We start from the raw sequence: 62,508 nt of genomic DNA on the forward strand, positions 1-62,508 counted from the left end.
GTTTATTTTTTGTTGTTACATTTTTTTTAAATGTACGAATGACACACAAGTTAGTATCCATAAAAAAAAAATTGTGTCGCGATTTCACGAGATAATAGATACTACAAAATATCCACGCAAAAGTCAAAGTGATAATAAATTCACAAAATGCACCCTCAAAGCTAATAACTTTCAAGCTTACATCATAAACTAAACTTTTGGTATACATAATAACAAACTTAAAGGAGCCATAATATCTTTTTGTTTCAAAATCAAAATTTCAATTTGATTTTTTTTTAATATTTTTTTTAATTCTTTAAGGGGCTAGCCCAAAAGCTCGTGGCTTGGCCCCTGACAGCCCATGAAAAAGCTTGGTCCGATGAGGTCCGGCCCGCTATTTTTGAAACTTGGCATGTGTAAATATATAGGGCTAATTAGCCGGCCCGATAGTCCGACCCATTTTGACAGCTATAGATATAACCATAACACTATTAGGTTAGTAATTCTTTAGATCTGAGTCCAATTTTTCCCGAAAACTAAATTTTGCATGGATTTTTCAAATTTTAAATTATTTGTGCCAAATTTTGATTATATACCATGAAAAGATTGAATGAAAGTGGTAATAATTAATCTCATGAACGATGGAACTCTAAACAGCAAGGGTGTGCAAGGTGAGCCACCGCACAGGGCCTCAAATATTTAGGGGCCTCAAATTATTTATATCGGTCTATTAAAAATTTTATATATTTAAAAAAAATAATGACTTTGTTACTACTAAAAATATTTTAGTATTAAAAAAAATTAATAGACATATTCTTAATTTTATAAGTAACTTGCGGTTGATTGTAAAAAAAGAAATTAACATTTCAAGAAAGTTTTTTTTTTCCGAAGGAACCGTAAGTTGATAATGATATTAGATTGAAGATGTATTTTAATGTTATTGATTAAAATATGTTGCTTTTAGATGTTATTTACTATGATGACTATTTTTTATGTTATTTACAATTCAAATAGAGAATCACTTTTAAAAAAATTGTATTTTTTATTAAAGATCTATTTTTAATTTTCAAACAGGGCCTCCAAATACTCGGGACCGGCCCTGGCTAGTGGTAACAAAATTTTTAAGTGATAAAGACAACTCAGTTGTGCTTGAAAGGGATAAAGTTTTTTTTGGTTTTTTGTCAAGGATAAAGATTTAATATGTAGAAACAAGATTATATATAATCTCTGGGTGAAAGGTCATTTTGTTTTTCACAGAGCCGACCCTATTTATATGCATGTGTGCAAAAATAAAATAAAAAATAAAATAGATTATAAAAAAATACAAAATAATAGAGGAAGAGAAACAAAAGAAAAATAAAAATAATGGTATTTATATGTTCCTCTTCTAGGTTCAATACATAATATAATTTTATTATCATATACATATATGTGTGTGAAATATAATTTCATGCAAAATATATAAAATATGCATAATATACGGATGTAAAATAAGGGTTAAATTAGTTTGGTTGTTCACTTCATTGAATTGATTGAACTTGACTTAAGATTAAAGATATGAGTCGTTCATTTTGTATTTTCAATAATATATTATAATATTTATTCTCATATAACATGTATGATTTTAAAAGTCATATTTAATATATGAAGAATGAGTAAGAATGAATCATTTTACAATGTATATTGGCAGCGTCAAATAATCTTATTTAATATATCAAGTGGATGGTATTGTTATTGGTGATTGAGAAGTATGACTCAAATAATCTTATTTAATATATGAAAATGAGAAAAAATTAACTGTGTATGGTTTATCTAATATTCAAAATCAATTTTTAATAATGGATTATTCTTTTTTTTTTATAAAACATTAGAGTGCATAGGCATCACATGATAATTATGACATCCCAACTATGTTGGCACCTCATAATCATCACCTATCATTTGCAGCACCCTAATAAATTTATTAAAAATAAAGAAAAAGAGAAAAACTTGGGGGGACTAGACCAAAATCTAAGGAAACAATAATACAATGAACCTACCACTACCTCATTAAAAACCTTTCCTGGAAAACCCCAAGGGATAAAACCAAGGATAGGGAAAAAGAGTGCAGTGGATTTAATGAAATCTAAAAGACGGAAGACCCATTAAATTACTCATATAATCTCCTTGAACACTCGGCAGAACATTGTCCCACCAGTAAAAACCATTAATATTAATGCCTAAAGCAGCCATTCTATCTGCACAACAGTTCCTTTCACGATAAATGTGAGTCGCTCTAAAATGCATGGTTTTAGTCAACGTCAAGCAATTGAACCATCTATTACGAAGCTTCCAAGGGACAATGTGGGCGGACTTAAAAGCTAAATTAACCAATTGTGAATCGGATTCAATCCAAAGATTGTTCCACCCTTTTGAATGAGCGATCTCAATAGCACTCATAACACCTATAAGTTCAGCATGAAGGGCGTAAGAGTTTCCAATATTAATAGAAAACCCCCCAAGAAAAGTAGCAGTATAGTCTCTAAAAATACCCCCACAAGAAGCAAGACCGGGGCTACCCAACGCTGAACCATCTGTGTTGCATTTAACCCAATTATAAAGCGGAAGTTGCCACAATACTTATTTGATGACAGGTGCTTTGGGATGATGGACATTGACATTAAAAACTTTCAAAATGATGAATTCCTGCATGGAAATGAAATAAGCTTTTGTAGATAAATTTCCAGATAAAGAAACATTGGAGATAATTGAGTTGACCGCAGTTCTCCAATGAATAGATTTCCCCTCAAATCTATGTTGGTTCCTGCACCACCATATAGGGTCTGTTTGGTAAAAATAAGCTATTAGCTAGCTGATGACTGATAGCTTATAGCTGAAAAGCTAGTAGAATAAAATTAAAGTGTTTGACAAATTTAGCTATTGTAAGTACAAAATGACATACAAATACATGGTTAGTGGGTAGTTTTTTTTTTGGTAAGTGTTAGAAGGTAGTTATTATAATTTTTAAAAAATAAATAAATAAAATTAATGAGGGTAAATATGGAATAAAATGAAAAAGCTATAAGCTATAAGCTCATACACTACTTGAAATAGCATCTCAAAAAACGCTATAAGCTAGTTAGAGAAGCTCGTTACCAAACACTTCACATTTTTTTCAAACAAGCTTATAAACTAGTTCAATAAGCTATAAGCTAGCTTATTGGACTTACCAAACAGTGCCATAATATTAAAAATATTAACAACTGCAGAAATAACAACAGTTTTACATCGAGAGTTCCAATTTTTGTTACAAATATCAAAAATAGAACTAACAGTACTTGTGTCAACGTGCAAAGAAAGAACAGAGGCAAACCAATGCCAAATATCATTAGAAAAACAACAATCACAAAAAATATGATGTATGGTTTCAGCAGCCTCCCCACAAAGATCGCATTTGGAGACAATATAACAACCTCTACGAGAGAGAAGATCATCTGTAGGTAATCTATTATGCATGATTCTCCACATCAAACAAGATTTAGAGGGAGGAATATCCTCACACCAAATAATTTTAGCCCAAGGAATATGTTGCCTTATAGGTCTGTGAAACAAGTAAGCATCTTTAAAAAAAAGGACCCCGCTATCAGAATGAATCCATCTTAACTCATCACTAGCTTTACTAATAGGAATAGTGACAGAATTTAATAACGGCACCAAATTAGGATAGCTCGAAGTAATAGAGTGAGGAATAAGCCAATGGTCATTAGCAATAAAGTGTACCACCTTAGCCTGTAATAAAGCATGAGAATGGCGAGGAATATCCAAAAGGTCCACCAAAGGGTCACCCACCTTAATAATGGATTATTCACGAAAAAAATATCTAATATTTATCTCATTCATTATCAACGTCAAATTTACTAATCACACTTAAATCTCAACAATTTTTTTTTCTATAGTGTGACTTCAACATCCAACATCAAAATTCACTATTCTCTTAGAATCCACCAAACATAACAACTCTCATACATTTCTCGAAATAGTTTGTGAAATAGACACAAAAATAAAAGTAACTTTTTTTACTGTAAAATAAAAGTAATTTTTTATATATCAAATTAAGGGTGCGTTTGTTTAAGTTTTTTTAAAAAATTATTTTAAAAATATTTAGAGAATTTTTTTTATAGAGATTTTTAAAAAGTTTGGAACGAGGGGTTTAAGGGGATAATCTACCTACGTGTTTTTTTATGATTGACAAACGCTGAACTGAGCAACAAGAAGAAGAAAGAAGGAAGATGCAGATACCCACTTTCACAACCTCTCAACGCCCTCTTATCCCTCCTTCACTTAGCGGAATAATCACTTACACACGTTTCAAACCTATTTTTCAATCCAAACACTTCCCTATTCCTTTTCACTCTCTTACCCAACAAACCTCAGGTAACAAACTAACTAACTAATATCACAAACTTTCATTCACACATTCTTATAATTTTCCACACTTTTAATTTTATTTTTTATTTATTTTTATCTCAATTATGTTTTGCTTTGTTGCTAGTTGTTAAAGCTATAACTATCAACAACCATGAAGCTGTTGTTGCTGAGAACAATAACATTTCCAACGACGATAACAATGAACCGAAATTCATTGATATTGGTTATGTATCTGGTGTTCATGGTTTTCAAGGTGATGTTCGTGTTAAACCTAACACTGATTTTCCTGAACTTCGATTTTCAACGGTATAATTGTTTTTTTTTCTGTTTTCTTTGTTTTTTGTGGATGTGATTTTGTGGAATTCAGTTGATTAATGTTGAAGAGTTGTTTGTTGAATTGGTTAGCCTGGGAGAAGATGGTTGAGGCAGAGAGTTATGAGTGAAGAAAGTGTTAAGGAAGTTGAGCTTGAAGAAGGTAGGGAACATTATGGAAAGAATTGTTGGATACTCAAATTCAGAGGAATTGAATCAGTGGAAGAGGTAATCAGCTATTATTTTCTAGAGGAATACACCAATGCACTTTTTCCAAACATGAAACACGCTAGTGGTTTGGATAAGTAGTTTAATTAATCGCTTATAGGTTATAGCACACGAGCTTGTCAAATAAGTGCTTATATGTATAAGCTATTTCTATAAGAAAAGATGAAATGAATGAAGTCAAACCGTTTTTATATAAGTTATAAGCTGTTTTCATAAGCTATTCTAGATAGCCCTTATGAAAATAAGCTAAAAACAACTTATGGACATGTCATAAGCTGTTTTTGGAAGCTCTCTAAACTATATAACAAGTGCTTATGCTAGTAGATAAATTCATAAAAGTCAATCCAAATAAGTCCTTAATCTTCATTCGGCGAAAAACATGTCAATTTCACCCAATAATAAAAATTAAAAAGAGCTACATTTACTTAAAAGAATGTGCTTTAGTTGGAAGCCAGTTTGAAGCTGCGATGCCAAAACCACAGATTTACACTTTGTCAAAGTAATTGTCACCTGTCTTTGTTGTTCCTCCGTTGGGACTCATGGAACCTAGCACTCGTAGTTGCAAATAGAGAATTCAACTTCACTATTTTGTCATGGCCTATTTGATTATATGATGTGTTTGTGTTTGTGCATGCTTTTTGGCCTTAACTAATCAACACATGATGTAGGCTAAGATGCTTATTGGTGCTACCTTACTTGTGACGGAAGAAGACAAGCCGGAACTTGAAGATGGTGAATTTTATGCACATGATCTCAATGGGATGAGAGTTTTCATGAAGGTTTGTGCTAATCGTGAATTGTGTGTGCACGTGTATGTGAAAAGACAAACTACTTTCTCAGTTTCTCCTCTGTTTATTTCCCATTTTAACCTTTGCTCAAGCATCACCTTAAAATTAATTTTGCCAACTGTTTTTCTTTTATATTTTTATGGTATGTTATTAACTTGGTAATTCTCCCCGGTTAGCTATTGTAACAAAAAATGCCAATTGTTTGCATGTTAATTTACAGTCTTTCATGGAACACAATCAGTCCATTTTCCATGGAGCTCTTTGTAGATACCCATCTAATCTAAGTGCTAACTGTTCATTTGTACCAATGATTCAGCAGGCTAAATTCTAAGACCTAACACTTGATAAAAATGAAAAGCGGCTATAATCTACCTTAAGATTTATTATTTTGTATAAGTTTTTATTTTTCTACATTGGTATTTTGTCACCTTCTTGTTAGTTTTAATCCTTAAAATGCAATATTTGAAGGTGTTGTTGACCATACTTCTTCCTATCAGGAAAACGGAAAACTTTTGGGAACAGTTATTAATGTTTTCAATACTGGAGCAAATGATCTTCTTCAAATTTCACTTGATTCATCTTTTGACGTGCTTGATAAAAATGGCCAGCCAAAGCCAGAAGAAATAGACGCATCTGGTCAGCTTGTTTTGCTGCCTTTTGTTGAAGCAATTGTTCCGGATGTTGATATGAATAAAAGAGAAATGCATATTACACCACCCAAGGGACTTTTGGAGATAAACTTACGATTTGATGATAAGTCCAAAAAAGAAAGACGCCAACTTGTGAGCCATATTCTCTTGATACTTTGTTACTTTTAGAAATTTTCATTGTCAGTATGTTTGAAGTTTTGTGCTTATTCCTGACTCCATGTTACCTTTACTAGTCTTTACTCTTTTAAGGCAAATTGAGGGTTGATTGCTGTTTTGTTATTGAGCATTGGTTTTAAATTATGTCTGTTTATGTTGGTTATTTTGCGCCTTCATATTAAATCACATTTGTACCCTACTCAAACCCCAAAAAGATTTTCATAAAAAAAAAGATATGGTTTTCATAAAAAAAAAAGATTTTTATTGCTCTGTTTTTTTCATCCATTTAAAAGGTACTCAGTGACAAACTTGCTTCAATCCAAATGAAATTTGATTTTTCATGTGGCATTCTGCTTGTACTATTCAGTATTCACCCTAATAATTGCACTTGTATCAGTTGCTTATATCATTTAGATTATAAATTTCCTTTATGAATTGCACTTGTATTTTTTCAGGAATGGAAAGAAAAGAAAAAGTTTCAAAGACGTCTCATAGCAGCTAAAAAGAAACTCTGTGAAATGGATCAACAACATGTATTTCATGGATATCAATGTGGAGAGAAAGAACAGTGGAGCTTGCTTAGTGATCAGATTGTTGGCGTAAATTCCAGATTGCTTCAGGATGCTTTACAAAGTCTTCAACAACCAGCCAAGAGGTAAGTTAATGTAACAACAATAACAGCCAAAGTTTTTCTTTTATTCCACTAAGTAGGGTCCGCTGCACGAATCAAACAATGCTGTTGTGTTCTATCCAAACCAAATTGTTCCACAGAGCCGCTTAATTTTAGATTTTTTTATTGGTTGCACTTACAGTCTTTCTTGGTCTACCTATACTTCTAATTATTGAGTTATCCTACATTTAATCATCTCTTTCTAACTTGAGTTCTATTAGTCTTCTCACATGTCCAACCCATCTCAGGGAAAACTCTACAAATTTCTCCACAACGGATGCCCCATATGCAAACCAGACTTATTAAGTTTTGACACCCTTATTCCTCATCCCCATAAAAGAAAAGAGAAATTAATTTTTATTTCATATATAACCTATTGTCGTTTTGTACATTTTTATTCTATTTGTATCAAAAGTTTATTGAAGTACTAGGTTTAGGACATGGCTACTCATCCCTGCCTATATGAAATGATAGGACATGTTAGCATCTTCTAAAGTTCTAATTTAACTATTCACTTTGTTTCCTTGTTAAACGTTGCCTTACCATAATTTTTATTCTGACTTTTGTGTTTCTATCACGATTACAGCAAATGAAAATTTTCTTTTGCATTTGTGTGAATTTTTAATTGTGTTTTAACTTTTTAAATAAGATGGAATGCAGCTGAGTTGGTCAGTGCTGTGCAAGAAAAGCATATAAGTACTATAAAAATATCAGAAAAGTCTCTCTTAACTGGAAGTAAAGACAAGTTGGTTAGAAATATCATCAAAATGCAAGAGAAGGGGCTTGAGCTAATTTCTAAGGGAAAAATGGCTATTGTCTTGCTCTTAAATGAAAAAGAGAACGAAGGATGCATTTATGATCCCGACGTTGTTGAAAGTGAAGTGACTGAAAACCCAACACTGCTCATGCTTCAAAACTTGTTATGCGATCATGACAAGTTTGTAAAGGTTGTATAATTAAGATTTTCCGTTTTAAAAATATTCAAAGAGATCCTAAAAAAACCATCTTATTGTTTGGTTCTTCTTGTTCATCTCATTTCCACCTATTTTTTTTTTAAGAGAATGTACTATCTTCTATCACATGGTTCTTTCGCTTTCTACTTAGATGATATTTGTTATTAATCATACTGGGTGAAAATAAGATGATATAAGTTAAGCTGATCTGTGAGGCTTTCTCTGGTTTAGTGTCTTTTAGGAGTGACTAGACTACAAGATATACTAAAAAGCTGGTGATCATCTAATGATTTTAAATTTTTTGCAGGTCAAGGATCGTTTATCTGTGCCTTTAATTTTGGTTTCCTCAGCCCAACAACTTCAATCTTTAAGAAATCTGTTTGGAAGGAACAATCACTTCGAATTTGACTCTGAAAAGGTTCACATTATGTCAAGGATCTCTCTTTTTGTATTATCTTGGTTAGATATGTATTAAAATTTGTCAGTGTCACATATCTCTTGTATCCCAAATTACATAATCTTAAAGTTCAAAATTTTTGGCTGAAAGAAAAGAATCATAAACTCCGGTTTCCAAATTACCCTTAATCTTGAACTTCTACCTTTTTTATGCGTTGTCTTGTCTCATTGTCGGTATTGGAATGAGTATTAGACCTGACCATACAACCAGTAGTTTAGTCCAAAGAAGTGTAAAGGATGGAATATTGTTTGCTCATTGCTCGGAAACTGGAAGTTTCAATTTTGCTGTAACCTTTAACTTATCATGTTATTTTCCTTTGAAGATGTTATATGGACCATAAATAGTACATGTCACACTAGAGAGAACTGACATCTGCGTACATTAACTGCCAATTTGTACATGAATAAACAATTGTGTTTTTATTTAAAATAGAATGTGTGAAGTTCTTCTTTTGCTTATTAGCTTCTTGCTTTTAATCCACTTGCAGGTATGGTTTTTGGAGGAAGAGAAGCTTCCGGTTGTAAGCAGGTCGCTAGGAGAAGAGAACAAATACAAGATTTTAATGAAGTCGCCTTGGGAAATACTCCAATCGCCCGTTGGATCGGGAGGATTTATTGACCTGTTTACAAAACATAGCATTGCTGATAATCTTATTAACATGGGTGTTGAGTATGTTGAGGTTAGATTATCTGTTCCCTTACATTGAGATTAATACTGATTTTATTTTTACTCGTTAAGTTTTAACGCATAACTGTAACCGAAAGAGGGTAAATGGGTAATGGAAACTTCCTTAGATTTTTTAGTTGCTGATGTTTCAGTCATTATCGAAGTCTACATTGGTATGTACTGTCTCTGATTCATTTGTGTTGTGCATTCTTGCAGGTATGCTGTCCGTGTGAAACAACTGTTGGTGGAAACTCGCAACTTCTTGGTTTGGTTAATTCACGGGAAGCCAAAATTGGGATACAAATTTCACCTAAAATTGTTGATCCAGATGAAAACTTTGACATGATATTGTCGATGGACTTAGTAAAGAAGCTAACGAAGCAGAGCTACAAACTTCTTCAATTTGATGCAACCCCAAAGATAAGTTCCTTTGTTGAGAATGTCGACAAAGACTGGGTTACCATTACCTCGTCCATCCCAAACTCATATGAACTCTCTTGTAGTATATATAGTTCCTTAAACGCATGTCCGTTGGATAAGGTTTGTATAGTGGAAGTTAGAGAATAATAGCATAAATCAAAAACATATTCCTTTAAAAAGAAGGACATGTATATGGTGTATGATATTCCTTTAAATCCATGGAACTATAAGTTATATAAAGGCAGAAATTCAACCATATTTATAAAAGGACTTTAGTAGATATGGATACGGTTTTCAGCCATTAATTTAATGGTGTATTTTTTCTTGTCAAATACATGGTAATAGTGTAATAATACTATATCGGTTATTCAAAATAAGGTTGAAACTCTTAAGGAGAGTTAACTGTACATTTGGGTTTTACAATATTCGAAAGATTAGTCTCTGCGGTTGCGCGTAAAAGATATCTAATTTATGTCGAATAAATAAATAAATAAGGTTAATGCATGAAATGCAATCATAACCACAAGATATAATTTAAACTTCTCAATCTCTTACTAATATATGTGCAAAGAGTATTTTCAATTTACATGCTTTCAGATCTTCTACAAAGACTCAACCATTTAAAAGTTCACAGCTAGTAAGGAAATAATGAATCTCACTTGTGAACAATTTTGTTCTCTCTTTTCAAAGATATATTGACAAAAAATTGTTTTATCAAAATAACTTTTACAATTTTCAGAAAATAATGTACGAGTATTTGTTAACAAATACTACTATAATGTAAAATTAATTCTTGGAATTGGTTAATAAAACTTTACACTATATATGGTATTCCCATGATCTTTTTTTTTTTTAAATTGTGGAGTACCTAAAAATTTACGGATTTGGATCTCTCCAATTTCTTCTCATGTTTTTTCTCCTTTTTCTTAATTCAATGGTTGCGTTTGATTTGCTAAAAAATAAGAGACTGGACAGGACAATTCATGTTGTACTGTGTTTGATTTTAAAACTGTTCCTGGTACTGGACAAACTGGTGGCCAAGGGACAGGACAAAACTTGAAATTCTTGTCCCCATAGAACCACGGGAAAACTTTTTGTCCTCAGCACAAGTTGTCTAAAATACCAAAATAACATTTTGTCCACCAAACATCGTACAACACAAAGTTTATTCAATACCTTAAACGTTTATCTTGTGTTGTTCTGTCTTGTACTGTCCTGTATTGTTCTGTCTAGTATTAATATTTTGCAGATCAAACGGACCCTTATTCTTTGTAATTTAGCAACTTTTAGATTAAGAAAAATAGAGAAGAAAAAATAGAGAGTATGTATAAAAAAATTTACATAGTTATTCTCTCTTGCAGTCTCACTTTGTCAAAAGTAGAAGCTGACTTCGCTCTGTTTCAGTTTCTTTTCTCTTACCATTCATTCATTGGATCTGATTTCGGTATTCTATTTCTTCTACTGTCAGTCACTATCACAACTGACAAGCACAATCGCATGCCATGGACGCTTTCAGGAAACAAGCTAGCAAGCTAAGAGACCAAGTTGCCAAACAGCAGCACTTTTCAGTATTTTCCTTCCCTTTCCGACCCATTTCTCAATTTTGCATTTTTCTTTCTTCTAACTTTAATTACCATCATTTTCTTCACAATTCTGCATCTGGGTCGCTGAAAATTTCCCAAATTGATAATGGGTTTTGACATTTTGATTCATTGTTCTGAAATGCATTCGAAAAATGGAATTTTTAACTTTTTTTTTATTATTGATGCTGTCTGAGTGGAATTTAGGGATCAGTAAGATTAAGATTCGGTGTTTTGTTTTTATGAACTGAATTATTATTATTGTATCTTTGGTGCTGTAGAGCTTGATGTTTTCTTTCTCATTTCTGTGAATGATGTTTGTGTTATCTAATCTTACCGGTTTAGATTCAGTTACCATGTATAATAGTATTTTCCAGTTTGTGATATAAGTTTATATACTTGTTTGTCAGGCTGTAATTAAACAGTTCAGCGGTAGCGGTTACGAGAGCTCAGATGTTGTGGTTATTGATGAGGTTGAAATGCAGAGACATCAACATATGGAGAAGCTGTACAGGGCCACCCGTGCCGGGAGGGTATGGATTTTCTGCTCTTTTTTTAATTAATCATTAGCTTGCTATTTTTGAGCTGCAAAGCGTTTCCTTGTAACTTCATACTAGTATGCTATATCTATATTGGGAGTGACATTATTGTGGCTGTCAGATTAGGTTTATGAACTCACATGTCTATATCTATATGTTTGCATATATAGAAAATGAACAATTTTTAAATCCATTTCTTATTTAGTTTGGATTTAGTGGACTTTTGATCCTCAGGAGTGAATAAAATGTAGAGTAAGAAAATCAAGAGTTATTGTTTCAACAAACTCATGATTTGTTTTAATGTACTTTTAATATCCAACTTTGATTTGTCAATCAATGGTTAATAACACTTACTTTACACTCTAAAGCGAGTTGCTCACTTTAGAGGAGCTGAAACCAGATCCGCTTTAGTGATCCGTACAAAATCTCATTACAGAGAACATATATTAAAGAAAGACGGAAAATATATCAGAGAAGCGTGGCTTCTCTGTGACAACAGTCTCACCCAAACTTCCCTAAAAGATGGCCTAAGGTCCATACAACACGGGCTCTTCATATCCACATTCCCTTGCATGACTCATAACATCTTCAACCAATTTCCTCATGAATCATGATAGTTCTCCATTCTGTTAGGTCCCTCCGCATCTCTCTAATAGAATTCCTATTCCCAATTATGTCACTATTCCCTTTCTTCTTTCTTTTGTAGACTTTAATTGGAGGCCCAATTGTTGGTCGATAAGATTTCATTATTACTTCCCTCAATACCCCAAATATCGATATCCTGCATATGACCTTATTTCTTTTCAAATACACCCTAGTTATGTGAGATTTATATTTTATTTTTATCAACAAGCTTAACCTTAACTTTGACAGTGAGAGAGGGGAGGGGACATATAAATTGATGGGGTATTTTTAGACTTGACTGTGTAGACTTTCTGAACCATACTTTTGTAGTAGAAGTTACAATAAATATTTGCATATGAAATGTTATTTTCAATTTTTAATTATTTACCTTTTGTGTCGAACCTGTTTATTGATATGGACAAAACTATCATCTGATCCAGGACTTCCAAAAAGAAATTGTTAAAGCAGGAGAAACATTTACAGCTATAGGTTATAAGCATATTGAAACAGGTAAAAATTAGTATTTGTTTCTTTTTCCTGCAAATTCAGTTTACTCTGATGAGTCATGAGTCATAACAGCATGTGTTGGAATTAGAAGCTCTACGCAGTTTTGTTTATTCATTTGTGATTTGTGAGTAAATCCTCATAAACAATAGCCATGGTAGACAGGAACAAAACTTTCTGAGGAGTGCTGTAGATATGGAGCAGAGAACAACAGTGACAACATATTGGCCAAGGCCGCGTCAGTATATGGTGATGCTCGCAAACATGTAGAAAAGGAGACCGAAGAATTGAATCGGCTTTTATCTTCCCAGGTCAACTTTTCATATGTTGTCTGAATGTATAAGTTTTAATGGAAGTTCAACATGTGATCTGACAGTTTTAACTCATGGCCACATCTTAATTTATGTCAGTATGGCTAGCTGTGTAATTGTGCTATATATCACTCTCTATTCCTTTTCCCCATTATTTCAGTTGTCTTACTATAATAGTCTTCAAAAGTTGAACTTCTGATTTCAGAAAATTATACTTTCTAGATACAGAATACCACACTTTCAAGGTTGTCAGTTGATATTAACCATATAATACTATGTTTATAAAAACAAATATATAATACTACAAATTCCAGGGCATTTTTTCGGATACAAATACTGGCATTAAGTTTGGAATCGATGTTTAAAATATGAAGCTCAGAAAATAATCCTTTCAATAAGTCAAAGAAGAATGTAAATTTCATATGTTACTCTTTGACTATCGTTTTTAGTTTACAGTGTTACCTTATCATGTGACTACATTTAGATATTCTAACTTATAAATAGCCCGTTTCCTTTCTATTTGCATGACATGCATGTTGGTCACCGTTTCAATATTTCACTGCATTAACTTTTCAGTGTGAAATGTAGTTTTATATTTTATTTACAAGGCACTGATTTTAAAAATACTCTGTTCTGGATCTCTAGATTAGCTTCGTGCATCAAATATATCATGCTACAAAGAAACTAGTTTTGAAGTTAGAATTGTCAAATTGCTTTTGCAACAAAGATTTTTATGATATGGTAAATTATACCAATTTATGGGCCCCTGTTTCTAATTCTTCTCAAAACATGTCATTCTCGACATCCTTTGGATTCAAATATAATATCATGCATATTTAGTTGCTTTGAAATCTTTGAGGGAGGTAGTTTACTATTCACATTATTGTCAACTATGAGGAGAGAAGCATGAGTCATATGGTTTCAGTTTTCAGGTTTTGGATCCTTTGAGACAAATGATCAATGGCCCACCTTTGGAGGATGCTCGCCATCTTGCTCAACGGTATAGTCGGATGAGACAAGAAGCAGAGACACATGTAAGTCAAAGTTTTAAATGGATTAGCAATCTCTATGCTTGAATAACAAGTAATAATTTGATGCTATTTGAACTTGATCTCCTGTGTATGGAATGTATTGAACAGTAAAATTTTGGATTCATATGTTTTGTTGCATTATAAAACTAGAAAAGCAGAAACAAATATGCTTTGCAAACAGAGTATAAGAGATAAGGAAAAACTACGAATAGCTCTGAAGTGATAAGATGCAGTATGTGAGATACAAAATAGTAAACTAATACTATTTTGTACTAATATCTTTGGTCGAGTACATGGGGAGTGCTTCAACAAGCATTTAACGGGAAAAAAGGTTCAAACAATCGTACAATGGCTACAAATCTTGTAAACAGTAGCTTCGTGCATAAGTTAAATCAACTGCTGCACTTCAATTTTTATAACTTATAAGCTCCCTCGTGTAATTATTCTATAAGCATCTATAAACTTAAAAGGAAATCCAAACTGGGCTTGGGTCAAGTACTAGTGTAGTTCAACTGGTTTAAGTTGAATGACACTCCTAACCCTGGCCTGTGCATTACATAACTTCATAGTTTATAATTCTTATTTCTTCTTAATCTTATTAGTCAAATTGGTTTTCAAAATTCAATCAGAAAGAGGAGATTTCTAGAAGACAAGCACGGGTCAGAGAATCTCCAACTGCTGAGAATGTTGCCAAACTGCATGCTGCAGAAGCAAAAATGCAGGAGCTGAAAGCAAACATGGCAGTTCTTGGTAAAGAAGCTTCAGCGGCATTAGCTGCTGTTGATGCACAGCAGCAGAGACTGACTTTTCAAAGGCTTGTTTCTATGGTATGATAATATGTGATTGTCAATATATCAACTTGTGCCAAACTTATTATTTTTAGACTTTTATTTTAAAGGCTGTGCTTATGACTTTATAGGTCGAATCAGAGAAGACTTTTCATTTGAGAGTTGCAGCTATTTTTGGTGAAATTGAAAATGAGGTGAGAACCAACCATCCTGAGATTGAGTTTTTTTATTTTTTATTTTTTATAATTAGCTATTTAATATTTTTATTTTTGTTTGATTTTATTTCTATAATTGGGGCTTTTCTCTCAGATTGTCTCTGACAGACAGAAGAAAGAATCGGCCCCTCCAGTCGTTATATCCCAGAATGGCTCAGAGAAAACAATGTACTTCTTGGCTGAGGTATGCCACATTCATCTAAACCTAAGATGGTGATTACTATAGTTATTGTTATGTGGTTGCTATTGTTACCGTTGATGATAATGCTCATTATATTTATTACATCACATTATTATTATGATTATGATCATCCTCTTCGTCATTAAAAAAAATTATTTTCTTTATTTCACTCCTTTGTATTTATACTTAGTTTGTTTAGGTCCCTCTTTAACAAAGATAAAAGTTTTCTAAATGTTTTGCTTGTATTATTTCATTCACCCTTCATTACATATATAGTACTCCAGCTTGTTCTATTACAGCTGTCAGTATGGTGACTCACATGAATCAGCCAATGGTCCAATGACACACCAGCAGAATTGAATAACGAGGGGATGGACCTTCTAGATCCTTCTTAGGGTACTACTCTACACCAGCTACTAGAAAAGCATAGGATGCCCCTGATTTGGGCTTGCGAGACACTTAGCAGTCCTTCTTTCATTTGGGCCTCACTGTGTTTCTTTTAAACCCCACTTGTCGGATCTCTAACTCCTATCTTATCTTCTTCAGCCTTGAGCTCTCCACTGAGCCATAAGAAAATCCCTAATATCTCAGTTTGAAGGACCTGACTTACTTAGGGTTACATCAATTAGCAGAAATTAAATTGTTTACTATTGATAACAGTTTTTTAGAATATTGTATCATAAAACAAAGCCTAATCGACGTCATGCAATAACCGAAAAATTATTGTTTTGACTCCTTTGATTTCAACTTATATTTTGAGGACCAAGTTGACGTTTTGAAAATCTTTCAAGGACTAAGACGAGGTTTAGTCTAAGACAAACTATGGCTTCCACGTGATTCCTCTTGTTGTTCACTCATTAGATATTTAGATTGTTATTAGTTAAGATTTATGCACAAAATTTGTTACGTCTAGTTCTTCGAAATCTATGAAAGGAAGCTTCAAAGGGTGAGAAATATCCAGTGACTTTTCAAATCACGGGAAGCTGGCTTTTGCACATCTGAGGAAAATTATTTTTCTAAACATACAAGCTCTGTATGATCTTTTCTTCTTTTTTTGGAATCATGTGGTTCTGTGAATGTGAATCATGCCTTATGAACAATAACCTGTATAGTTTATTTCTTGTTCAACTGATCTTTAGTGGATGGTGCATATTTTGCAGGCAATGCATCCTTACTATGGTGAATCGGAAAAGGAACTGAGCTTTTCAAAGGGTGACTTTATTGTCGTGAGGAAGGTGTATTTTCATCTCATCATCCCCTGTTATATATTTTTATGCAGTTTTCATCATTCCAAATTAATCAAATAAAATCTTCATCCATTTCCATTATTTTTCAATTCTGTTCTGTCAATTGATAAGTGATGACTCTGCTCTGTCAAGATTGATGCTTTCTGGGGAACCAATTCATCTACTACTGTCATAATGAAATTTGGTTGATTAATTGGATTTGATCTTACACGCTTTTCACATCTCCATGTTTACCAAAATTCTACTACTGTCATAATGAAATTCGGTTGATTAATTGGATTTGATCTTACACGCTTTTTACGCAGGTGAGCCAAACAGGGTGGTCAGAAGGAGAGTGCAATGGTAAAGCAGGGTGGTTTCCTTCCGGCTATGTGGAAAAACGGCAGAGAATCCCCTCTAGCAACTTGGCTGGTGAAGTTTACTAGGTTCTACTCCTGGTGTACTATTCATTTTTTGCTTTGTCTCCCTTATTTGGTTTTGCATTACATCATTCAAAGAAGATAAACAGAAGGACTGGAGATAATGGTGCACTTGATGGAGATGTTGTTACCTTTTGTTATCACAAAAATGAAAAGAAGAAAAAGATGTCAAGCTGCAGGGTAACGTATAGGGTGACACTTGTAACAAGTTGTTCAAACAGTTTTTCCATGTTTTACTTTTGGCTCACAATGTCACATCGACTATTTTACGTTGTCTTTTGTAATTGATAGAAATACATGTCATTTTTTTTATGCTTATTGGTTGAATGAAGGATTATATGATTTGGAATTTGAAGTAACTAAGGGTTGTGATCTACAAGAGTGGAGTAGGGTGAGTGAGGGTCCACATGCTACATCGAATCAAAATTTCGTGCAGTAAAGAAACAATTATGTTATTTGAAAATCAAAATACAGGGTAGTAAACACGAGGTAGATTCTAATATTGATTCTCTAACAAGACTATAGCCAACTCTATTATCTTTTTGTCTCCTAATAAAAACTGCAAGAATTTCATGACATTGTCTCAGAATGTGTCCAAGTTCATTAGCATAAATTCTGCGGTACTACTTGATACTCCCTCCGTCCCAAAATATAAGCAAAAAATGGTCAATGAAAGTTGATGTATTTGGTTTAAAATTTAGTCCAGATACATTCATTTTTGTTGACCTCCTTTTGCTTATATTTTGGGACGGAGTAGTAGTATCCACCACAAGCTTGATATCTGTTTCAAAGTTTACATGCGTGAAAGAAAATTACGGATTACAATGAATGAATTTGGACTAACTTTAATCTAAGTTCATCCATTAAAATCTGTAATTTTCTTTTCTTCATTTTTCTTTCCGCTCAACCAAACAGACCCAAGTATTGAGCTAGCTGGAGAGATTTGTAGGATGGCTTGATCTTCACTATCTGATACCGAACACATACCATCAGTCCAAGATGTGTGAGCACTGAACTTCCTCTATAATTGAAAAAGTAATATCAAAGTTAATCATGTTTAAATTTTTGGTTAATAAAGTGAAAAGTCCAATAGAAAATTACTACTAATAAGCAAGACAACCTAATATACCACTCCTACTTCTTTAAGCCGAAATCTATCATGCACAAGACTCTCAACTGGTTCATGGTGCATAAACAATGGATAATATTATAACGAATACAAAATTTACGAAATTTATCGTTGGATTAAAAATTTATATCATACTGTATAGATTATCCATAATTTTTGTAAAGAAAGTGAAAATAATTTGATATATCATTGAGACCTATCAAAATTAATGTTATTCGATCAATAAATCCAAAATTAAGACTAAAAATTGTTTATTTAATGATGGTATTTAAAATGCGGGAAAACGAAATCCGTGTGCCATCATGTCAGCACACAAGCACAGAGAGAAAAGAAAGGGCGTGTTTGTGGCTTTTTCATTTTGAAAAACACCAAATTTAATTACCTCGGAATACACAACACAACCCTGTTTCTCTTTTTCTCTCTCTCTCTCTCTCTCTCTCTCAGACAGAGACAAAGTGGCTATGGCAGCACATCAGCAGTAATACAATAAAGTCTCATCTCATCTCTCTCTCAGTAAAGTAAATGCACAATCTTCCCATGGCATTTTCCATACCCACTTCTTCTCCAACTCATCCTTTCTGCTGCAACTTCAAAGGTACCTTTTTTTCACAGGGTTTTTGTTTTTCTTGCTTAAAACCCTCTTCTTTCATTCTCAGCTTCTTCTGTGTAATGTCTTTATTTACTCATTCTTGTTGCTAAAGCATGTATCTTTTTTATTTTTGTCTATGGATTTGATTGTGTTTCTTTCATTATTGAACTGGGGTTGTAGGGTTAAGATTAGATCAACTTTTTTTGTGATATGTAAGAACTAATAAATTCATTCACATAGATGGATCTTGAGAAAGAGGTTCATAAATTCTCTTTATTTTTTTTTGCTATGTAGGACTAGTTGATGGATGTTGGTGAAGAAAGTTTTGATAGTTAACAATACTCATTCCATTATGTTGCCTTTATGAGATGCCACTTGCTTGTAGAATTGTTTCTGCTGTGTATTGTGTAAGAAGAGAGTGTTGATTGAGAGTCCTTTTTGTGCCCAAAGTATTGAATACTACTCCTTTTGTTTGAGTTCATTGGGTTGATTTTGTAGGCTTTCTCTTGTTGCGTAATTTACCGATTGGAAGCATTTCTTTTCAAGATTCTCCTTTGCTGCGAGATCTTCGGATATTTTCTTTTGCAGTCTTAAATAATAGGAAAACTAGCAAGCTAGAATACCTTTTAGTTTCATTATATACGTTTCAGTTTTCAGCCAATCCAGGGTTGGGAATCTTGACCTCAGATTCATTTGGAATGTTTTCTTGTAAATACATATATGATATATCCTTTTGTTACTCATTCCGAGATATATTTTCGATAAAGTGATTAGGAAGTTAAGTCAAGTCTTTTGTTTAGATGGAAGCAATGTTGTTAAGTAGCAGCCGTGGTGCTACGTTGTAGTGGATTTCCAGCTAAACTCCATTCTATGGTTATGATTTTGCTGGCTTTTCATGACTTCCTGGAGCAGAGGCCACTATTCAATCTATAACAGCCGACAGGTTGTACTATTAGGGTGCTCTGTGCCGCAATAATAAAATGCTGCATCATAGGCATTTAGGAGAGTGGAGGTTGATGTTTTGTTTTTGCATTTTGAAGCTGTTATTTTCATATGAACAACTTGTTTTAGGGATTTTAGTTAGCTTTGGATGTGTCCTCCTACACTAAAGCTGTTTTCTACTAATGGCTTAAAGTTCTAGTTAAAAAGGAGACCAAAACTGTGGCAAATGCAGTCTCTTTATTCCCTTCAATAAATAGGATAGGTAGGATTGTGTTATGAACCCTCTCTGGAGTTCATTACTTTTTTTATCTTTGTTTTCCTCCTAATGTACTTTGTTCTCTTTCCTTCCAAAGTTTTTTTTTTTTTTTTCCTTTCCTGTGTTGTCTCTTTTTTTCAATAATCTTTTTCTGTATTTACAAAGAACAAATTTGAAGCCAAAAATCTGGTCTTGATCTTTTTCCCCCCTGCTATTACTGTTTCAATTTGCTCACCATTTTGCTTCATCTCTTAAAAGTTATCTTAACAACTTCTAATCAATTTCAGGTTTGGCAAAGCTAATGGTGCCTGCTGCAAGGATTCAAACTTCGTGCGTAACACATGACAAGTTTATTGTCATTTGACAGTAATGAAGTTGTGGATTAATACCTAAAGTTAGGTATTGGGAATGAAGCCATCGGTCCAGATAATTTAACTATTATTATGTATTTATATTGAATTTTTTGTACATTATCATTTGATGTAATTCTGGATCAATGATTTGTTGTACATCAATTTGCTATATAAATAGTGAACTCTTTAACATGTCTTGTTTACATGCTTTGTGCTTTAGTTTCATTTTTAGTTTCAATGCTGCGAGAATCGCAAGTATTGGTACTAGGAGCTAATCCTTTCAGAAGCCATCTTGCATTTTTTTCAATTTATTTGTACTTGTATCTCTTTCTTCATAACATCATGCTAACATGAGATGTTTCTATGATGCCTTAAAAGCCAATACCAACCTTGCTATCATCTCCGAAAAACTCTTGTGCTTGAAAACATCTCTCAATGCAGATGAAAGCTTTCTCAGTTGAAAATGTCAATATTATGAAGGGTTGAAATTGCAGTATTGTGCTAAATTATACTAAACGCTTTCACTTATGTCTTGTTTATTTAGGCCTTGATTATTTCAGAAAACATTATCTATAAGATGTGAGATTTTTTAAGTGAACCATTGAAATTGAGAGATGAAATGCTAGTATGGAGTGATGCATTTTTAAATATAATGGAAACATTTTTTTGACATTTTTATTGTTTCTAAAAAAATACTCACAATTGTTCACTTTAGGAGTATATTGTCTTATTGTTAGAAAGTAAAATTAACACAATTTAGAAAATGTAAAAAGAAAAAGTTCGTAAGTCTTGCATCACTTGTCCATTAAAATGTTAAATAAATATTTTCAATCGACAAACTTTTCGGCTATAAAAAAAAGAGAGACCGATTCTCAAGAAATAATCTTGTTATCAAATTTCTTTATTTCTATCAAACCAAATCACATCAATTAATTTTCTAATAGCAGCAATAATAACAATTTTACATTGTCTGGATCAAGATCTATTACAAATATTCAGAACAATGCCAACAGAGGAGGTGTCAATACAAGGTTAAGAGCAGAAGCAAACCGGGTCCAAAGACTTTTCACAAAAACACAATTCTAAAAAAGATATCGACTAGTCTCCACTTCCTTGTTGCACAAGTTACATTGAGAAACAACATTGCAATCTTTCGCACATACAGTCTCATATGTACGAACTTTTTTGTTAAAAAACCTCCAAACAAGAAGAGACTTAGATGGTTGAATAGACCACATCAACTAATTCATTGTTGATTTTGTTACATTTTTCATTATTGTATTGGATATTCATCTCACATATTATGTTTATTAAAATATTATTGTAATCGTAAATTAAAAAAAAAATTCAATCTAATATACTTATATGTATATTATTCTTACACACAAGCTTATTTAATATAGAACCCATAAAACTGCGGGATTTAAACTATTAAAAAAATATATTTTGGTTTTTTCTAATTTTCCTCGACCACTCACGAGTAATTTTAGACATATCAGTGACATGATTTTTGTTTTCAAATGATAACTCATATGATCATATCTTGCTACCCTTTTTACGGTCCAACGTAAACTTATTCCTTTTCTTTTTTGTTTTCATCGCAATTTGCAAACATTCCTCCATTGATTAATAGAGCAAATACAACATCTATTTGTTTACTCTTCTCTCTTCCATCTCTTTGATCCAATTTTTTATTTATTTATAAAGAATTGAATTTATATTTTTCATTCTCAATATTTTTATTTTTATCTGGAAATTAAAAAAAATACATACATTGTCATTTTTTCAGTGAAGAGTTGAAGGTGAACATACATTTTATTGAATGTTTAATAATCTTTTGTTCACTTATTTAAACAATCATATTTTATCATTTCCTTTTGTCATTTTCCTTCTGCAACTAGTTCAGTTGCGTCGTTTAATCCTTCCCTGAGATCAGTCGCCACACAACATTGTTATGAAATTTGTCTCCGACGGTTGCTCCTAGATCCCCACTCACTTCTAACATTGAACTGACATAAAGACTTTAATTTTTGTTTTAAGTTTCAAGGATTCATTAAAAGATTTTGAAGCTTTATCTGTTATCGGATGGTCTTGTTAAGATCGTTCGTGTTGAACTCATATGCATCGATAAGTTGCTGATCGAAACTATTACCACTCCTATTTCCAATATCAAATGTCATGCTTGTAAAAGAAGCTTTGGTATACTTTGAAGGTGATATTATGCTTCTGGAAATCCTCGTCGTTTGGTCGTAAGAGGACAGGTGGCTCGGATAGAGCCTTCTTCAAATGTTAAAGAGCCTGCTTGCACTCATTGGTCATTCGAACACAACCTCTTTCTTTAGTTACTTGAAAAGTGGGAGCGTGTGTTGTGCGGATTTGGCTACAAAGCGAGATAAGGATGTTAGCATTCCGTTGAGGGTTTGAATTGATTTTTTGTCACTTGGAGTTGGGAAATCAGCAAAAGCACGACATTTGTCGGGGTTTGCCTCAATTCCACGCTCGGTCAGGTAAAATCCAAGGAATTTTCTTGCTCAGACTCCGAAGGTGCACTTTTTTGGATTGAATCTCATATTATATTTTTTGGCTTGCTCGAAGACCTTTCGTAGGTGCTCGACGTGGTCGCTTTCCTCGGGGATTTGACGATCATGTCGTCCATGTATACTTCGAGCATGTCACCGATTTGTCCTCGGAATACTTTGTTTATCATTCGTTGGTATGTTGCTCCAACGTTCTTCAGACCGAAGGGCATTACATTGCAGTCATAGTTGCCGGACTCAGTCGTGCAGGCTGTTTTTTTCCTGTCTGCCATAGCCATTGGAATTTGATAGTACCCTGAATATGCATCCATAAAAGATAATAATTTAAAACCAAGAGTTATCAATTAATCTATAATGCAAGGTAAAAAATAAGAATCTTTGGGGTAAGCCCTATTGAGATCAGTATAATCACAACACATTCTCCACTTTCCATTAGATTTCTTAACAAGTACAATATTGGACAACCAGTTAGTATATCTGGCCTCATAAATGAAATTTGCCTCTAGGAGGTTTTTTACAGCTTTTTCTGCAGCTTACACTTTCTCAAGAGACTGCCCACGCCTACGTTGCACTACATCACTAACAGCAGGATCAATGGTCAGTTGGTGACAGACAACATTGGGGTCGAGCCCGGGCATCTCAGAGGCGTGCCAGGCGAACAGGTCAGCATTTAGAGATACACTACATGTCCTTTATTTATTTTTTTGTTTGTAAAACTTTGGTCCTTTATCTTCTTTTTTTTTGGAACATTTTGGTCTTTATCTTTTTTTACTTCATTCTTCAACCTCGTCGAGGAAAAATGAGAAACACACCGTTAATTTTAGAGAAAAAAAACTACTTCAACAAGAAACACGTCGTTTAATTGTTTGGTAACATTAGACCAAATCCCACAAAAAAAACAACTGAAATTTTTTTTTTCTACCCCAACAATTATACCTTCACCCCTACAAACAATGATTTTTTTCCAATTTTACTCTTTTTATCCTTTGATTTTACCCCTACAAATTTTTCAAACCTGAATACTTAAACAAAAAGAGATCAGGTATGTAAACAATCCATAACAAGATGAGGATTGCTACCGGAAAAGTTTAACCAAGAATCCATTACCAAAATTTTGCAACTCAGAATTTCAACCAAGATAGATAACTACGAAGGCAATGAGAAAGAATTCCAGTGGTCAAAATCTTGAACTAACTTATCCGGTGGTCAAAATTGTAAGCCCGGACAGTTTGGAAAAGAATTCCGAAAGTTGCGACAATTGGATCGTGGCAAAACTACAGATTCCTTTTCTGCATCGCCCATGGCTAAACATAGCAAATATGGTGTTCGTCAAAAAAAAACAAACAGCAATTTGGTGTTAGATCTATTAGTTTACCGATTAAATCCCATCCAAGCACATAATCCAGCGACATCTAATCAAATTGTTTGGATCTTTTTGGCCTAACAACTTCTAAAATTGCCACCGACACTACAAAGCAAGAGATGAGATTTTGGAGTGGTAAAAAATTTTCCACAGAGATTTTTAGGATTTTGAAACAAAACAAGAGATGATATTTTGTTAATGGATGGAAAAGTTGATGAACTTCAATCTGTTCTTAAAAGGAAAAAAGTTGGTGATTCAGAAATGAAAAACCATGTTACCGATCGATTATTGGAGTTTGAGAAGGATATGAGAAAAGAAGCACAAAATCCTTCTTTTGTTGAAAAATGGGTCGGTTCTAAACGCATAATAATCAAATTTGTACCGGAAAAATTCTCTAAAGTAGTCCGGTTTACAAATTTGAATACACAACAATTTAGAATGTATTTTGCAAACCGGAACACTAATGTATACATACCGGAACACTTGTTGCAGGGGTGAGTGGAAAAGTTGAAAAGAAGAGTGAAAAAATAAAGTGTAAAAAATTAAATGCAAAAGGACAAAATTGGAATATTGAATAATTTGTAGGGGTGAAGGTATAATTGTTGGGGTAGAAAAAAAAAATTTCAAAACAACTTACCTTGTTGGGCCTTGATTTAGTACAGGATTTAAATTACCGTAGAACCTTAAATCTACTCTTTCCATCGAGAATTCATACACTGCGAATTTTTCAATCGAAACTGATTGTGTGGAATTGTGAGAAATTTGATTGACCTAAGATTTAAATTGTGATGATAATCAGTTTGTCACCAAAATAAACATAATCGATCGACCTAGTTTTGGTCGTTAAAAATAAATTGTTATGTTCCTTGTAATTGTTGGAGCTGAAATTGTATATTACCGGTAACATATTTTCCAATTTTAATTTTTTTTTTCTTCAATATACACAAAATTTTTCAATCGAAACTGATTGTGTGGAATTGTGAGAAATTTGTTCGACCTAGGGTTTAAATCGTGGTGATAATCATTTTGTTAACAAAATAAACATAATCGATCAACCTAGTTTTGGTCGTTAAAAATATTTTTTTACGTTCCTTGTAATTGTTGGAGCTGAAATTGTACATTAGCGGCGGTAACATGTTTTCCAATTTGCTTGTTCAGAAAAAAAAACATGTTTTCCAATTTTTATCTTTTTTTTTTTTTTTTTTTTTCAGCTACAGCTATTTGATTTCTCATGTTTTCATTATTTTAAAAAATGCATCATCCCCATGTTAGCATTTCATCTCTCAATTTCAACGGTTCACTTAAAAAGTCTAGCATCTTATTAGCAAGTTAAAATAAAAATAGAAAATGTTTACCGAAAATAAACAGAGCTTCAACAAAACATGACATAAGTGAAAAAGTTTAGTTAAATTTAGCACAATGCTGCAATTTCAACCCTTCAATATTGGCATTTTCAGCCAGAGTGAAGGATGAGAATTTATGAATACAGAGGCTTCTGAACTTTGTAATAGAAATTGTATAAGACGGTAGGAACTACACATGCAGATCATTACAGATATTAAGCATAATTAATCTCAAGTTTAACTTGTGAGTCAGCTTCAATGAATTCAACGGGACATGAAAGTTTTTGGTTTAGTGGACAACATCACTTGTGTTTGAGAAAGCTTTCATATGCATTATTGAGAGATATTTTCAAGCACAAGGGTTCTAAGGAGATAATAGCAAGGTTAGTATTTGCTTTTAAGGAATCATAGAAACTTCTCATGTTAGCATGATGTTGTGAAGGAAGAGATTGCAAAAGATTCAAGATGGCTTCCATATTTTTACCGATATTTCTACATGTATCTATAATTTAATTATTAATGCAATGCTATAAGTTTCTTCCGCGGAGTATTTCTCATATAATAGTCCTTTTTTAGGCACTGCTAGTGCTAGGCATCGCATTGACACAAAATTGGTGTTAAGACACTAGGCATCCTCAAAAAAAAAAAAAAAAACTAGGCATGTCATTGCTCTGTTCAACAAGTCTAGACTATTGAAGAACATAGCTCTCTTATGAGTTTATGATACACATTGGATTAAAAACATTTCCAAAAAACAGTTAATTATCTTTACATAATTCACATACCTCAACAAGAATTACATAGCCGCTCATTGTCTCTTCTACCTAAAATTAGATGGCAAACAAGATATGTTTACTGGAACAACATATATGGTATACTAAGTAGGAAACTCTCCAATGTTATCATCTTCTGATCTTTTTGGAGAAATAACATAAATTAACCTTGTTCTTCGATTATTCTTGTCACAAGTCCAACTGCAATTGTTCTTCCTAATGATCTAAGGGATACTCTTCCAAGAGCTTTACATCTAGAAAACTCTACCACACAGACTGGCTCATGCAAAATCACCTGAAAATTTAGAATAATGAAAGTCATTCAAGTTGAGTTAGTTGCATTGTAGATGAAACGATATTCGTATATTCTCATTGAAATAACAAGTTTTGCTATGTTATTCACCTCAATTACTGCACTTTGTTTTGACGTGAGACAGCGAGGGGACTTTTTGGTCACCTTACCGGTCTTGGGATCAAGTACTGACAATATTTTTGAAACTCTAGCAGGTTCCTTTGCATGATGTATATGAAACTCTAACTGGCAATATCGAAAAAATAATGTTGACATTTTTCCCAATAAACAATATCAGAATATTAGAAAATAAAGTGCAAGGAATGTCATAATGCACACCTGGGCGCCGACCAATATGGGACTTGCACCATCCAAGACAAGCAATTTCAACTCCAAATGCTTTGCAATTGCAACAGGAAAATCAGGATGACACAATACGCCTCCAGAAAATACATGACTTCCATCAACACCATGCAATGTTACGGACACGTTATCTCCAGCTCTTGCAACAGAGCAGACATTAGAGTCACGCTCCAATGTGCGTACTGTTCCAACAACATCTGAAGGCATAACTAAAACCTGTAATTATTAAACTTTACAGTTAGAGAAAGAAATAATTTCATTTCACGCAATATTAAGAAGAATTTAAGCATGTGTTTTCATTCCGTACACCATTGTATGTATTACTTTATACAGTAAATACAAAAAGGTTACATTTCCAGGTATATAAACAAATATCACTATCAGCTCCAATCACATCAATAATTCCATCCGAAGAATGAAAAAATGAAACAAAAATAAAGGAGTCCATTAGGATACAATTTTATTGCACCTCTAACATTTGCATAACAATTGACCGTTGGATTCTTTACATCAAATCCGTTCAAGAATCATACATTAGTCTCAACATAAAATGCTAAAGTATTACAAAATGAATTTATACAACAAATGTTGCTATGATATATATGAATTTTTTAAATTGTGATCCATGCTTTATAACTTATTTGCCCAATTTCTTATATAAAAAAGTGATTGCACATTATTAATGTTGCTTGTATAAAATCTTCATGATAAGTAGCACTTCTCACAAGTAATATGAATTATCGAGTCGGTGCATCACTGCATCACAACACTATTTATAGTCTTGTATGGAATTTAATTATTGTGACTGCTGTGTGGTGCCACTAATTTTATTTTTATAATAATGATTTGAAAGGGAAATCACAATAAGTCGATAACGACAACAAACAAATTGATGGTTTGATGTAATTTGTAAATTAATGGACTAAAATGAGCATGTTGATAAAGAAAAAACTAAATAAACACAATAAAAGCATTGGGTGTCATGGACTGCCTTTAACAGAAAGCTATCAATTCATGATAGAAGAAACTTGTTTTTAGATTGTTGTGAAACACTTTTATTTTTTTAATAAACAGAGCACTTTTAATTTGAACTATTAATGTGAATCTTTCATTTGATTTTTTAGCAATAGTAAGTTAGTCACGACATTACTCAGTTTATACCTTTGTTCCACTTCTAAGAGCTCCTGCTTCCAGTTTACCACAAGCAGACACCTGTCCTTGCGCAGTTGATTTGATGATATCACATATCGGCATTAACAGAGGTTTTGCGAATTCTCTAGTAGGAGGTTGTAATGAATCAATTGCATCTAACAGATAAGGTCCAGTATACCTGTTTCACAATTAAGCAACCATCATTTTTTAGCATATTGTAAAATGCATATATGCACTCTTTGATTTCCTATCAATAATATATAAATCGGCTCCTTCGGAAACCATTTAAGTTAGGGTTCACCATAGCCAACAACTAGTAATTAAAACACAAATTGTAGATTTTAGTCTAAACCATTATATATTTTAACCCCCAATAAACAAAAGCATAATAGAAAGAACTCAATAGCCAACAACTCAAAAGTGTTTTTAATAAATTATTGTCTAATGCTAACTTTTATTCTAATCTTGTAAAGAAAATTGTAAAAGATAATAGTTTTTTAACTTTTAAAAACATGTGTTTGTATCATCCCCATCCACTGAAGCCATATCCTGCAATATCATGTCGCAATTTCATGCATATCCAATATGTATCTGATACTTCCCCCATTTTGGTATATCTGGACTTCAATGGTTACCATAGTTTACCCTAGTTTATCAACATGCAGTAGTGAACATGTAGTAATCCTCTTAGAAATGGGTATTGGGCTTAACTCATCCTTACAAAACCGGCTTGTAAGGTGAGGATTGCCTCTAGTATATAAACACTTAGTCAGACCATCTCGCAACCGATGTGGGACTTCTTAACACACCCCCTCGCGTCCAGCGCTATTGTGCTTGGTACGCGGATATAAATGGTAGGTGGCCCGATATCGGGTGGCCCAACGGATCTTGGAGAGGCTCTGATACCATCTTAGAAATGGGTATTGGGCTTAACTCATCCTTACAAAACCGGCTTGTAAGGTGAGGATTGCCTCTAGTATATAAACACTTAGTCAGGCCATCTCGCAACCGATGTGGGACTTCTTAACAAATCCAATGCAAAATGCTTACCAATTCAATGTCTAGATGATTGCAACTACATACATAAAATATAAGTCACTCACTGTATGAACAGGTAAATAAAACCCCTCACCCTACTGGTCCCCAGACACCATGAACAGGATATCAAGTTTCATCTTGTATTTCAAAGTGCAAAATTATGGTTTTTGAAATTCAAATTAATAGCACCCTCCCCTTCCTCTTTGTCCATTCCTTCTCCCAGATATTGTTAAATATCAGAGAGGAAAAGTGCCTAGGTCTTTTTTATTTTGAACACTTCTACATAACTGCTTATGTCACAATTCCATAACATTATTCATTGCCCACAAAGGGAAGTTAAGATCACATCTAGAGTAATCAGTGACATACCAGTTTTTGAAACGAGCATCAGAAGGGGATGCCACCAAATTTTGATTTTCCATGGCACTCAAGGGAATCCATGAGAGAGAAGAATCTTTGAACCCACATGAACGGAGAAAAATTCCCAGCTGATGTCTTATAAAATCAAAACGGTCTTTGGAGAATGCTACAGCATCCATCTTATTTACTGCAACTATAACATGGTCTACACCAAAACTTCTTATAAGTTGTGCATGTTCCCTTGTTTGTCCTTTGCCACCATCCATACCAGCTTCAAATGCACCAAGTGAGGCATCTATAACAAGAATTGCAGCATCAGCTTGTGTAGCTCCAGAAATCATATTTGGGATAAAATCTTTATGACCAGGAGAGTCGAGCACAACAACGTGATATTTCTTAGTGTCAAAATATGCCACAGCTACTGTCATGGTTATTCCCCTTTCCCTTTCTTCAGAACTTTCATCAAGTGCCCAAGCATAAGCAAAGGATCCTTTGCCCTGATTAAAAGAAAAGAAGGAACAGAAATTGACACATGAATTCATCAAGCACTAAAGAATAAAAATGACTCCACAATGAAATTACCTGTAACTTGGCCTCCTTTTCATTTTTGTGCATTTCTTTCTTGGAAATTCGTCCCAATAGGTGTAATAACCTACCGGATAGTGTTGATTTTCCAGAATCAACATGACCAACCTACAATTAAGTGATTAACAAATTAAGCACTGAGAGATTTCTTCCATGAAATATAGTCCTGGAATATATGAAAGAATAAACCTAAACCATTTGCATACAATTGCAAGATTCAACTGAGTCAACGTATCTTCAGACTGTTGAGGGAGCATCCACTTTTCTGGCTGGTAAGGAACTTGTTTATGAGGTCCCTTAGCATTAGTATTATCAGAATTTCCAGATCTTTCATCAAGAACCATGTGGTTGAAACTGCTGGAAGCACTTTCAGACTTTCCGTCTTTGTTAGAAGACAAACTAAGCTTATCACTTTCTTCGACTTTTGGCAGTGCGGACAAACTACCAGACTTTTCTTTGTTTGACTGGGTACCATGTGTACCATTTTTCGAAGAATTTATTCTATTTGCATTATCTCCTTTGTCCTTTGGCAAAGATGATGATAAGCTGTTTAAAGTTTCACCAATTGTTTCAAGATTAATTTCTACATTTTTGGAAAGCTTGTTCTTGGCTGCACTATCCTGCTTGTTCTTTTGCATCAAGGATGATAGGTTATCTAGACTTTCAGCATTGGATTCTACAGCAAGTTCTTTCTTCTCTCTACTGCTTGATGAAAGCTGAGAATCTTTAGAGTTTTTAACTTTGTCTGAAAGCATACAGAAATAAGATACATTAATATTTATCCAAAAGGAACTAAAACATGAAGATACTAACTATGGGGAAAAAATATTAAATTTTTCATTTTTAGGTTAGGGTGCCAAAGTTACAGCCTGAAGACAGGGTTGAAGGAGGGATACCTTTCAAACCCTTTTTTGAAGAATGTAGGCCAGTAAAAACCACATCATCTGGGGATGGAACGTCAAATTTGAAAGGATCTGTGCACCCCAAGAAAAAAGTTTTTAGAACTATTTTTTCAAAATGAATGGATAAATAAGGTTTGCTCACAAGGAATTCCAAGAACTAAAACAGGACATCGTTAAAACAAACTCAAAGCTTCACCTAATAAGATCTTTTATTCTAATTAATACTCCTTCCGTCTCATATTAAATACATATTTGGAATATTTGCTTGTGTCATATTATTTGTCATTTTAGAATACCAATGAAGCATTACTTACACCTTTTTCGACTAATACCCTTATTTATTGTATTAGAATCCGTCTCATATTAAATACATATTTGGAATATTTGCTTGTGTCATATTATTTGTCATTTTAGAATACCAATGAAGCATTACTTACACCTTTTTCGACTAATACCCTTATTTATTGTATTAGAATCCACCTAACTACTTTATTAATAAGGATATGTTAGTCAATGAAGCTCATTTATCATGGAAATGAGTACACTCCATAACTTTCTTAAGTGTGCATAGCCTTAAAAGGCATTTACTATGAGACGGAGGAAGTATTACATAAAAGTCGAATATCGTAGAAACTACTCTAATTCTACAAATGTATATTAAGATTTGTAAAGACCTATATTTAAAGAGGTATGGCTTTGAGTATTAAAATCCTTATGAATTTCATGAAATTCGCCTTGGACATTCTCAAACTTGTAGATGTTACTGCCATCTGTCCAAAAACCAACATCCCGCATTGGAAATAATACAACCTCTTTGGGAATCTGTTGTGGTAATGGTTGAAAAAGAGACCTGGCCAACTTGGATGCTCCAGGAGTTTTGTTTATATCTCCAACTGCATCAAAGAGATTGTTCAGAGCAGGTTATAGGCATATCATGTCCATTGTTGTAAACCTAGCACTATAAAGTGTGGGAAATACAGAGAGGTAAAGTTTAGATCTCTACTATCACTTTGAAATTTGGCTATAGTTGAATTCCCTCTAAGTAGTCAAAACCAGGACAATGACTATCATGAGAACTAAGAGCAATTAATTATTTAAATTCATTGGCCATCCTTCTGCTCTTGCAGAGAACTTATTAGGGAGGGGATTATGATAGGCTCTCCCCTAGCTTGAGAGTTTTTAAAAAGGAGGGGAAGGGTTTGGAAAGTTTAAGAACCCTCCAAAAGCCATCCTCCGTTGCTTTTTACAGTTCCCTCAAATTACGGGATTTCAAAGGAAAAATAACACAATGTGCTAAATTTACAGTTTGTAAAACCATTCACCCAAGGCGTTCGTGATTTGGTATAGAGAAAAGGAGATCTGCAACATTGTTCTTGCTATCTAAAGCATCGTTTTTATGTGTAGTGGACGCAACGACGTTGGGCAAGCTCCTCTGCTTCCCAGATTTGGGCCCCAGCCTCGAGAAGCACAACAAGGATGCAAACTACGAGATGTACCAGGACAAAAACTTCAACTACATACTGACAAGTGGATTTGTTCGAGAACTATTCATAGGAGGAGAACACTGTGGCGAATAACTTGTGGCACAGCCACAACTTCACCGGCCACAAGGACAGTCTCCAGCTATGACATGGAGGTAACGCATTGGACCAGAACTTCCACGCCTCTGTAAGAGCAACAGGAAGTTCAAACACTGTCCAAACACGGACCTCCATTTCACATCTTTATATATATGAAGCGAAGGAAATTTCTTCATGATTACTATCAACTTTTACAATTTTCAAAAAATCCAGTTTATGTACTGTTTGTGGCTAAATTATTTACTAAATTATTTTTCAATAATTGGATTACCTGTTTTGTTACTGTTGGAAGTTCCATTGTTAACCAAGGGATAACGCATAACGCCACAAATATCACACGAAGTCATACTCTCATCATTGTCATAAGTACAAATGGAGCATCCCCAAACTCCAGTCTTGATGGTCTCTTGCTTTGTATCAGGCCCTTCTCCTGCTCCTGTTACAACAGACAAATGCTATATGAGGTTTGTAAACTATCATTACCAAGCAAACAGTAACTGATATGGACAACAAATCATACTCAACAGAGGATAAAGCCTATTGTAACAACAAAAAACTAAGTCTAACAAGTGATAGAAAACACATTACTAATACTAACTAGTAACTAATTCAAGTAAAAAAAAAATCTAGTAGTAGTAGTAGTAACTAACAACAATGTCAAAATTCAAGAATTTGAAATGTGTTAACAAGTGTAACTTTTATTTGGCTTCGAAAAACTAAGCAATTGCATACTCACTGAACCTCTAACTGCCTTAACAACCTACCCTAACTAATTTTGTTCCTTCTATGTACTTCTAACACATGTGAAACATCATCATCATCATCATCATCATCATAATAATTGATAAGATATAACAAATAAAAAGTAAGCAAAAACGAGTAATACTGTAATCAAGATAAAGTAAGTAACTAACTAACCATAATTATTATTATTATTATTATTATCAGTGTCAACATCATAATCATAGTCATCATCATAGTCATCATAGTCATCATTGTCGTAATCAAATCCATAGTTAACTTTACGAGGCATGATTTTGAGAGCAAACTGAGTCACATGTGAATGAAGCACTCTGACTCTAATGGTGCTCGCGAAAGAAGAAAACTGTAAAACCTAATTGCTGAAAACAAAAACAGTGGATCAATTCAGAAACATAAATAAATATATTGGAATTGAAAAGGAAGAAGAAAAAAAGATGAATTGGGTTATTAATAAGAAACCTTAATAAATCTGAATCGAGAAGAAAATAGGGTTTGTGAATTGAATAAAGAGGAAAGTGGGGTTTTTAAAACACAAGTGCGATCGGAACTGAAGAACCACTTACATTGCCATCTCTGCCTTCTTCTTCTACTAACTTCTAATCCACCCAAACAATGTACTATGTATTCGTTCTGATAAAATTTGATTAAATTATAAAATAGATTTTTTTAATAATAAATATAAAATAGATTTGATTCAATTATTTTTGACCAAAAAATATTAATAAAAAGTGTAATTTTATATATTTTAATATTTTATTTAAACATTTTTTTTTGTTGATTGATGAAATAAAAATACATCGAAAACTCACACACAAAGTGAAGGGGATCTAAATTCTGTCAGTCGAAATATGATTTATGGATATTTAAACTTTTTATTTACTTATTTTAAAATTTGATACAGTTATAGCAACAATGACTTTTTGTTGAATTTTCACAGTAGGATATTTGTAAAAATTAAGACGATTCATCTTGATTATGTTAAACTCATCACAATTTCAAACATGCATTGAATCAAACTCATTGCAAGTGTAAATTAGCAATAATGCATGACACGAAAAGGAGGTATAAGAAGTGTACTTTATATAAACTCGCAAGAAATATTTTGGAGGAGGATTCGTAGTTAGTGACCTAAATACTCATCAAAGGTATAATTAAAAGTCTCAGTGAACTATGTAACTGATGTCATTCTAACATACTACATGAGTGCAGTTTTTATTGTAGTCTATTTAGTGATGAGTCGTAGAGAATGATTAATTAAATTATGAGTTTATGGCATTTTTATATGGTTCAATATTGCTATGCTATAGAAGCAAGGTTAGGAGATTGCGACCAACCAAGATGTCATGGTAAATAGTTGGCAAAATTATATTTTTAGTCTGTTAACTTAATTTCAAGTAACAATTTTTTTTAACGAAGAAAATTTGCTTACATGGAGCAAAGGTAGAAATGAGGCGTACAATTTAAAGTTCGCCTATATTACAATGTAATGAAGAGTCGATCGATAAAATAATGTTTGGAGTTGGAGGGGAATAAATGTTGATTTAGAGCCCAAAAATATCACAAAATAAAATTTTAGCCCAAGAATTCACTACTACATAAACAACAACTCTATTTAAAAGAGGCAAAAGAAAAAATTTCGAGACATTTAGAAACTAGTATACTCTATTACGAGTAACACTTGCTTGGGCACAAAATATAAACACACACAAATAAAAAAATTAAAAGAAAAATAAAATTGTCACATCAAATTATATTATTTTAATTATTTTTTATTTTTATTTTTATTTTTTTGTGAGCGATTTGGCCGTCTGTTTGCTTTATCAGAGACCAAATTGCGTACGATGACTGAGATGTTCTCGTTAGGGTGGGGGATGGATGGGGCGGCTTGGGTTTGGCGGAGGCAGTTGAGGGCGTGGGAGGAGGACATGTCGAGAGAGTGTCAGTTTTTACTTGCTAACATTTCTTTACAGGCACATCATTTAGATAGGTGGCAGTGGCAGCCAGATCCTGACACAGGTTATACTGTTCGAGGAGTTTACCAGCTTTTGACTACTCGTGATTCGGTTACTATGGATGATGCAACTCATCTTATTTGGCATCCTCAGATTCCTTTGAAGGTATCCATCTTTGTGTGGCGTCTACTTCGTGACAGGTTACCTACAAAGACAAACCTGGTTTTTCGAGGCATCATATCTTCTTCAGCACAGGTGTGCGTAGCTGGTTGTGGGGAGGCAGAGTCGGCTCATCATTTATTCATCTCTTGTAGTTTCTTTGGTTCTCTTTGGGCCTTGGTATGCACGTGGATTGACATTTCTTTGACGGACTCTAGTACTATCCGGGACCACTTTGTTCATTTCACATCATCATTGTGTGGTTCTCGGGCACGCCGGTCTTTTTTACAGCTTATTTGGCTTGTCAGTGTATAAGTCATATGGACGGAAAGAAATCATAGATTGTTCAGAGGATCAACTAGCACTTCCCTTCAGTTATTGGACAAGATCAAGTTATTCTCGTATAGGTGGTTGAAGTCAACGAATGTTACTTTGGCTTTTAAACTACCATAGCTGGTGGTCGAGTCCTTTGTTATGTTTGAGCCTTGTATGATTTTGATCTTTATCTTTTTCTTCCCGTCTCTTTGTAAACTCTGGTAGCTCATCTAGGCACACCTTGTGCTGAGGTGACCATTTTTAGTTAATATATATCTCATTTTAGCTTATTCAAAAAAAAATTTAATTATTTTTTATTTTTATATTTTTGTTTTTTGATGTGTGCCCAACAAATCATATTAGGGTTCTGCTTATTAAAAAATTTCTCCACTATTATAAAGGGATTGTAAATGAAATTGATGAACGCCCTTCTAAATCTAATACTATTGAGTTTGACTTAATTTTACAAATATAATTCATAAATGAAATAATTTTGTTTCACTAAAAAAAAAACCTTTAATTTTAAATTTTGTGAAAAAAGAAAAGTATATATTTTTTTTTTTATTTAAAAAAGGAAAGTGAGAGATGGATGAGTGGAGTGGAGGGGGATCAAAATCCAATCCCAAAAATCAAAGCTTTCCCGCCAGAATTTCTAGTGAGCGCGTCTCTCCAATCTAGAAAACCAAGAGTCGCGGTGTAATGAATGTGTAGTACCACACCACACCACGGTGAGTGAGTGAGCGAGTGAGTTTCTGTAAACTGCGAGTGAGAAGTGAAATGGGAATCCAAGGTCTGTTACCGCTATTGAAATCCATAATGCTTCCAATTCACATCAAAGACCTTCACGGCTGTTCTGTCGCCATCGACACCTATTCCTGGCTTCACAAGGGAGCCCTTTCTTGTAGCACTGACCTCTGTAAAGGAATACCCACTTCTAGGTCAGCCCACATTTCATTTATTTTGTTTCACTTCAATTTCATTTAATTTGTGTTCAATTGTAAAAGGGGCAACGCAAAACCCTTTTTTTTTTGTTGGGTTTTTATTGATTTTGTTATTTGGTAGAAAATTAGTGAGTAAAAATTTGATTTTTTTTTTTTTGTGGGTTTGGAGTTTGGATTGAATTTATGGGGTCAGAAAAGGGATTAACTAGATATATTGTGTTGTGTTACAGGCACATTGAGTATTGTATGCATAGAGTGAATTTGCTTCGCCATTATGGTGTTAAACCTATTCTTGTATTTGATGGAGGTCTTTTACCAATGAAGATTGAACAAGAGAATAAGCGTCAAAGGTACTTTCTCTTAGGTCATCATGAGTACACTGATTTATTAGCTGCTTTGCAATCTTATAATGTTATCAATCATCCTTATTGTTGCTTTTTGCACCTTTTTTTTGTTCCGGTGATGAGTATTCTCTATGCTGTAAGTGCAGGTCTAGAAAGGATAACTTTGAACGTGCAGTTGAACATGAATCGAATGGAAATTCTAAAGCTGCATATGAATGCTACCAGAAAGCTGTTGATATTTCACCTCTCATTGCGCGAGAACTGATTCAGGTAGAATGAAATTTGATTTATAGGTGTTGGTCTGGTTGATGTTAAGGAGACAATAGAATAGTCTGTTACATACATACTTGGTTACATTCGTGTTTCATTTGGATACATTAAACAAATGTAATTACATTTTCTACTAAATGTTGAGACCGTGCTTTTTGTGTGTGTGGAAGGTATTGAAGCAGGAGAATGTACAGTATATTGTTGCTCCTTACGAGGCAGATGCTCAAATGACGTTCTTGGCAGTTAGCAGACAGGTTGATGCAGTTATAACTGAAGACTCTGATCTTATACCATTTGGTTGCCCAAGAGTGAGTTTTGAACAAGCTTAAGTTAACATACAATTATACAAATGTCTTGTGTTATCTGTATTAGTAGTTTATGTTACTGCTTAATTTGACAGACTCACTGAATTTTGCTGGCTTTGTTTTTCCCATTCAAATTAGATTATCTTTAAAATGGACAAGTTTGGTCAAGGTGTTCAGTTTGAGTATTCCATGCTACAAAAGAATAAGGAGCTTAATTTTGAAGGCTTCAACAGACAAATGCTTCTTGAAATGTGTATTTTGAGTGGCTGTGACTATCTTCCGTCCTTGCCAGGTATGGGTCTCAAAAAGGCCCATGCAAGCATTAAAAGATTTAAAAGTTATGACATGGTAAGAATGACTAACACAGTTGACAGGCATGATTATTCAAGACCAGAAAACCAATACATATTTGCACACACACAAACATCTTTTAGATATTTTCTATACAAAATTTGTTGTAATTCTGATGCCTTGTACAGGTTCTTAAGCACTTGAAATACAATGGTGTTTCTGTACCTCCCTCTTATGAAGAGTCATTCAGAAAGGCTATACTTACTTTCCAATACCAACGAGTTTATGATCCAGTTAGCGAAAGTATTGTCCATTTGGCTAATATACCCGAGGATGTTGGTGACGAGTTAGACTTTTTAGGCCCATATCCTTTAAAGATTTTGTTAGCATTTTGTATTGAAATATTGATATAAATTTGTTACATTTTGTTAATCATCTGAGATCTTACTTAAAGTATTACCTTAACCTGACATACACCCTTGCCAAAAGATATAGCACAAGGAATAGCAGAAGGTGATCTTGATCCAATTACCAAAATGCCATTTGAGGTACACCATCTAATTGTTATTTATCTTGATGCATACTTTGCATATGTCGTGCGTGTTTGTTAGAATCAATATATGAGTTTCGCTACCTTAAACCTCTTCATTTTTTGGTCAACATAATTTGATTTATTTCATTTGTTCAGTTTTGGAATATGATGATCAACTCAATGAAATTGAAAGCAAATGGATTTTGATGATTGTAGAAATATGATTGACAACAATTGAAAAGACCGATCAATAAATGTCGCCTTTGTGTTTGCATGGGTGTAAATTAATGTTTGATATCTGCATATAACTTGGATGATGTTTTCAATCTTATAACATAATGTTCTATACACGGGTTTTCTTGGTAATTAGTATCACCATCATACATTCTTTTAGTGAGATAATAGTTTAATACTGTGATAAGATGCATGATTATATGCTCAAGAAGTCATATCTAGAAGAAAAGGAAGATGCAAATATATGGCTAACATATTTTAATAAATAAATATCAAGGTGATAGGTACCAGATATGTTGGTATTAGGAATAAGAAATAATGGAGCTCTGATCCTTACAATCAGAGAACATTACTCTGTAAAACTTTGTATGAAAGATAAAAATGCAGAAAACTGGAGAACAATATAGGAGATGGCTCCTTGTTAAGCTGCTAAGCTTGTCCTAACCTTCCCCCCCGTAAAATATTCCTTACCCTCTTACGCCCCCACACTACACTTTATCGCAGGCTTATCACAAGGCACAGCTGTATGTTCTTCAATCTTTTATAGTGTACTTCTTGTTTAAAGGTATTGTTTATTGATGTCTATTTCTTTTGCAATGCCAGGGAGATAAGTTTGTTGCCAGATTGGAAATTGCAGGAACTAGTCAATTCAAAACACTTAATTCTGAGAGGGTGAAGAAAAAGATTGATCTGCCTGTGCAGAAGAATCTATTGACCAAGTATTTCTGTATCCTCTAAAACATTCTTCTTTTATTGATTTTGATGAGTTTAGCATGTTTGGAAGGGAGGAATTTGCATTCCAAGGTTCACAGAGATACTTCCTGATGCCGTTGACACTTTAGCTGGCATTTTTTTTTAATAAAAAATTAGATTAGATTATATAGCATCCAATTAGGTCAAGAAAAGGCAATCAGTTATTCAAGTTAAAACAATTTATAAAGACACTGAATATTGAAAGTTTCTTCACATGATATACTGCTGCTTTTCGGAAGCTTTTTTCTATTCCTTCTTAAAGTAATTTTTCCTTAGCCGCGAAAGGTTTTGCATCTCTTGAAGCAAAGAGGGAATTCAAAGCGCCTAGAACGTCACCTACTATTGCTAATCAAAGTACACCGATTTCCTCTTCGGTCAATTCCCCACAACATCAGACTTTAGAAGCTGCTGCTCGTGAAACAATGAACTCTGCTGCATCCACAGTTGACCCTGAGAGCTGTGGCAGTGACTCTCCTCCTAATTGCTATGTAAGTTACCCGAACTAGGGAAGTATAATAGTGAAAACACTGGTCATTGTTGCTAGTTAATTCTTGGTTATTTTCTAACATATTCTTTCCTTTTTTCATTAGATTGAAAACCATTTTTCCACCAAAAGTTCAGAGCTTATAGAATCACAATATCACGGTAAGATAAGCCAGTTAGTTTTCTTTGGGTGGAAAACAATACACCATTATTCCTTTTTATGTGTTGGCTGATGCTCACTTCTTTTTCTGTGAATTGAGTATCTATTGCAGGAGAGAAGAAGGGAAGTCCCGATCATACAATATTGAGACAGCCCAGGCAGCCAATTCATAAACCTTGTCTGGGGTTACATAAAGATCATGAGCTCACAAATGTCCAAAATAAAGTCGAAGAAAAAACCAAGGAGACAAAAAGAAAGGTAATTGTAAGGAGTCCTTATTTTCAGCAGAAGCAAGTAGAAAAGAGTGCTAGTGATGAGAAACAGGAGCCACTGTCCTCTGGCATCGTCATTGATGAGAGAAAAAATGGCATATATGGCGGAGATTTATGTAACAACCAATTAAAGACTAAAGACTTGAAAAGGAAAGTCCCCCCTAATGATAGTATTCAAAGTGTAAGATTTTTTTCACTTTGAACCTTTTGTTTTCTTTAACACTTTCTCCTATTATATTTATGTTGCGATGGTTTGAATTTCTAGAGGAAAATTTGCAGGCCAGGCAAATGCATCATCCTACTTCATCTACTCATGATAATGGTATAAATATTTTTTTTTGGTTTCACCCTTAGTGAAAGTTATTTCATATGTTCGTTTACCTTCACAAGTAAATAGCCAATATTAATTATCTTGCTATTTCAGCTATTATGTTCTTTGCTATCATTGTCATTTTATTTGTTCCATGTGGTGGCTGCTATTGTTGTTATTATTGCATCATCATCTTTTATGACAAGACTTTGTAACTTAAATAAAAGCTTTTCTTGTATATTGATTGACTAGTTCAAGAAAATGAAGTATTTTAATATGAACATTACTATTACTGGTTAGTTATTTTGTAGGCTAGTTCTATGGTACACAAATGAGATAAGTCTTGCATCATGCACATGTTAGTTTCAATTATTGGATCAATAAATCCCACCATTGCGTCGTCAAATGAGATATGATGAGACTTATTAATAGTGAAAAACACACTTGTGCATGGTGCAAGACTATTTTACTTGTGGACATTAGACAAAGCCTATTTTGTATATTATAAACCTTTTGACATATTAAATGATATTAACTTGTCTTGCATTTTGCAAACCAGAATCTTAGGTACTTTTATGCCTAATATGACATGTTTTAAACGAAATAGATGACAAAATGATACAGTGGAGGAAAGGACGAGTCAAATATTTAAATAGATTAATATAGGTGTAGTCATGAAAGGAAGCATCTCTGAATTTTGATATTGCTTGAATTTAGGTTGCTCTGATCATAATGTTGAAGAAGAAAAATTTGGGACAAACATTTCCCATATAGGCCATTATTCAGAAATAGCCGAGAAGTCTTTGGACAGATTTGCCTCTGTAATATCGGCTTTTAAATATACCTCTGGCTCTCGTGTCAGTGGTCTCCGTGCTCCTCTGAAAGATGTCCGCAACACCCATAATAATAGGTAATGAATTTCTGCCATGATACTACTGGATTCATTGTCCCCTTGGAGTTTCATATCATATCGTGATTTGTGAACATCCTTATCATAGGCCAGCAGCTGTGGATTTTAGCCAATTTGCATATGTGCCAAAACCAACAAAGACTCGAAGAGTAGCTCCTGATACTAGAAGAGTAGCTCCAGATACCCACAACACTCGTAAAACTAGGTAATGTATTGCTGCCATAATCTGATATTCATTGTCCCGTGGAGTTTCATATCAATATCATGATTTGTGACCATAATATACATCTGTTTATCATATAGGCCAACAGCTGTGGACTTGAACCAGTTTGCATATGTGCCAAAACAAAGACTAGAAGAATAGTTCCTGGAAATTAAACCAGATTTGGGGTTATGCCATCCTTTGGAGACCACTTTGCCCTAGTCAAGACCTGTATTGAGTTAATTCTTATTTGGCAGCTGTATATTGTATTTTGATTCAACCCCACTAATTTACTTGGGATTTGGGAATTAGTTGTCTTGATGTGTTCTTCACATAGTACCACACCCAGGGGCCAGGGAAAACTTTTGCATTATTAAACAGTGGAAGCTTTAGTTAGGTGGTTAGTTATCTTCATTGCTGGTTGTATTGTATATCACAAATAGTTGTATGTCACCATGCTCAGTACTTTTCATTTATTGATACCAATTGAAAAATGGAAATAGCAGTTTTCTGTCAATTGTTTCATAATCTTTCAAGGTTATAACTTATAAGGTGCTCAACTGGTTTTTGTGATTTACAAATTATGCAACGTGTTGTTTACGTTAGATTCGTTAAAACCTTGCCTCCTTTTGATTGGGGTGAAGGTTGCGATAGCAGGTTAAATGTCGTTGATGCTCATGTACCTTAAACCAATCAAGAAGACGTGACTTTCTAATTTATAAATTACAACTAAATTTTCATCAAGCAGTATTTAACATTCTGTGCCATCTACAGTTAACAATGTGGAAACAGTTTACATGCAGAACTTATCATGTGTTTACATGCCATGTGGGATTTTGAAAGTGACAAGTATGGATTCATTCCATTTAGGGATAAATGAATGCTGATTGATGGAGTATTGATGATTTGGTTTTTCCTCCTTTGACAGCTAGTTTTAAGGGAGTTTCCCCAAATGTTTTTTTGGGATTTTTTTCCCAAAATATACCCCTCTCCCTCTCTTATTTCCCGTAATACCCCCCTCTCAATTTTATTTCCCGTAATACACCTCTGACAGAAGACAAACTTGGTAGCACCATTTGAAATGGCTACATGGCCATGTGATAGCGCCATTTAGAATGGCTACATTGACTGGAATCTGCTTTTTTCTGTCTCCTCTGCACCTGCTGTCTCCTTGACTGCTTTTCTGACATGTAGCCATTTGAAATGGCGCCATTGACCAAGCATAGCACCATTCCAAATGGCGCCATCTCCCTTGTTGTTTTTTCCTGTCTGCTGCGCGTGGCTTGCTGCATGGGAGGAGGAATTTGAAATTTTTTGTGGCACCGGAGGTCATCGTAGACATTAGGAATTTTAGTGTTTTGTTTGTAATTAATTATTTATTTATATAATCGTCTTGTAATAATTTTTTTTCCATCAAATAAAAAAAAACAATTTCTTTATTCATCGAATATTTGTTCATCAAATAAATAAAATCATTGCAAAAAAATTCCTAATCTCCTCCTCCCATGCATTATTCTATTTGCTACACGTAATGATATAATAATAAATCTAAATGTATATTTAAATTTCAACTAATTTAAGAGATTAGGAACTGATGGTACAGAGGTATTTCAACTAATTTATTATCATAATCATAATCATATTACTGCTAATTCAACTAAAGTTTGCAGTAATTTTATGGGAGGTCATCCCTTAGCAGTAATCATGTTGGAATGGAAAATATCATTTAATGTTTCCTAATCTCTTAAAAAATTTTCATGCATTCAAAAATTTTCAAATCTCATGCATTCAAAAAATTTCAAATTCCTCCTCCCATGCAGCAAGCCACGCGCAGCAGACAGGAAAAAACAACAAGGGAGATGACGCCATTTGGAATGGTGCTATGCTTGGTCAATGACGCCATTTCAAATGGCTACATGTCAGAAAAGCAGTCAAGGAGACAGCAGGTGCAGAGGAGACAGAAAAAAGCAGATTCCAGTCAATGTAGCCATTCTAAATGGCGCTATCACATGGCCATGTAGCCATTTCAAATGGTGCTACCAAGTTTGTCTTCTGTCAGAGGTGTATTACGGGAAAAAAAATTGAGAGGGGGGTATTACGGGAAATAAGAGAGGGAGAGGGGTATATTTTGGGAAAAAAATCTTTTTTTGGTGCTTATCACCATCACAAGATCTTGCAACTGTCAAGACAATGCATACTTATTGCGTGTGTGTGTACACGCCACATCGGATTTTAGAAGTAACAAGTATGGATTCATTTAATTTAGGGATAAATTTAAATGAATGCTGGTGGATGGAGTATTGATGGTTTGGTTTTTCCTCCTTTTACAGCAGTTTTAAGAGAGTTTCCACAAATGTTTTTTTGGTGCTTATCACCATCACAAGATCTTGCAACTGCCAAGACAATGCATTATGGAACAAATATTAGTCAGGTTAAGCCTAGCAATGGGATATCTAGTGCATCGCAGAACGAATCGATACATCAGTAGGTACCAGTAAGCACTTTTATCAGTATTCAATAAACCAATAACAGAAAAAAATATGAACTAAATCATATCAATTAGACAACATAAGACCTTACAAAATCTTTTAACTTTCATACAGTTAACAATTGAAGGATGATGTATCAGTCAAGTTGGTGGTGATGAAGAACGATCTGCCAGGTCACTTAAGAGATTGACAATATCATGTGAGGTTTTAAGAAGGTAGCGGGCACTTGATCTCTTTCGTGAAACAGCACAAGAGAAGTAATTATCACCTTTAAGATCAAGAACTGATGAACCCTCATACAGCGACATTCTATCACGGCCTGGTGGTCTCCAAGGATCACTAGTTGTGCGCTCAATGGCTCTCCTTTCTAGATTTGACAGTGAACGTTGCTTCTTATAGTGAGATGCTTTAGAGCCACTTTTGCTGGATGAAAATCTTGGCAGAGATGATGGCCTGTAAGAATTGGACAGCATAGCTTTTGCCATTGGAGATGATTCCGTAGGGAGCTCTGGCTCAAAAAATTTATAGACATCTTCATCCTGAAAGGGTTGTCATAATCATTATAAAAGGCTATGTAGGCAAAGGCTTATCACATGTAAATTTTTTTTTCTTCTGATTTTGATCAAGCTAAAATTAAGATCGGTGAGTTTCACTTTTAATGTTTACAGCCAATGTCTAACAGCTACAGTTGGTGCTGTGTGATTTAGGAGGTAACAGGTTCAAGTTATGGAATCACACCGTTGCAAATACAAGGTAAACCTTCCTAAATATACCCTTATAGCATTAGATTCCTCTTTTTAGTTAAATTAAAGTTTACATGAAATGTTGAGTTTTTTGACAACACAAAGCCACAACTAAGAATAGAAAATCAAATAAACAAAACCTTTGATAGAAAGTGTCCAATGCATAGGACATAATCGATCGGTTCCTTCATGCCCTTGTTATGAACTATCTCTCCCAGGATACGGTCGATAGCTGCTCCCTACATCAAAATACATAGTAGGAAGGGCAAAAAATGAGTGTCAGGTCTTAGCATATAGAAGAAAACTTATAAACAGAAAAGCCTACTGGAGAGTTATGTGGGAAGGTAGTGGCAGTTTGTTATGCCTTGAGTTGGTTATAAGTAGTGGGAAGGGAATAATGGGAGATTCATGTTAACATTCTGTTAGAAAGAGGGCAGAGAAGCATTCACCGAGGAGTCATAGACTCTGAATCAGTTATAGAGAGTCTACCTCTCATCTGAATATTCATATCAATACACTCATTTCATTCATTCTCCATTTATCTTCCTGTTATTATTTCTTCTGTTCTAGATCTACTAGTCTACTAGCCAACTGGAATTTCTTTATACCTTTGACACACCAACTGCACGGACCTCAACAGACCGACCACCTTGGAAAACATCAAGAGATGCATTTGATATTGGCCCCGTCCAAAGATGCTGAAGCAGATCTCTTGCTTGAAGCCTTCCAAACTCAACATCTAAAATTTATTCAACATTTAAAGGCTCTTGACTTTTAACATGTATCAGCACAAAAATTTCACGTAAAGAAAATGAGTAAGTTGAAAAGGAAAGTGGAAGATGGTCTAAAAGTATCGTCACATACCTGCATATTTATAGTTCCATATAATTGAAGTTTCGCGTAGCTCAAAATGAGACCGTGGGGTTCTTTCAGTAAAATACTCAAAAACATGCTGAAGTTTCATAGAAATATGAGAATTTCAAACTTGAAATCAAAGTAATTTAATGTAAGAAACACTTGTGTTCATGCTGCCAAACTACCTTTACACTATCAACCCAGTCCATATTTAAATTTTCAGGCATAGTTGTCATCCATTCACTTGAAGTAAGTCGCAAAAACATCCCATTTTCTGCTGCCAGCCACATATTGTATTCACCAAAGTTCTGCATAAAATAGTTGTTATTACAAAAACAAATGTTGCTGAACATTGAAAAACAAATAAAATTTTGTTAATAATACTTTGTCCAAGACAGCTCTACCACTCCCACTCAGAACAACTATTGTTGTCTTTGGATCATCGGATAATTTCTTTAAAGGTTCCTTCAGATCTGGATGCACTTTTAGTTCCAGTTCTTTAATCTGATCACCCCTTCCAAGAGCATCCACTGGTTCAGTCAGAGTGGCATTGAAACCCTGCAGTCCAGTAGTGGAAAAATGGTATAATTTTTGTGAAGAGGAACTATAAAAATGCTGAGAGAGTCAAACAAGTCATGACCATTATAACATTAAGTTCACTTCAAAAAACCTCATCTATTTTTTCTTTGAACAGCCATTTTCCTAAGAATAATAATTTATCACATTATTTTGCACAAAATAAGGTTGATAATTTGTTACACCACATACCACTGTTAAGTGTTTGGCGATCTACTCTAACAGCTTACCAGTATAATTAATCTGTTATTGGATTTTGAGAAACAATCAACTGCTACTTTATTAGGAAGTAATGGAGGAATTTGTCTTGTTCTAAGCTGAGCTTCAACAATAGTATCATTCAGTTCACTGTGTAAAAAAAAACCAGTGTGCTTAGAATAAATATTCATGAAATACATAAGTGACATTGAACACTACAAAACTTAAGGTAAAAATCTAGATAAGACCATCAAAGATAGTAGTTATTTCCATTCTCAAAGACATAGTATCCATTGTTACTTTGACACTATGTGATCAACTACACTGTCAGTTTATACTTTATACTCATCTCAAACTGAAATGCTTACAAGGAATTAAAACTAATTTAAGAAAAACAAAATGCAAGTAAAGTTGAAGGATTAAAACCTCACAAAAGTTGCAGCCCATTCTTGTGACGTGTGAGTTGTCACATGCTTGAAATTAAACTGATGCCGTTTTTCTCTTTCATCGGCTGGCATATCCAAAGCATAACCAATAGAAGCAGCAACCTCGGTGATGTTCCATGGATTTACCAAGATTGCACCAGCACCAAGAGACTGTGCTGCACCTGCAAACTGATAACATATAAATAATTCAATTTTTTTTTAATCTCAATCACCTAGTGGTTTTTATATTGAAGTAATTGCAGATATCAAAATTTAGTGTTTTCTTTAAACAATATTATTAGGCAGACATGAATTGATTGGAGATTTTTTCTACAATTTAGTCCTGTTAAAAAACGACATAAAAGAAGTGAATTACCTCACTTAAAATGAGAACCCCCTTCTTGGAAGCTTGACATGCAACAAATTCATAGCTGACAAGATTCATTCCATCCCTTAGTGATGTAACAAGTGCTACATCTAAACAATAGGAAAGTTTAAAACGATTATGAAATTTTCGAATAAAACAAAGAATGTCCTACATTTTACAGATAGGACCTTTTACCAATCATCAGATCAATATCACACTGCTAGGATATAAAAATTTCATTATTAAATAGAAGGACAACATAGACTATATCTTGTATAATACGGTAGAAAATTAGTACCAGTAACAGCATAGAGTGCACATAATGCATGAAAGTCAAGTGACCGATCCTGCAATAGAAAAAGATGGATCAGAAATGTTCACATTATCAGCTAAATGCATGACTTCAATTCATTTGTCACAACTTTCTAGAAGGTCAACAATTAAAATCTTAGTAAGGGGATCAGTTGATTTGATAATTGCATTTGATATGTAGGAATGATATGACAAGTTTAGTGTTTTCATTGAGATTCCAAATAATAGAAAATTTCATCAAACTCATGAATCGTGATACTTGCACGCATTGTTAAGTACCAAGCAAGAAATCTATGTCTACAGCCATAACTAAATGTTTAAAAATACCAACCAGATGGTGTATTGGGACAGCGGTAAGTGTTCCGAATCTTCCATTGATGCGTCCTACAATTTCATGTACCTGGCTCGTAAGCTTTTGATCTGAGCAAAACATAAAGCAAAAAATATCACAACTAATATAGAGAGGACTGTTTTTCAACCATGAATGCAATAACTATAAATAAAATAAGATGCAAAAGTAAAAATCAATGAAAAAAATGGTTCAAAAGATAATTTAAATTCCTAAAGAAGTAACATACATTCAGGACAATCTGTCCTTGAAGGTACAGCAATTTGCAGCAGCACAACTTTATCATGCCAATGAGAATTCTCCTCAAGAAACTTCTCAAATGCCAAGATTTTCTGAGGAATTCCTTTTATCATATCAAGACGATCAACACCCAACATTACCTGTCCATTTGAGTATAAGCACAAAGCGATTTAAATGATGCACATTTATCAGAAACAAGCACATGCAGAACAACAGAAGCAAGAAACCAAACAATGGAATGATCTCAAATTCTTAAACTATCGAGCTTAGGATTTTGGCATATGTAGTTGTTACCTTTCGGCCTGCAAATCTTTCTTTCAATTCCTTCATGTGAGTCTGGACTTCAGGAAGCGCAAGGGCTCGAATAAATCTTTCAGAGTCAATTCCAATAGGAAACTGAAGTTTCACACTCCCAGAAATAAAACGTTGTCAATATGAGAAGGAAATCAAGGAATGCATAATCATTGATGAAAGTATTTTAATGCTGCTAACTCCATGGTTAAGTGTATAGAATTAGAAAAGATAAGAGAACATGTGCAGATATACCGCAGCCACACGGGTTAGCCTCCCTTGATCTTCTACTCCCTCAGGTGTACCTTCTATCCCAAGAATTCGAGTACAAGCACTAACAAAATGCCTCGCATAATCGTAAGTATGGAATCTGTGAAGCATGTAAATATAACAGTTTTAAAAAATAGTGAACCATATTGGACATAAAGACAAGGTTTTCCATCACTCAGGTGCAAGGATAACTTACCCCACCAAATCAGCGGCAAGTACAGATCTCAACAGCTCTGATCTGGACGGCAGAGTCCTATGTATTTCTGAGGAAGGAAAAGGCGTATGGAGAAACCATCCAACTTTCATTTTTTCATTGTATTCTTTCAAACATCTTGGAAGAAACATTAGGTGATAATCATGGCACCAAACAACATCTCCATCCTGATAATGCTGATTCACTACATCAGCAAACATTTGGTTCGCCTTCTTATACGCATCAAATTGAGTTTGGAAACTTCGCGTGGTAGCAAGCCTGTCCTCTTGTGGAAGTCCAAGGTAATGAAATAGTGGCCACAAGATGTTGTTGCAATAACCATTGTAGTACTCATTAACTATATCTTCGTCAAGAAATACTGGGATGCATCGCTGCAGTTAACAAATTCATAACTAAAAGCTTGATTTATAACTACAATGATAAGAAACTTCATTCTTTTACAAAATTTGCACAAACTTCAACCATGAAAGAACAATATTCAATACCATTTCAGCTAAAGCTTTAGTCAAAGCTTTCTGCCCAACTTCATCAGGGACATTCACACCAGCCCAACCAATCCATCTGGTGTCAAACTCCTTTACACCTTCAACCGAAACAATACACTTCACACAACACTTCACGATACAAATAGGAAAAAAAAAATACAATCTATATCTCCAAATAATCAGGATCATTAGAAAGTTTGAAAGTAAATAATCATCATTCTTGTAATCTAGTGTTGTCAATTGCAGATCACGAAAAATAGCAGTTTGTTCAACTTCTGCTACACAACAGGGTTATAACTTATGTTATAGCTGGTATTTAACAATATTGTTGTAATCTATAAGATTTAAAATGAAGATAATCATAAAACAAATACCATACCTGAATTATAATAGACATGTGAATCAAAACAAATTATAAAAAAGAATAAAAGCAATGAATTAATGCAATGTGACAAACATTTTTCTTGCCTAAAAGTGCACTGACAAGGCCGCCAACACTGATCTCAAGGTGATATGAATCCACACCCTCCCTAACAGCAGAGACAGGCAACCTGTTAGCTACCACCAACAAACGTTGTTTGCGAGGCCTATCATCTGCAAACCCCGTTTCCGCCAACTCTTCCTCATTACCGTTCTCACTTACGAAGAATGAATCATTATAAAGCTGTTCTCCCTCTTTGTTGCCATCTCTTCCGTCCTCAGTCGATTGAGTATACCGACTTGATTTCCTCACCTCTCTTTCTCTCAAAAGCCTTTCCAATCTCGACCTTGGTGTTAAAGGAGGACAATGATTGTTCCCTTGCATACGCTTCGCCTGAAATTTTCCATCGAGTAAAAATCGATCATATTCGATCACATTCTCAAACAAACACAATAAAATAGTTGCACCACACTCCAATTAATTTTGCCACATTATTTCCTAATTATTTAACATTTAAATACAAAAAAAATCATCACTCAGAAAAATTAACAAGCATTATATATGATCGACGTCGACAGTTATCATATTCATACCATGGTTAATATGTACTCATTCATTCATAGGTTGAATGTTGAAACAAGATTTACGATCCTGCACTTATTGTTACAAGAATGTAACCATATTAGAGAAATACAAGGACAAGGGTAACAGAATTAGGCTATTTGATATCAAGATTTGAATCGTGAACATGGAATGATTGAAATGTGATTAAAATTAATTAGAAAAAATGAAAGAGATTATTAGAAGGGAGAGAGGGTTAATTACCTGATGATGATTAGCAGAATGCAGATCTTTTGATGAGATGATTTGAGTTTGTTACATAGCATGGATTTGTACGAGTGTGATAACTACAAGATAGTGATGATGATCATGATGATGGAGCAGGGAAGATTATCCATATATATGTAAATCATATGTTTAACTAATTAATGAGATAAAAAATCATGGACGAGTTTAAGAAGGGATTCTGTAGCTACATGCAGATTATAGTTGACAACAAAGCAAATATATGTTTAACCAATCGTGTCGGTTTAGTGGTGATTGACGCTTAACTTGGTAGGGAGGATCACGGTTTTCAACTGCGATTGGGAGGGGTTAGAACCACTTGATACCAGAACTGCCCCACGAACCAGATTAAACAGGAAGCAAATATATGCTTAAACGTTAATTGAGCTTAAATGGTTAATAATTTCCGCTAAAGAACGAATCCGATTAAAAAACCGAATTATGACTTTACTTAGCCGCAAACTCTGGATTAATGATTATTTTTTTTGTCAAGTAGTCTATTGGATAGAAAATCCACCTTACAGTTACAGGTGAATAAGTGGAGTATTCCAGATTCGAACCCGACTCCGACACATATAGTGCGATGTTCATACCAACTGAGATAACTTCACGGGCGACAATGTCCCTTATTAACTTATTAGTATTAGTATTATGATTTAATTAATATTTAATATCAGTGCCAATATAGGCATAAGTAAATTAATTTTATTTTGATTTGTCAAAAAAAAGTAATATGCTATCAAAGGTTTGTCACTAGGATCTTTTGACGAGAGATTTGCCACTATTGTGGTCCTACCTAATTTAATGGATAAATTTTGCAGTTTCACTAAGAAAATATCTGATTTAAACAAAAGAGATTTGCCATTAGGGTGGGGAATATAGGTCATTTCAGATTCACAAGGAAATACTATTTGTTTTTATCATAAAATAATACACACTGAAAGTAAATACGAATAATATTTTCATATTAATATTACTATTAGTATTATATATTAAATTTTGCACTATAAATTTAATTATAGTTTTTTTTTCTAAAAAAAAAAAATAGGACCGAAGCCCAATTTTTTAATATTTTCAATAGTTTAATTTAATCTATTTTGGTCTGATAATATAGTTGCTAAAAATTTCACCTTTAAGATGGATAAGTGAGATGTTCGAGATTCGAACCCGGCCCCTGAACATAAAATGCGATGCCCTTTATCAATTGAGCTAAGCTCACGAGGACTCAATAATTTAATGTTATTCGTCTAAATTAATTTTTCACATATTTAACCCACTTATGGTTGGACTAGTGGTGTTGGATTGAGTCTTTGGAGTATGCTCCTCTCAAGGTCTCATGTTCGATTCCTCCTAGTGTCAATTTCGGTGGGCTAAATCCATATAGAGCAAAAAACTCTGACTTTAAATGGGTCCTCCGCAAGTGGACGGTGGGATTGGTCCCCTTGAATTAGTCGGTCCTGAGGCCGGATACCAAGTTTTCAATTTTTTTTATCACATATTTAAATTTATTATTATAAATTAGATATAGAATTGACATGCTGTAGTGAATGGAGTGGGTATGTTTGGTTCGGGGTTTTTGGAGGGGAGGGGAGGGGAGGTGAGAGAATATTTTAAATGTTTTGTGTTTGGTTCAAATTTTATGAGGGGAGAGGAGGGGAGGTGAGGTGAGCAAAATCCCTCCAATGACCAATTTTTACTTCCCCCAAATTGGGGGGATTTGGAGGGGAGGGAAGGTGAGGAGAGATGAATTATTATAATTTTAATTACATTGACATAATTATCCTCATATTTATTTGAAAATACCAAAACTTTCCTTTTAAAATTTATATTAAATCATATTAAGTTATTTGCTTGTTGCCATTTTTTTTACGTTGCCAACATCCTGTGTTTATTTTTTCCCTGTACTATTTTTATTTTTTTGTTTTAATGTACTTTTTTTTTACAAGATACTTGTTTTTATTTTTTACCTATCCTACAACATTTTTGGATGAATACTTTTTTGTTATATATAATAAAATGAACACTTTTTAATTCGTTGCACTGTACATAGATATATATATATAAACTATCAACAAGTTTTTTTAGGAAAATTAACTATCAATAAATTGTTTTATACATATTTTCATATTCTACACATTATATTTTAGAAGTGCACTAATATTTTTGAACATAAAAAATTTTGTTAGAATTTTGCATTTGATTATTTCTGGAGTTTTCGGTTATTGAGTTTTCATATTTAATTGTTTATGTAGTGAATACTGAATAATTTTAAAATGTTGAGATTTTGTAAAGATGACAAGGATAAAAAAGTAAATTAATTTTAGAATCCCTCCCCTCCCCTTGTGAACCAAACACATATTTAGTAAAAATCTCTCACCTCCTCTCCCCTCCCCCTCTTTTGAACCAAACATAAATATTATCCTCCCCTCCCCTCACTTCCCCTCCCCTCCATTAAAATTCCTCCCCTTCCCTCCTAGGGATGGCAATGGGTAGGGTATGGGTAGGGTACTATAGTACCCATCCCCATACCCGCGGATTGAAAAAATACCCGTACCCATCCCCATACCCGCGTGGGTAACAACTTTTGCCCCCGTCCCCATACCCTATGGGTACCTAGGTACCCATACCCGTACCCGTTACCCGCATTTTTACTAAAATTAAATTGATCAATTATAAAATATCATATAATTTTAATAGAATTAAAAAAATTTCAAAAATTTTAATATTGACTAATGAAAATTATAAACAAAATTATTACTAACTTTATGTTAAAGTTCATATTTATGTTAAATATTCACATTATTTTTATATTATGTTATAAATAAATATTTTTATTAAAAATATGTAATAGTTTAGTAGAGTTGTATTGTTTTAAATTGATTTACATATATTATAATATAATAATATAAATAAAATAAATAAATATATATTATGCGGGTATGGGGCGGGTTGGGTACTAAGGTACCCGTACCCGCACTCATACCCGTTCATTTTTTCGGGTAATTACCCATACCCGTGCCCGTACCCAAAATGCGGGTTTTTACCCTACCTGTTGTGAGTAATTTTTGCGGGTACCCTCTGGGTATGGGTCAAATTGCCATCTCTATTCCCTCCCCTCCCCTCCTTCTATTTCGAACCAAACAGACCCTAAGATAGAATGAAAGCTATTTCCCTAATTTATTCATTCTGTTAACCAATACATATATATAGTGTAGTACAAAACGAATCTAGGGAGTACATTCCCCTGAAAGAGTGCGTGAAACTGAAAGGATTAACAAGCAAAGGACTCATTCTAACAAATTTGCTGAGTCATAGCAGAGACAAAATAGAAACTTCCATATATAAAAAAAAATGAAAAAATAGAAACTTCCATGTTTGAGATTATTTCCTACCCCCTTTTTTTGGAAAATTTCTCATCTCACACACTCACTTTCTCACCCACCCCCTGTTTTTTCATTTTTGCCCTTGGTCAAAAAATTCGGAACACGTTTTCCGAATTTTTTTAATTCAAATTTGGAAAAAATTCGGAAAACACATTCCGAAGTTGTTTTTAAAGGCAAAAAAAATTCGGAAAACGCGTTCCGAATTTTTTGACCAAGGACAAAAATGGAAAAACAAGGGGTGGGTGAAAAAGTGAGTAGGTGGGATGATAAATTTTACCCTTCTTGAGCTTGGGTACCACAAAGTCTTTGAGCCATTTGGGCTTCACTGCATTCTGTTGGCCCAGAATAACTTCCTCCTCAGCATTTGGGTCCATATCTTCTAATTCCACCTCCTCATTACTCATGACACATGTTGATATTGTATTTAGCAAATTTCTCTAAAATGTTATGTTAAATATTAAAATTTTAAATTTGTCGGCATAATAGTGTGTTAGTCTATTTAAGCATACGTCAGACTGTTTATTTAAACACATTCATATGAAATAGATTTTTAAGTATATTAATAGTTTATAGGTACGAGGTTTTTGATGTGACTACTGAACCAAAATGTATTTGGTGCACGAACGTTAGGGAAATAGAAGTTTATCTCTTTGCAAAATGTACTTTTGCTAGTAGTGTTTGTATGAGTTAACGAATATTGATGATTATGTCTGGGGGCCTCTTTGCAAAATGTACTTTTGCTAGTAGTGTAGGTTAGGGAAATTACAGGGTTATTCATGTAAATCTCATAGTTTGCTTGGCCTAGATATATGAACTATGTAAACTGAGTAGTGACTAGTGAGAACATATCAAAATAATCAAAGTTATCTAAAAATAATACTTGTAGAAGCAGAATCAAAATCAATAAAGTTCAAATATGAAGCAATTTAATATAAGATGAAAACTCAGAAATAAACATTCTCATCAATATATATATACTGTCAAAAATAAAATAAAAATCAATATTACAGAAAAATATTAAAATGCAATTTTCTATTCATATTTGTTTATGTTTCATTTTTTATATTTCTATTCTGAATTGTTCTGCCAATTAACCTTAAAATTGATGTCACTAATTAGCAATCTGTGATGATTAGGACATACCATTACTATTAGGCGGGCCTAACAACCAAGCATGGTTGAAAGTTGGAGCAGCACATTTCTCCTGCATAATGCTCATAATTATGACCATGTGGTAGGTGATTAAATGCTATAAATAGATAACTTTGAACTTTTTGGAGTTCATCTTGATCTTACCATGTTCAAATATATCTTGTGGCAAAAATTGTACCACTAGTATTGAATTGTGTTATGCAAATATCACTCAAAATTTAGCTTTTAAGTGAAGTAACACAAATACTCCCTCTGTCGCAAGATAGAAACAAAAGTTGATCAATAAAAATAAATGTATTTGGTCTAAATTTTACACCAAATACATTAATCTTTATTGATTAATGTTTGCTTATATTTTGAGACAGAGAGTATCTTCCGACCTAATCAATGGTTCTAAATTGGACTTTGAGACACAAACTACTTAAGAGCTTAGCCATGCATGCATGTAATCCTAATCAGCATGAAAGAATATATAGTCACTCAAAGTAAATGATTAATATGCAAAGCTGTGAATTTATATATTTTTTGAGTGGCAATAGATATAATCTCCTTAATCACAAAAACACATCACTTAGTGGATATAAAAGTAGAAAGAAAGAACATGCTCTGATCCAATGGTCTCCATCCTTTGGATTGTAATAAGGGAAAAAGAAATGGTATGTAAAGACATATGAAATGTTTATGAATCAATTTTGGGTCGGTCTGTAATGACATGTTGCAATTCCCACTTTATAATGGATTTGAAAATTTATTCGAAATCTACCAATCCCTCCAAAGTCAGTCATCTCAATACTTCTTTTTAGCTCCTCTCCATAAGAAAAATACTCTTAATTATATTTTTCGTTCTTCTATTTTATTTTTTTTAATCTTTTGGTTCTGAAGGGAAGAACTCTGGTAATTCAGAGTTTGACGGTGAGATAAGTAAAGTCTGACAAAAAATTGTTCCCACCAATAATCGAACTCGAATTCTCCTGAACGATTCATCCTAAGAAAAACACATTAACAACTTGAGCCCAATATCTTGATTTGGTTCTTCCATCTTATAATGCTCATAACAATAGTTGTTTTCTAAAAGGTAAATATACTTTGGAGGTGGCCAATTATGATAGGTTTATAAATAGTATACGTTAATTTTTCACCTTTTTAAAATTGAATTTTTTGGTCTCTTCATAGTCCTAACTCATTTTCCCCCAAAAAATGTCATTTTTTTTACTCAATTCAGTGTCCCAATTTTTGTTGAGTTACCATACCTACAAATTTTTTAGCTGTTTACCGGTGACTAGTTTTCTTCAGGAAATTTTTAGGGCATGTAAAGTGAATTCTCTTATTTTAACCGATTTTTTTTAAACGCAGAGATCAAATGTCTAACTACTTGTATAATCGACCAAAATATTTTACCACTTAAATCAATTTATTGTTCTAATTTCTAGAACCAATAGAAAACACCGCTGCCAAAAATACACCTTTGGGACAAAGAATCATCATTTTTAGGGGAATTTTTTTGAATTTGGACCAAAAATGCAATATATGTGACAAACTGAGGCCAAATGACAATTTTTATCCTTCATAGAATCATGAAAAACTTTTTGTCCTCTGAAGAAGTTGTCTAAAATACCAAAATATCATTTTGTACGCTAAATATCGTACAAGATAAAATTTGTTCAATACCTTCAACTTTGTCATGTGTTGATCTGTCTTGTACTGTTATGTCCAATATTTACCACTTTGCAGTCAAACGGACCCAAAATACCACTTTTTAGGTTCATTGCATAATCCATTAAAAATCGAAATTATGATTATATTTTGTCATAAAGGAGTATAATTTTATAAATCCCTCAAAATTTTGTCAAAATAAAAAAATAATACTCTAAAAACAAAAATTATTATAAACTCTCTCTTTTGATTTCCTAATTTTTTTTGTTAATGAGTGTCCTGAAGATTCTTTAAGCATTCTATTTAAAAAAAATTATTAAAAAAATAAAACATTTCAACTATCAATATGCTAACTTCACACATTTCCCTAATTTTTTTTTACAAAAAATTACTATTTAAAATACTTAAAAAAATGAAGGCACTTGTTAACATTTTTGATAAAAAAAAAGGGTAAATAGTGTCATACCCCCCTGCAAAATAGGCGAGTTTTGCGTTACCCCTTGCAAAATATTTTTTTGAGACTACCCCCTGCAATGTCAAAATTCCTTGCGTTACCCCCCTGGCTCAACAAGTGGACATATGACATGGACGAATCTTGACGTGTGAAAATTAATTTATTTTTAATTGCCAACTCAGTAATTATTTATTTTTTAATTAAAAAAAAATGAAAAAAACTTTTTTTTTACGGTAATTTTTTTTTTAAAGAAATCTTTTTTTTTTTAAAGAAACTTTTTTTTTTTTTAAATTTTTTTTTTAAAGAAACTTTTTTTTAAAGAAACTTTTTTTTTTAAAGAAACTTTTTTTTTCGTTCCGTTCATATGCAGCGATTGTTCTTCGTTTTCAATTTCAATTTGGGGGCTAGGGCAAAGCGATTGTTCTTGCGTTACTATGTGATTGCAGTTTTTTTTTGTTACTATATTATTATTAGTTATTATTATTATTAGTTTTTTGGTTACTATTATTATTATTAGTTTTTTTTTCATCTTCATTTTTTTTTTTGTTACTCTATTATTAGTTATTATATATATATATAAGAATTTTTTTATATATATATATAATAACAACTTTTAGTAAAAAAAAAAACTTTCTTTTAAGTAAGTTCATAAAAATATAATGTTCTGGGCCGAGCGTCGAGCTCGAGCATCAGAAGGTGTCGAACATACACGATCCGAGCAAGACTCCAACGGTCTGATACTCTTACGTATTGTAACGGCCGTAAACCGGAATGATGAGCATTTACTGCACATCAAGGCCTCCAAGCCGTTTTCCGGCAGCCACTTGATGGCCATTAATGCCATCAAGGGTCTTGGCCCAGCGCTGGGGGCTATATATATGTGACTCCACTTCATTTGCAAGGTACGCATTATTTTAGCCAAGAAAACCTTACACACAAACTGACTTGAGCGTCGGAGTGCCTGCAGGTACACAACCCCCCTCCGCTTCAGCAGGGATCTCAAACGCTCTCAACCACCGCAAACGCCGGCGAAGTCGCATCATTCTGGTCAACACGATCATATAACAACTTTTAATTTTTTTTTTCATTTTTTTAATTAAAAACCCACATTAATTAATGAGTTGGCAATTAAAAATAAATAAAAAATAAATTAATTTCCATGTGTCATGCCACGTCAAGATTCTTCCATGTCATATGCCCACTTGTTGAGCCAGGGGGGTAACGCAAAGAATCTTGACATTGCAGGGGGTAATCTCAAAAAAATATTTTGCAGGGGGTGTAACGCAAAACCCGCCTATTTTGCAGGGGGTATAACACTATTTACCCAAAAAAAAAAAACTCTCAAATTAGTATAATCGGGAGATTTATGTCTCTTATCCCCTCTTCTCTGTCGTCCAAAAACCTCTCTCTCATTTCTTTAACCTTAAAATTGCGTCCTTTACTGCCGCTTAGATTTTCCTCTGTGGCTCTGTGTGTGTCAGACTAACTAATTTGACTTCCATATTCTATGAAATAAAATAGAGAAAATATTGAATGCAATTGAGAAATTTTTTTACTAGCCCGAAATTGATAAAATCTTTTTGTAGAGTTAATATCAAGTGATTAAGACATTAAGTCTCACATATTCAACATTAGACCTAGTTTTAGGCGACGCGTGATTTATCCATTTGGTTATCATGTGCAGAGTCCGAACTCCTACCCTAATACTTCAAAATCCTTACCATTTGGACCAATTCATTATTGGTTACGATGTAAGATTTAAAAAAGTATATGTTGCATAACAATTCATGAGGTATGAATGAGTGAGACAGGGCATGTATTGTTGCATACAACCATTGAAGAAGGATGAGTTGAGACTTTATGCTTTCAATGCATCATAATGGATTGTTCAAACAAAGCATGTTACTTAGTATGAATCATTAAATTCTTGTACCAACTAACATTTATGATATAGTAGTAGTTAGTTAGGTCACTCTAGTGACTAGTATTAATATTGCATGGCTTTGAAATGCCAAATTTAGTACTCTGAAGATAACTTTGATTTGTTTTATGCCAGTTGAAGAGTGTGAAGGTGTACAGTACTGGAAACACACAGTTTACATTCCCCAATCCTCATTGCTCTCACCGCCGTTTTCAATATTTTTTTATGATTTAGCACTGACATTCACTTGTATGTAGTAGCCTAGTAGTAGTAGTAGGAGAGAAAACTAAATGCTGGGCTAAGGTTTTGTACAGTCTTAATTTATTTATACTATGTTCATGTTGTTATCTGGGATTCGCATACCGATAAATTGATTGAATTAGTAAAAGAAAAAACGTCATGTATGTAATACTAGGTATACTATATATTACTAGCTAGTCACCGCCTTATAAATATAAAGACTAAATTGCAATTTTGGCAAGACATACTGACGTTGTATGTGAGTTACTGTCCATGTGTGTGCTGACTTCGAAAAAATCAGTTAGGAGGGTTAAAAGTGCTACCATTATAAAAGTCAGTGGGCCAAAATCATAAGTTTTCGAAAGTTAAGGAGTTAAAAGTGTAATTTAGCTATATTAATTGATACAGTATAAAAGACTTATTTATAATGTTTGAGTCTCTTACCAATTTGATAAGAGATCTAAGGTGAGTACATAGAAAAAAAATATACGTCCATGTTAATTTTTAAATAGATTTTTAAACTATTTTAAGAGATTAGTTTCTGCAGTTGTATAAGAAAATATATCTTGTTTAACAAAAATGACATTTCGTATTACGTTATAATTCCATTCCTGAACTTAGTTGAATTCAGTATGTGGGTAGTTGATGATTATGATGTATTACATCCAATCATGTGTTAATTGCATTGATTGAGTGATTAGGATATGTGTGATACTACTGTGTTATTTGTTGATATTGATGTTGATCCAGCGATGCTAGTAATTGGTTAATAATATATAATGGATTACTTAAATAAATAAATTAATGTTGTGTTTGCATGAATGCTTATTTTAGTTTCGTTACAGGTTTGAAACATGATTATCACTATACAACCAACAAATTCCTTTCAAAAAAACAAAACAAACCAACAATTTAACATCTATTACAATAAAAGGAGTTTCACTAAGGACTTGAATTTCATTTTCAGGAAATAATCGATTTTTTTCTCCCACTACCCCCACTTTTTTTCTTTATTTCCATAATACCCCCATTTTCAAAATATTTCTCGTAATACCCCTGTTTGAGGACAAAACTGCAGCTGTGCAGGTGCCTGCACATGGCAAAACTGTGAAACGCGCCATGTCAGGAGGATGGCGGAACTGCGTGCCTCGCCATTGATACGTGATGGCGGAATTGGGAACTGCGTGCTTATACGTTGCTCTTTTGCACCAAATTCCGAACATGCATAATGTTGGCCTGTAAAACTGTAAAAAATTTATGCAGAAAACTTGATTTTGAACTGTACACTCCAAACCTGTAATTTTAGTGACCATTTTGGTTCGCAGGATCCAAACCTGTGATTTTCGTGACCATTTCGGTTCGCAGGATCCAAACCTGTGATTTTCGTGACCATTTCGGTTCGCAGAATCCGAACATAATTGGTTTTGGATTGTAGACTCCAAACCAACGTATAAGCACCTCAAAATTAATATCTTGATTAGAAACATAATTATTATTTTTTAACTTGATTAGAATATTTTTTTACTAAACATATGATATTTTATGAACATTGATAATATATAACTATTATTATAAGACCTCAAAATTAATCTATTGAATACATTTGATATTTTATAAATTAAGACCTCCGATATTTTGAGGCCCGAAACCGTCACTCACCCTACACCCTCATAGGGGCGGGCCTCTAGTTACATCAGCGAGTTAGAGTTCAAGATAATTTTATAATTAGATAAATATATTGTTACTTATGATACTCTTTGCAAAATAAGTTTGTTATATGTAACGACAGTGGCGGAGCTAGCCTAAAAAATGGGGGCGGGCCGCTATAAATATAAATCGAATATTCAAAAAATAAAAATAAAAAACAGTTTATATATATATATATATATATATATATATATATATATATATATATATAAAAGCATATCATATTTAAGGGTGTATCTAATTTGAATATCTAAAAATATTCAAAATATGAACCATTACAATTTTTAATAAATACATTTTAAAAATATATTATGAAATATATTTTATGTCAATTCATGTGTAAAATTGATTCTTTTTAATTAATTCTTGTATTTATGTTTATAGTATTATATGAATCTCTTGAAAAAAAAAAAGTTTAACAAAAGATTGATCAAACATGAATTTTTATACACTAAAACTCTATTTTAAATAAAAATTTAAGAACTTTATTACAAAATAAATTACACATTTTTCAAAACATATATAAAATAATAATGTTGGGGCGGGCCATGGCCCTGTCCAGCCCATGAGTGGCTCCGCCCCTGTGTAACGATAATTAAACTCAGTGTCAAATAGTATCCGATAACTCTTAAAATGAAGATTAATTTAACACAAAAATGAAAGTCGTTTGTTGTGATTATTCAACCGACTAGTAATGATGCTTATTCAATATCATTGGATCCTCCTACAAGGCTACACCTTTTATGAGTGAGTTGTAAATTCTTCCATATGTTTGCATTGCACCAGTAGGTGTTTGGTGGCTTCTTTGGGCTTGACAATTTAGTTGACCACTTCTTCACTAGGATTTGTTTTCTTAGGTGTGCTTCGTCTAAATGCTTTTGTGAGTACTTAGTTTGAAATTTTGAAGTGACAAATAATGCGAGACAAAAAATGTGACACTTGACATGAAATAGATAATTCCTACTATGTTTTATGTTTTATTTAGCATCAAGCCTGGATCGAGGTCTAATTCTCACATTAATCTTTAATTTGGCTTTGAT

At 33.5% G+C, this 62,508-nt stretch overlaps 5 protein-coding genes and 1 long non-coding RNA gene across 16 annotated transcripts; 4 read left to right on the forward strand and 2 right to left on the reverse strand.

Moving 5' to 3' along the window:
• The first annotated feature begins 4,140 nt into the window (after window positions 1–4,140).
• On the forward strand, window positions 4,141–9,942 carry LOC123917842. 2 transcript variants are annotated; one of them, XM_045969706.1, is made up of 10 exons: window positions 4,141–4,392; window positions 4,511–4,692; window positions 4,792–4,926; window positions 5,595–5,705; window positions 6,212–6,496; window positions 6,976–7,175; window positions 7,840–8,137; window positions 8,451–8,561; window positions 9,088–9,279; window positions 9,483–9,942. In XM_045969706.1, exons 1-10 carry the CDS (start codon window positions 4,248–4,250, stop codon window positions 9,831–9,833), a joined length of 2,010 nt encoding a protein of 669 aa, XP_045825662.1. In that variant the 5' UTR covers window positions 4,141–4,247; the 3' UTR covers window positions 9,834–9,942. The 2 variants fall into 2 exon arrangements, with proteins under 2 accessions (XP_045825662.1, XP_045825664.1); XM_045969708.1 differs by lacking the exon at window positions 4,141–4,392 and having other exon boundaries at window positions 4,523–4,639; window positions 4,754–4,926.
• Window positions 9,943–11,036: 1,094 nt separating this feature from the next.
• LOC123917843 (SH3 domain-containing protein 3) lies at window positions 11,037–17,480 on the forward strand. The gene is made up of 10 exons (XM_045969709.1): window positions 11,037–11,254; window positions 11,677–11,799; window positions 12,870–12,939; window positions 13,099–13,244; window positions 14,177–14,278; window positions 14,905–15,102; window positions 15,195–15,257; window positions 15,373–15,462; window positions 16,620–16,694; window positions 17,012–17,480. Exons 1-10 carry the CDS (start codon window positions 11,189–11,191, stop codon window positions 17,129–17,131), a joined length of 1,053 nt encoding a protein of 350 aa, XP_045825665.1. The 5' UTR covers window positions 11,037–11,188; the 3' UTR covers window positions 17,132–17,480.
• A 1,084-nt stretch (window positions 17,481–18,564) lies between these two features.
• On the forward strand, window positions 18,565–20,597 carry LOC123917844. Its single transcript, XR_006812565.1, has 2 exons — window positions 18,565–18,849; window positions 20,329–20,597. It is a non-coding gene; the product is annotated as an uncharacterized LOC123917844 (long non-coding RNA).
• Window positions 20,598–26,277: 5,680 nt separating this feature from the next.
• LOC123917845 (HBS1-like protein) lies at window positions 26,278–34,097 on the reverse strand. Of its 9 annotated transcripts, none has more exons than XM_045969711.1 (12): window positions 34,008–34,090; window positions 33,601–33,803; window positions 32,954–33,118; window positions 31,777–31,995; window positions 31,097–31,174; window positions 30,407–30,945; window positions 30,198–30,308; window positions 29,625–30,112; window positions 28,227–28,395; window positions 27,042–27,281; window positions 26,814–26,948; window positions 26,278–26,705 (listed from the first exon to the last, which is right to left on the reverse strand). In XM_045969711.1, the coding sequence occupies exons 2-12, from the start codon at window positions 33,713–33,715 to the stop codon at window positions 26,574–26,576; spliced, it is 2,391 nt and encodes a 796-aa protein (XP_045825667.1). In that variant the 5' UTR covers window positions 33,716–33,803; window positions 34,008–34,090; the 3' UTR covers window positions 26,278–26,573. The 9 variants fall into 9 exon arrangements, with proteins under 9 accessions (XP_045825667.1, XP_045825666.1, XP_045825671.1 ...); XM_045969710.1 differs by having other exon boundaries at window positions 33,904–34,066; XM_045969715.1 differs by lacking the exon at window positions 31,777–31,995 and having other exon boundaries at window positions 34,008–34,097.
• Window positions 34,098–36,456: 2,359 nt separating this feature from the next.
• LOC123917847 (exonuclease 1) lies at window positions 36,457–42,418 on the forward strand. 2 transcript variants are annotated; one of them, XM_045969719.1, is made up of 15 exons: window positions 36,457–36,808; window positions 37,042–37,161; window positions 37,302–37,425; window positions 37,596–37,733; window positions 37,869–38,078; window positions 38,210–38,385; window positions 38,497–38,569; window positions 39,391–39,514; window positions 39,826–40,028; window positions 40,131–40,185; window positions 40,296–40,636; window positions 40,735–40,777; window positions 41,483–41,675; window positions 41,764–41,880; window positions 41,979–42,418. In XM_045969719.1, the coding sequence occupies exons 1-15, from the start codon at window positions 36,648–36,650 to the stop codon at window positions 42,037–42,039; spliced, it is 2,139 nt and encodes a 712-aa protein (XP_045825675.1). In that variant the 5' UTR covers window positions 36,457–36,647; the 3' UTR covers window positions 42,040–42,418. The 2 variants fall into 2 exon arrangements, with proteins under 2 accessions (XP_045825675.1, XP_045825676.1); XM_045969720.1 differs by lacking the exons at window positions 41,764–41,880; window positions 41,979–42,418 and having other exon boundaries at window positions 40,721–40,777; window positions 41,483–41,670.
• Window positions 42,419–44,506: 2,088 nt separating this feature from the next.
• Window positions 44,507–50,496, reverse strand: LOC123914561 (alpha,alpha-trehalose-phosphate synthase [UDP-forming] 1-like). The gene is made up of 17 exons (XM_045965762.1): window positions 50,160–50,496; window positions 49,692–49,789; window positions 49,189–49,577; window positions 48,978–49,092; window positions 48,726–48,827; window positions 48,421–48,571; window positions 48,174–48,262; window positions 47,829–47,877; window positions 47,540–47,640; window positions 47,165–47,352; window positions 46,771–46,888; window positions 46,349–46,522; window positions 46,150–46,272; window positions 45,974–46,061; window positions 45,718–45,848; window positions 45,250–45,348; window positions 44,507–44,905 (listed from the first exon to the last, which is right to left on the reverse strand). Exons 1-17 carry the CDS (start codon window positions 50,494–50,496, stop codon window positions 44,507–44,509), a joined length of 2,751 nt encoding a protein of 916 aa, XP_045821718.1.
• Window positions 50,497–62,508: the final 12,012 nt, after the last annotated feature.

This window comes from Trifolium pratense, linkage group LG3 (genome assembly GCF_020283565.1).
Source record: "Trifolium pratense cultivar HEN17-A07 linkage group LG3, ARS_RC_1.1, whole genome shotgun sequence".
NCBI lineage: Eukaryota > Viridiplantae > Streptophyta > Magnoliopsida > Fabales > Fabaceae > Trifolium > Trifolium pratense.

What these genes read in the sequence shown, in the direction of transcription:
- LOC123917842 (XM_045969706.1), top strand. Translation starts at nt 4,248, where the DNA reads ATGCAGATACCCACTTTCACAACCTCTCAACGCCCTCTTATCCCTCCT. An exon ending in TCTTACCCAACAAACCTCAG is followed by an intron (nt 4,393 to 4,510) that starts GTAACAAACTAA and finishes CTTTGTTGCTAG; the next exon opens with TTGTTAAAGCTATAACTATC. An exon ending in CTGAACTTCGATTTTCAACG is followed by an intron (nt 4,693 to 4,791) that starts GTATAATTGTTT and finishes TGAATTGGTTAG; the next exon opens with CCTGGGAGAAGATGGTTGAG.
- LOC123917843 (XM_045969709.1), top strand. Translation starts at nt 11,189, where the DNA reads ATGGACGCTTTCAGGAAACAAGCTAGCAAGCTAAGAGACCAAGTTGCC. An exon ending in CCAAACAGCAGCACTTTTCA is followed by an intron (nt 11,255 to 11,676) that starts GTATTTTCCTTC and finishes CTTGTTTGTCAG; the next exon opens with GCTGTAATTAAACAGTTCAG. An exon ending in CAATGTACTTCTTGGCTGAG is followed by an intron (nt 15,463 to 16,619) that starts GTATGCCACATT and finishes CATATTTTGCAG; the next exon opens with GCAATGCATCCTTACTATGG.
- LOC123917845 (XM_045969711.1), bottom strand. Translation starts at nt 33,715, where the DNA reads ATGCCTCGTAAAGTTAACTATGGATTTGATTACGACAATGATGACTAT. An exon ending in GATGCTCGTTTCAAAAACTG is followed by an intron (nt 28,396 to 29,624) that starts GTATGTCACTGA and finishes ATTGTGAAACAG; the next exon opens with GTATACTGGACCTTATCTGT. An exon ending in AACAAAGTGCAGTAATTGAG is followed by an intron (nt 26,706 to 26,813) that starts GTGAATAACATA and finishes CTAAATTTTCAG; the next exon opens with GTGATTTTGCATGAGCCAGT.
- LOC123917847 (XM_045969719.1), top strand. Translation starts at nt 36,648, where the DNA reads ATGGGAATCCAAGGTCTGTTACCGCTATTGAAATCCATAATGCTTCCA. An exon ending in GATTTAAAAGTTATGACATG is followed by an intron (nt 38,079 to 38,209) that starts GTAAGAATGACT and finishes TGCCTTGTACAG; the next exon opens with GTTCTTAAGCACTTGAAATA. An exon ending in CTAATGATAGTATTCAAAGT is followed by an intron (nt 40,637 to 40,734) that starts GTAAGATTTTTT and finishes GAAAATTTGCAG; the next exon opens with GCCAGGCAAATGCATCATCC.
- LOC123914561 (XM_045965762.1), bottom strand. Translation starts at nt 50,496, where the DNA reads ATGCAAGGGAACAATCATTGTCCTCCTTTAACACCAAGGTCGAGATTG. An exon ending in CCTTGTCAGTGCACTTTTAG is followed by an intron (nt 49,790 to 50,159) that starts GCAAGAAAAATG and finishes TTTCGGTTGAAG; the next exon opens with GTGTAAAGGAGTTTGACACC. An exon ending in ATAACAGATTAATTATACTG is followed by an intron (nt 46,523 to 46,770) that starts GTAAGCTGTTAG and finishes ACTGGACTGCAG; the next exon opens with GGTTTCAATGCCACTCTGAC.